Source organism: Terrapene carolina, unplaced genomic scaffold (assembly GCF_002925995.2).
Source record: "Terrapene carolina triunguis isolate 2854851 unplaced genomic scaffold, T_m_triunguis-2.0 Scaffold96, whole genome shotgun sequence".
Classification (NCBI taxonomy): domain Eukaryota; kingdom Metazoa; phylum Chordata; order Testudines; family Emydidae; genus Terrapene; species Terrapene triunguis.
The window spans coordinates 43,036,507-43,087,907 of record NW_020664447.1 but is presented as its reverse complement, the minus strand read 5'-3'; the positions used below and the strand labels follow the sequence as shown (position 1 = coordinate 43,087,907).

General features: G+C 42.8%; 4 protein-coding genes across 9 annotated transcripts in view; 3 read left to right on the top strand and 1 right to left on the bottom strand.

Moving 5' to 3' along the window:
- Positions 1-12,982: 12,982 nt before the first annotated feature.
- CCDC32 (coiled-coil domain containing 32) lies at positions 12,983-17,599 on the bottom strand. Of its 2 annotated transcripts, none has more exons than XM_024208903.3 (4): positions 17,511-17,599; positions 16,350-16,605; positions 14,922-15,078; positions 12,983-13,839 (listed from the first exon to the last, which is right to left on the bottom strand). In XM_024208903.3, the coding sequence occupies exons 2-4, from the start codon at positions 16,591-16,593 to the stop codon at positions 13,701-13,703; spliced, it is 540 nt and encodes a 179-aa protein (XP_024064671.1). In that variant the 5' UTR covers positions 16,594-16,605; positions 17,511-17,599; the 3' UTR covers positions 12,983-13,700. The 2 variants fall into 2 exon arrangements, with proteins under 2 accessions (XP_024064671.1, XP_024064669.1); XM_024208901.3 differs by having other exon boundaries at positions 17,482-17,541.
- Positions 17,600-17,723: 124 nt separating this feature from the next.
- Positions 17,724-32,619, top strand: LOC112112836 (protein-L-isoaspartate(D-aspartate) O-methyltransferase-like). Of its 5 annotated transcripts, none has more exons than XM_024208897.2 (9): positions 17,726-17,822; positions 24,318-24,463; positions 25,791-25,895; positions 28,688-28,719; positions 29,274-29,378; positions 30,397-30,517; positions 31,303-31,388; positions 31,608-31,777; positions 32,134-32,619. In XM_024208897.2, exons 2-9 carry the CDS (start codon positions 24,346-24,348, stop codon positions 32,144-32,146), a joined length of 750 nt encoding a protein of 249 aa, XP_024064665.1. In that variant the 5' UTR covers positions 17,726-17,822; positions 24,318-24,345; the 3' UTR covers positions 32,147-32,619. The 5 variants fall into 5 exon arrangements, with proteins under 5 accessions (XP_029767293.1, XP_024064665.1, XP_024064666.1 ...); XM_024208898.1 differs by having other exon boundaries at positions 17,820-17,885; XM_024208899.2 differs by lacking the exon at positions 17,726-17,822 and adding an exon at positions 18,054-18,233.
- Positions 32,620-37,046: 4,427 nt separating this feature from the next.
- On the top strand, positions 37,047-43,364 carry RPUSD2 (RNA pseudouridine synthase domain containing 2). The gene is made up of 3 exons (XM_024208895.1): positions 37,047-37,532; positions 38,446-38,742; positions 42,443-43,364. Exons 1-3 carry the CDS (start codon positions 37,047-37,049, stop codon positions 43,265-43,267), a joined length of 1,608 nt encoding a protein of 535 aa, XP_024064663.1. The 3' UTR covers positions 43,268-43,364.
- Positions 43,365-49,928: 6,564 nt separating this feature from the next.
- The window catches only part of KNL1 (kinetochore scaffold 1), a 54,648-nt gene continuing 53,175 nt past the window's right edge, over positions 49,929-51,401 (top strand). The window contains exon 1 of the mRNA XM_026651309.2: positions 49,929-50,199. Coding sequence (XP_026507094.2) covers positions 49,929-50,199 — 271 coding nt within the window. The remainder of the gene's footprint in view (positions 50,200-51,401) is intronic.

Here is a 51,401-nt window from a genome sequence, read left to right as displayed (position 1 = left end):
GGACATTTTTAGCTTTTTACAAATTCCCCCCGGACGGCTATTTAAAGACCCAAAAGCCGGACATGTCCAGGGAAACGCGGACATATGGTAACCCTAATATTAGAGAAACTGGCACTTGAAATTACAAGATCAAGGGCAAGGATTTTTAATGAATCCATAAACTGAGAGGTCATACCTTATGACTGGAGGATTGCTAATATAGTATCTAGTTTTAAGAAGGGGGGGAAAAAAGTGATCCAGGAAACTACAGGCCTGTTAGTTTGACCTCAATTATATGCAAGATCTTGCAACAACTTTTGAAAGAGAAAGTAGTTAAGGACATAGATATAAATGGTAATTGGGATAAAATACAATGAGGTATTACAAAAGGTAGATCATGCCAAACCAACCTGATCTCTTTCTTTGAGAGGATAATTGTTTGTTTGGTGGTTTTTTTTTTTTTTAGACAAAGGAAATGCAGTATATCTAATCTAACCTGGATTTCAGTAAAGCATTTGATACAGTTCCACATGGGAAATTATTAGTTAAATTGGCGAAGATGGGAATTAATGAGAATTGAAAGGTGGATAAGGAACTGGTGAAAGGGAAGCAGGTCATACTGAAAAGTGAACTGTCAGATTGGAGGGAGGTTACTAGTGGAGTTCCTCAGGTATCGGTCTTGGGACCAATCTTAACACTTTTATTAATGATCTTGGCACAAAAAGTGTGAGAGTGCTAATAAAATTTCTAGATGACAAAGTTGGGAGGTATTGCCAATATGGAGGAGGACCAGAATACCATACAAGATCTGGATGACCCTGAAAACTGGAGTAATAGAAATGGGATTAAATCTAATAGTGCAAAGTGCAAGGTCATTCACTTGGGGACTAACAATAACTTTTGCTATAAACTGGGGACTTATCAGTTGAAAACGATATAGGAGGAGAAAGACCTGGGTGTATTGGTTGATCACAGAATGACTATAAGCCATCAATGTGATGCAATCCTAGGATGCATCAGGCAAAGTATTTCCAGTAGAGAGATGGAAATGTTAGTACCATTATACAAGGCACTGGTGAGACCTCATCTGGAATACTGTGTGCAGTTCTGGTCTCTCTTCTTTAAGAAAGATGAATTCAAACTGGAACGGGGGCAGAGAAGGGCTACTAGGATGATCAGGGAAATGGAAAACCTATCTCATGACAGAAGACTCAAAGAGGTTGGCTTCTTTAGCCTAGCCAAAAGAAGACTGAGGAGAGAGATGGTTGCTCTCTATAAATACAATATAGAGATAAATACCAGGGAGGGAGAGAAGTTATTTAAGTTAAGCACCAATGTTGACACAAGAACAAATTCATATAAAACTGGCCATCACCAAGTTTAGGGTTGAAATTAAATGAAGGTTTCTAACCATCAGAGGAACGAAGTTCTGGAATGGTCTTCCAAGGGGAGCAGTGGGGGCAAAAAACCTAACTGGCTTCAAGAAGGAGCTTGATAAGTTTATGGAGAGGATGGTATGATGAAACTGCCTACAATGGCATGTAGCCAATCTGCAACTGCTAGTAGCAAATATCTCTAATGGCCAGTGATGGGACACTAGAAGGGGGGGCTCTGTGTTACTACAGAGAATTCTTTCCCGTGTGTCCACTGTTGGGTCTTGCAGAAATGCTCAGGGTCTAAGTGACCACCATATATGGGTTCAGAAAGGAAGTTTCCCCTGGGATCAGATTGATAGAGACCCTAAGATTTTTCACCATCCTATGGAACATGAATCACTTGCAGGTTTAAACTAGAGTAAATGGTAGATTTTCTGCAACTTGAAGCCTTTAAATAATTATTTGAGAACTTGAGTAACTCAGCCAGAGGTTATGGGTCTCTTTATGTGATTGGGAGGGTTAGGTTCTGTGGCCTGCAATGTGCAGGAAGTCAGACAAGATGATCATGATGGTCCCTTCTGGCCTTAAAGCCTATGAGTCTGAGAGCTGCTACCTGTGCTTGCCAAACTAGGCAGTCAGGAAAAGGCATTTCAAAAATATGTGGGGGTTTCAAAGGTGGGGGTGGGAGGTGGCTTCCAGTCTCCATGATCCCTGGGCAGAGGAGGTCACAATTTTGACCAGAGCAGTCAGTGTCAGGCATTGTGGAACAGCTGCTGGAGGACTGTTAAGGTAAACATAGGTCACACAGTGTTTACAGGTTTATGTACATGGCAGAGGGGCATTGCTGGCACATGACGGCATATATCACATTGGTAGATGTGCAGGTGAACAAGCCCCAGATGGTGTGGCTGATGTGGTTAGGTCCTATGATGGTGTCCCTTGAATAGATATGTGGACAGAGTTGGCACCGCGATTTGTAGCCATCCACAGCCTCAGAAACAACTCTGACATAATAAAAAAGGCTGACAAAGGAGGTGCTGTCGTCATCATGAATAGGTCAGAATATGAACAAGAGGCTGCTAGACAACTCTGACACCACATTCTACAGACCATTGCTCTCTGACCCCACTGAGGATTACCAAAAGAAACTTGCATCATCTGCTCAAGAAACTCCCTAAAGAAGCACAGGAACAAATCTACACGGACACACCCCTAGAGCCCCGACCAGGCGTATTCTACCTGCTACCCAAAATCCATAAACCTGGGAATCCTGGATGCCCCATCATCTCAGGCATTGGCACCCTGACAGCAGGATTATCTGGCTATGTAGACTCTCTCCTCAGGCCCTATGCTCCCAGCACTCCCAGCTATCTTCGAGACACCACTGACTCCCTGAGGAAACTACAATCCTTTAGTGATCTTCCAGAAAACACCATCCTAGCCACTATGGATGTAGAAGCCCTCCACACCAACATTCCACACAAAGGTGGACTACAAGCCATCAGGAGTAGCATCCTCGATACCATCACGGCAAACCTGGTGGCTGAACTTTGACTTTGTCCTCACCCAAAACTATTTCAGATTTGGGGACAATTTATACCTTCAAGTCAGCGAGACTGCTATGGGTACCTGCATGGCCCCTCAGTATGCCAACATTTTTATGGCTGACTTAGAACAACGCTTCCTAAGCTCTCGTCCCCTTACGCCCCTACTCTACTTGCGCTACATTGATGACATCTTCATCATCTGGACCCATGGGAAGGAGGCCCTTGAGGAATTGCACCAAGATTTCAACGATTTCCACCCTACCATCAACCTCAGCCTGGACCAGTCCACAAAAGAGGTCCACTTCCTAGACACTACAGTGCTAATATATAAGCAATGGTCACATAAACGCCACCCTATACCGGAAACCTACTGACCGCTATACTTACCTACACGCCTCCAGCTTTCATCCAGACCACATCACACGATCCATTGTCTACAGCCAAGCTCTAAGATACAATCACATTTGCTCCGGTCCCTCAGAGAGACAAACACCTACAGAATCTCTATCAAGTGTTCTTAAAACTTCAATACCCACCTGGTGAAGTGAAGAAACAGATTGACAGAGCCAGAAGGGTACCAAGAAGTCACTTAATACTTTCTTTGTTGGGCCAGTCTTGTAACAGAACACCACTAGCCGTAACCTACAGCCCCCAACTAAAACCTCTCCAGCGCATCATCAAGGATCTACAACCTATCCTGAAGGACGATCCCTCACTCTCACAGACCTTGGGAGACAGGCCAATCCTGGCCTACAGACAGCCCCCCCACCCTGAAGCAAATACTCACCAGCAACTACACACCACACAACAAAAACACCAACCCAGGAACCAAACCCTGCTACAAACCGTGGTGCCAACTCTGTCCACATATCTATTCAAGGGACACCATCATAGGACCTAACCACATCAGCCACACCATCCGGGGCTCGTTCACCTGCACATCTACCAATGTGATATATGCCATCATGTGCCAGCAATGCTCCTCTACCATGTACATTGGCCAAACCGGACAGTCTCTACACAAAAGAATAAATGGACACAAATCTGACATCAGGAATCCTAACATTAAAAAACCAGTAGGAGAACACTTCAATCTCTCTAGTCACTCAATAAGACCTAAAAGTGGCAATTCTTCAACAAAAAAAACTTCAAAAACAGACTCCAACGTGAAGCTGCAGAACTGGAATTAATTTGCAAACTGGGTGCCATCAGATTAGGCCTGAATAAAGACTGGGAGTGACTAGGTCACTACAAAACCTAAACTTAATTTCCCCTATACTAATTTCTCCCTACTGTTACTCACACCTTCTTGTCAACTGTCTGTAATGGGCCACTCTCTTACCACTTCAAAAGTTATTTTTCCTCCCTTGGTATCCTGCTGTTAATTGATTTATCTCATTAGACTGACCTCACACTTGGTAAAGCAACCCTCATTCTTTCCTGTATTTTTCACTTCATGCATCCGATGAAGTGGGTTCTAGCCCACGAAAGCTTATGCCCAAATAAATTTTAGTCTCTAAGGTGCCACAAGGACTCCTCGTTGTGTTTACGCTCACACTGCGTCGACCTCAGTGTATTGACCCTGGCTCAATGCTCTTTGGGGAGCACTGTGATGGGTTCGGTCACAGAAACCCCCTTGGGACTGCCACCTGATGTGCTGAGACTACCTCTGAGCCCATTTTCCCTGCCAGCTTGGGATTTCAATACCCTGCCTTGTTGAGCCAGACACAGTAGTCTGCTGCAAACACAGACCCAGGTCTGAACCACATCCCCAAAAAGCTGCAGACTTAACTGAAAACAGCTAAAGAAGTGTTCCTCTCTCTAGCACCTAGACACTCAGCTCCCAATGGGATCCAAACCCCAAATAAATCGCTTTTACTCTGTATAAAGGGTATACAGGGTAAACTCCTAAATTGTTTGCCCTCTGTAACGCTGATAGAGAGAGAGATGCACAGCTGTTTGCTCCCCCAGGAATTAATTACTTACTCTGGGTTAATTAATAAGCAAAAGGTTATTTTATTAAGTATAACAAGTAGAATTTAAGTGGTTCCAAGTAATACCAGACAGAACAAAGTAAGTTACCAAGCAAAAAAAACAAACACACAAGTCTAAGCCTAATACATTAAGAAACTGATTACAGATAAATCACACCCTCAGAGATCTTCCAATAAGCTTCTTTCACAGACTAGACTCCTTTCTAGTCTGGGCCCAATCCTTTCCCCTGGTACAGTCCTTGTTCCAGCTCAGGTGGTAGCTAGGGGATTTCTCATGACTGCAGCCCCCTTTGTTCTGTTCCACCCCCTTATATAGTTTTGGCACAAGGCGGGAATCTTTTGTCTTTCTGGGTCCCCACCCATCCTTCTAAATGGAAAAGCACCAGGTTTAAGATGGATTCCAGTACCAGCTGACCTGGTCACATGTCCTGTGAGACCCCAAGCCTTCATTCTTCCTGGCCTGACTCACAGAAAGGCTTGCAAGTAAACAGAGCCATTACAACCAATTGTCCTAGTTGATGGGAGCCATCAAGATTCTAAACCAACATTAATGACCCACGCTTTGCATAATTACAATAGGACCTCAGTTATATATCCTATTTCTAGTTTCAGATACAAGAATGTTACATTTATACAAATAGGATGACCACACTCCGTAGATTATAAGCTTTGTAATGATACCTTACAAGAGACCTTTTGCATGAAGCATATTCCAGTTACATTATATTCACACTCATTAGCATATTTTCATAAAATCATATGGAGTGCAACGTCACACCCTCCTCCTGAACTTATTGCCACAGACTTGGACACTATCCATGGCAGAGGCAGTATACCTAAAATTCCTCTTTGGGCTCCCCTCTGGGGCAGACACTCCTGTGTCCCCCAAAAGCAACGGTGACCCTGATCCAGCTGTGGGCTCACAGCTACCAGCTATGACAGACCCTTCACTGGCCAGTAAAATCCCCCCCATTTCACTCAGGTTGGGCTTGCTTCCAGCTAGAGTCCTTGGGATCTGTTCCCACCACAGCAGTCACCAGGACTCCAAGTCTACCTCCAGGATACATGTCTTTGTGCACCTCTTCCACTCCATTACAGCCAGTTCATGCTTCTGGCTCTCAATTTGTGCTTGTCTCTGGGCCTCAATTTCTTTGTTTTTGTAGTAGGGTGGTCACCCGCTCCTGCCCTGAAGGGCTTGAAGTCAGTCCTGGGAGAGGGCTGAGGCTGCGTGAGGGCTGCAGCTAATAAGGGCTGCAAGCCTCGGCTGATTGGGGAAGGCAGCCACAGCTGGGGCCACGCCCCAATCAGACCGTAGCTGGCCTTATAAAAGCCAGGGAAGTTAGGAGCTAAGTGAGTCTCTCTCTAGCTTGCTGTGGGAGAAGGGTCTGGCTGCTGGGGAGCTAAACAAAGTACCCAAAGTGGAACAGGGCTGGGGGAAGGCTAGAGGAGCTGGGGGAGCTCCAGCCTGGAAACCCCCCAGGCTGCGGGCCTTGTTAAAGGCCAGAAAGGGAACTGGGGTTGCAGAGGGGCAGCCCAAGGGTAGGCAGAGGCAGCAGGTCCAAACCCCCCTTGCTGGTGATGAGTGGCATTTACACTGCAGTCTGCCTCAGTGAATGGTGGGGGGCTAGATCAAGACTGGCAGTAGCTATAGTCTGAGGTGAGGTGGTAATAGAGGGTGGGGGTTCCCTGGGGAGACCCAGATCTGTGGGGGTACTGCCAGGGGGCAGCACCCTGGCCTGAAAGGAGCACCGGGGTCCAGGAAGGACTCAGGCCCAGCAGAACAGCGGGATACCGGCCTGCAGAGGGCGCTACAGAGGCTGGAAACACTAATTCCCTGGACGACCAGCAGGAGGCACTGCAGCGGTGAGTCCCGCCCCGTGACAATCTTTTAAGTCCAGGATTTGCTGGTGGGCAGTCTTTTGTGCTTCAATTTGAGCCTGTTTCTGGGCCTCAAGTTCTTTGTCTTTTTTCTTCTTGGCAATTTGTAACTTGTGCAGTTCTAGCTTCTTCTGAGCTTCACTCTCCCCTATTTTGCTGATTTTTCTGCCTCTATTTCTCTTACCTGAAATAAGCAAACAGAAAATAACGAACCAGTAACCACTTTGTCTGTTCTCCAGCCACCACACTTAACTCATTTAAAATCACTACCAGCATCTCAAAGCAATCAGCTGTGCACAGATCCTGCCGACTACACCACTGTGACAGGTTGGGTCACAGAGGCCTCCTTGGGACTGCCACCTGATGTGCTGAGACTACCTCTGAGCCCATTTTCCCTGCCAGCTTGGGACTCCAGAATCCTGTCTTGTTGAGCCAGACACGCTAGCCTGCTGCAAACACAGACCCAGGTCTGAACCACGTCCCCCAAAGCTGCAGGCTTTAACTGAAAACCACTTAGCAGGCACTCCTGTCTCCAGCACCCAGATACCCAGTTCCCAATGGGGTCCAAACCCCAAATAAATTCGTTTTACTCTGTATAAAGCTTATGAGCTTACCCTGTACAAATTGTCCGCCCTCTATAACACTGATAGAGATATGCACAGCTGTTTGCTCCCTCAGGAATTAGTCACTAACTCTGGGTTCAGTAATAAGCAAAAAGTGATTTTTATTAACTATAACAAGTAGGATTTAAGTGGTTCCAAGTAATAACAGACAGAACAAAGTACGTTACCAATCAAAAGAAAACAAGCAAGTCTAAGCCTAATACAGTAAGAAACTGAATGCAGGTAAATCTCCCCCTCAGAGATGTTCCAATAGTCTTCTTTCACAGACTAGACTCCTTCCTAGTCTGGGTCCAGCAGTCACTCACACCCCCATAGTTACCGTCCTTTGTTCCAGTTTCTTTCAGGCACCTCTTGAGGGTGGAGAGGCCATCTCTTAAGCCAGCTGAAGACAAAATGGAGGGGTTTCCAGGGCCTTTTATATATTCTCTCTCTCTCGTGGGCGGAAACCCCTTTGTTCTTCTGTGCAAAGTCACAGCAACAAGATGGAGTTTGTAGCCACAAAGTAAGTCACATGTCCATGAATGATTCAGCTTTTTGCAGGCTGACGCTATTGTTTACTTGTTAGTTTGAACGTTCCCAGGAAAGCGCAGATGTGGATTGGCGTCTCCCAAAGTCCATTGTCAGTTAAGTGTTTCTTGATTGGGCATTTACTGACAATAGTCCTTTCTCAAGAAGCTGACCAGGTTACCTAAGCTTCTTAACCCTTTACAGGTCAAAGGATTTTGGAGTCTCTGGCCAGGAGGGATTTTATAGTACTGTACACAGGAGAGCTGTTACCCTTCTCTTTATAGTTATGACAGGAGTGTAGTCCTGGCCAGAGGTTTCCACCTGAAACTAATTTTCCTTTAAACAGCCAGAATTCCTATTTTATTATAATGCCTTCTTAACTTTATTCTCCTCCACATTAAATATGAACTATTAGAGTATTGCTGAGCTGTCACATATACCAGAATTATCCACATTTCTGGACAAATTTTAGGGGGAAAAGTCATACTGTGATTAAAGAAAAATACTAATAGTAAAGGGTAGAAAGACAAGGAGAGTTAGAAGATATATATATACGGGGGTGGAGGAGAGAATAGGAAATTTAATTTGTGATTTATTTTTTTGTAGTCTAGAAACAGCTTCTAAATTTCATGTAACAGCCCTCCTGTGTACAATACTATAAAATCCCTCCTGGCCAGAGACTCCAAAATCCTTTTACCTGTAAAGGGTTAAGCTCAGGTAACCTGGCTGACACCTGACCCAAAGGACCAATAAGGGGACAAGATACTTTCAAATCTTGGTGGGGGGAAGGCTTTTGTTTGTGGTCTTTGTTTTGGGGGGAGTTCGCTCTTGGGACTAAGAGGGACCAGACATCAATCCATGCTCTCCAAATCTTTCTGAACAAATCTCTCATATTTCAAACTTGTAAGTACAGCCAGGCAAGGCGTGAGAGTTTTATCTTTGTTTTCTCAACTTGTAAATGTACTTTTTGCTAGAGTGTTTACCTCTGTTTGCTGTAACTTTGAACATAAGGCTAGAGGGGGTCCTCTGGGCTCTTTAAGTTTGATTACCCTGTAAAGTTATTTTCCATCCTGATTTTACAGAGATGATGTTGACCTTTTTCTTTAATTAAAAGCCTTTTTTAATAACCTGATTGATTTTTCCTTGTTTTAAGATCCAAGGGGTTGGATCTGTGTTCACCAGGGAGTTGGTGGAAGAGTCTCTCAAGGCTACCCAGGGAAGGGAGTTAGCCCATTGGGAGTGGTGGCAGCAGACCAGATCTAAGCTGGTAGTTAAGCTTAGAAGTTTTCATGCAGGCCCCCACATCTGTACCCTAAAGTTCAGAGTGGGGAAGGAGCCTTGACAGTAACTTTCCTGTATTTGTTTTATCATCTGAATATTAACCTTTCACATGATGCTACTGTTAATGCTGTGGTCAAGAATTTTATTGTTGGTTTGTTTTTCCAGCATCTAATTTGTTTCATCAATCCTTCTTTTCCTTCTGCTATTTGCTCTGTCATATCTCCCGGTGCACATACGGATACTATCATGTTTTTTTTTTTTTCTTATGTGGAAAGAGTGAAGTCAGTGGTTAGAACACGTAACATCTTTTTATTATTCTATAGTCTTGTTCAGTATCCTGAAGTATATTAGATTCAAACTTGCTTCTTATACAGCTCATTCATTTTCCCACAGATGCACTGGGGTAAAATTCAAGTAGGTTTATGGGGTGGTATTTTCTCCAGTTTGGATTTGTTTTGTTTGATTTCCTGAAAGGACTTGTTTTGGACATTTTTGGAAGTCGTTCATGGTGCACTCTAGCTTTCATTTCTTGGTGGTTGTGTTTTCCCCCTAGCTGCAGGAAAGTCATATTCTATCATTTATATAAAAGTGTGTATGGTAGTTTTGGTGTTCCTCTGTTTATCCATGTAGGCCAGTCAAAGTACAATTTCTGTGAGTTACTGTATATACACACACGTACATTTTTACTCAGCTGTAGTGCATCTAAATTTTTCTGTACTTTGTTTAACATGTATTACTGGGCTATATCCGTTGATATATGAACCAACTTTCCTTGTTTCTCTGTTTATTCTCAGGTTAATATGCCACTTCTTTCTGCCTGGATCAAGGCAGATGTAGAGATAAGCCTGAGCCAGAGGCTTTGGATCTAGATTTCACCAACATTGGGAGGGTTGGATCTGATGTTTGATCCAAGTCTGATCGCCAGTTAAAAGCCATTTAATAGTGTCTTTAAGTTTTGATAGTTTTAATTTTCTGTTGTGAAGATGTGGAGAGTTTTTTGTGGACCTGATTCACCATTATCCTGAATCTTGTACATCCATTTACCCCCAGACAATCTTTTACAGGTATGTTTTTATAAGTTTTTTTTTTTTCTGTGTGTTTTGTTCAGTGTTAAATTATAGCAAAGACTTATTTCACCCTGTCCTGCAAAAGGCTAAGTACACTAGTCAGTGGGCCTGATCCTGCACCATTTGAAGGCAACAAACACTCCCATTGATATTACTGCATGTGGGACTCAGTTTGTGGGAGCTGATGGTACTCTGCTCCTCACACAACTAGCTTCACTGATACAATTGAATGGAACTATTTACAGACTACAATGGCCCACTTCCCCTTCCAGTTTTCTGTCTCTGAGGTACCAAGATTGGCTCACAACGCCATAGGACTACACGTCCATAGTTCAGTGTGTAATCTACTACCTATATCTTACTAATGTACATTGTTCAGTGCAGTGACATCCAGTGGGGATGTCATGTGACTGGTGACATATCAGTGTAAACGGGAAGAGCTCAGTTGCTAATGATGTAGTCGGACAACAAAGCTTTTTCCACCAACCCTCCTTTTCCTTGGGGATCGCAACACTTATTAAAATGAAAAAGTCAAAAATCAAAATTGCTTGCTCTAAGCTTCCCCCTCTGAATAAACAGAAGAGCCAATTCATATATTTAGCTTCATTTTATTATATATAAAATTTAACTCATAGAAACTGGTTTATTTTTGCATGAGATTACCTCAATTACTCAATCTGTAGGTTCAAATATTTAAATTTTGTTGAAACTTCAATTTAGGTTGAGACTTTCTGATTCCAGGTGTATAAGCTCCTTACTAGCAGCTTTAAAGGGAAACTACAGTGTAGTATAAAATATCCTAATCACAATCTCTGATTACAAAGAAGAGGAAATCATTAACACATTCTTGTGAACTGTATCAAATAGGAAGTCACCCTCATTATAGTCTGACAACATAGTTTCAGCTACAGAATAGAAACTCAGTATCAATGTATAATAAAGCAAGAGATTTTCAAATTTACACTTACATTCTATTTTTAAACAGCATTTTAAATTTTGGGGAGTTAAATAGTGGAAATTTAATTAAAAAAACCCATCTTGTACATCTCCTGTCATTAATAATTCAGCACTACCTCAACATTATGAATTACTGTGATTGACATGAGACTGGTACAGCTTAGAAAGTCTGAATTTGCTAGGGGATTCTGGAATCACAGTTCCCTTAGCATCAGACAGGTGGTATGGAAAGTTACTGAGTGAGAGTGCTGATCTTGCATTTGGATGCTGACACAACTATGTACTTTGGATGTTTAATCGGGGCTCTGAATATTTGTGCTGATCTGGAAGAACAGTCATGGTCAGTCAATGGTCAGACCCCCTGAAAACACGCAGAAAACATAGATGGTGGATTTGGTACTAACTCACTTGGGTCAACTGACTCCTTGGGACAGCACAACAAAGAGCTGAGGTGAATAATTGATGAAAAGGTAAAGGTCAGTTGGCCTTCAGTCTGTCCCTGTAGTCCCTTCCAAAACTATTAAGCAGAAAAAAAAAACAAGTTATGAAATGCCAATACAGCATATTTGGGGGACATGTGACTCCTTGGAGATAAGGGTATAAGTACTGGGGAATAATCATACATGCCACTGCCACCTAACTAATATCTGAGGAGGCTTGTGATGCTGTAGGACTGCCACTATAGCCAACACCCTACTGTGGGGGACTTCTAAAGAGACTTTTGGATCACAGGGTTTCAGGGTAGCCAACCCCCTGCCCCAGGGACATTTGACAGACCAAGTGCTTGAGAAGAAAAGGAAAAGAAGTCTCCATCTAGAACTGGTAGCTATACCTGCTTTATTTGCCAATCAGGATAATGCGTAGGGCCAACATAGTTACTAAGAGTTTATGCTTGGGGAATTGAGGCTTATTAGGAAGAAGCGGTGTATAATCTTTTTGCTGCTTGTCTGATTCTTTCAAATAAGTAGCTTTGCATTGAAGGAAACTTAAGTCTGGGTTTTCACTGGCACTAATACTGTAAATTCTTCCCAGCTGTGGGCCAATAAAAGACCCAGCTCTATATGTTCAAACGACGAGCTGTATTTCCCATGTCTATGCAGGGAAATTTACTGACAGAACTATACCAGTATAGTTATATACTTGTGTGTATAATATATAGTTATATTAGTATAATTTCCCACATGGACACTTATTCTGTAATAAGAGTGTTCATGCAGGGACTTATACTGGTGTAACTATAGTGATATAGTTCTGCAGGTAAATTTCCCCATTTAGACAAGTCCCAAGTCATCCTACTGGACTTCCTGCTCAGAAGTAGCAGTAAAACCATGGCTTGAATCAAGAGACAGTAGCACCACTCAATTATGGAGACATGGAAACAGTGGTAGGTATTTCAAGAAGCTGGTTTGCAAGTGCATTTCACAGATCCATTTTTTACTACATAACTTCTACATCGGTATAAAGTATTAGAACTAATCATTACAGTTTTAAGAACCCAGCAGAAGATGTAAGCCATTGCTCTCTATTGCCCTATACTGTTGATATCATAAGAAACTGCAGCTATACGATAATTATAAGAGTCAGTCTCATACAAAGGTCAGGATTACAGACCCTCTGAGTAATGATTGGGGACAGTGTGCTGTAGATAAAACAGATCAAGTATCTATACAAACAGGCTTAATGTAAGAATTATTTAACATGAAAACAATCCATTGATCAGTTGTCACTTCCACTGATTTAGAATCTATAATTTAGATTTAGAATCTAACCTGCCCCTCTCTAGGGGGGGGGGAAAAAACAAATCGAACAGAAGAAAAAAAGTAGAGGAACACTTTTCATACAAGACTGTCTGAAGGTCCAATAAATGTGATATTCCAGGCTGGTACATTATAAAGAGAAGAATGTTAAACAGGCTTTGGTAATTATCATTGGAGAGTAGGATCCCATTTAGTTTGCACCAAATCCAAACAGGACAAATGTTTCTCATCTCTCCAGGATACAGTTTAGCGCCAACTCAAGCACAAATTGTGGAGTTTTACAGATAACTTTACAGCGGAATTGTTGTAACAGATCAACGAGTAAAGCCCGTGAAGCTAGCAACAGGAAAGATATAGCCACAAAGTGAGGGTACAAGAAAGGAGGAAGAAATGTCTGTCTTCTGAGTTATTAGCTGCGCTATTCTAGGATATCACCCTTTTTGTTCAGTAATCACCTCAGTGAATTACAAATTTATTTTTTTTAACTGGAATGACTGTTTTGCTACAAGATGGAAAACCACGTAGATAAAAACAAGATTTAAGTCCAGCATGCACAAAGTTGCAGGACACTTCACTCATGTCGATAACACATGCAATTCTATCCTCTGGATGTCCATAGCTCTTTCCCTTGCTGACCAAAAATTGGCAATTTCCTCATCCTACCCTTTTATTACTGCCACTGAATGCAGCTCCATCAGTCCTTGGACAGCTGCTTTGCATGGTTGGAGTGCATTTCATTGTTCTGCTGCTGGAGACTCTTGCCCAGTTTCTTGCTTCTCTATATGGGACTCTGGGGGAATCAGGTACTGTACCTCTTCAGTACTGATTGCCACTTTATCAGGCTGCAGCCACCGCTTTAAATGTTCCAGGGTGCTGAGGGAAAGCAGAAGTAAGAAGTTAAATATAAGGTAGTAGTAAAAGCCAGTACAGAATTATAAAATGTGGTGGTGTTAACCCTCCACAGGCCTTTCTTCCATTTTATAGGCTCTCCTATGGCTACAGGAAGGATTTATTAACGGACTAATCTGTGTGCCAGAGAAGAAACAGGAATCCACTGTGCTCAAGAAGATGACTGTTTGGTTCCTGACATCCCCACATGATGATTTAATGGCATCTGTAACACAAGTCAGGACATTGTCTCTAAGGGACTGCAGTTCAAAGTATAGGAAACAGCATCTTTCATGACAGAACTAGGACCATTGTTCTATAAGCCCGAACAATTTCTGTTTCCTTTATCTGACCTACCTAATGAGGATGCTAATATTTAGCACTTATATAAAACTTTATTTTCAAGGGAGAGAGCTTACAGGAGCACTACAGGCTAAGCATAGAAACAGGAGCCAGGAACTCAAGAGTTCTAATCTGAGCTCTGACACCAACTCCGGCCCGGACCTGATCTTGCAAGAAGCTCCTCACAGGTCTCTCTTGCTGGAGCAGTGTGGACTTCAGTGGGGCTCTGCGCAGATTCAGGAGCTGGCCTGGATAGAGCTTCTCACTCTAGGCTTAGGCCTAAATTTTTAGATATTTCCTAACTGAGACATATTCAGCCATATTTTCAGCAAGCCTGAGCACCCACCATTCTAAATAAAGCGACTGAAGCCACAGCACCTATGAAAAGCAGGTCCAACGTGTGTCATGTTGGATACGCCAAAATTGAGGCACCCAAAATTAGTGGACTTTTGAAAATTCAGGCCTTAACCTCTTTGCCACAGTCATCCTATGTATAAAATGGGACTAGGACTACTTTCCTGTCTTGCTGAAATGCTGTAGTAATATCAGTGACTTGCTCGGAAGAGGCCAAGTGTTAAGTATCAATATTACTATAATGCTATAATTCCCCCCCCCCCCCATTAGAAATCTCCAACAATTTTACTTTTTTAAATAAAGCTCTGCTCTATTTGCTAACGGTAACCCCTGAATCAGTCTGACTGGCCTTTCCTCATCATGCTTGTTACCTCTCTTCAGATTCATGTCCCTCCACATAAAATTCAGACTCAAACTTTTCCTGCAGGAACCTATCCCAGCATTCCTTCTTTGCTTGGGCGAGAGTATGCAGCATATCCTTGGAGGTCACTTCCTGAGACAAACCCTTAATTCTCATCAGTCTTCTCTCTGGGGGGAAGAAAAAGAAGTTTTATTGAAGAGAGAGAAAAACAGGTGGTTATGGTGAGAGAGCTTAAATCCAAAGGGTTAGATTAACTCTGCATGATTAAATGATATTTAAAAGTTAACCATTTTACTACTACTTGAAATCTGGATGAGTGCATTCTTTTGTTTAAATCAATAGGGTTTTTTTTTTTTAATTCCATTATTGTGGATTTCTTCTTTATTTGGCTCATGTATTAACTTGTGCTCACTGCAGTTTTGACAGAGATGAGTGTCATAGGAAGGAGTCAAATTGGGCCAGCTTGTGGTGGCATAACAGGCCAGTATTTCTTTTTGGAGGCTGTCATCTTGTGCTCCAGACTCTAAGTTGTCGTTTTAAGACATAAGTCTCTAGCCCTTTTGGTTGCAAAGACTGTGAAACCTTGCAATTCTGCACACAGGCTGAAACAAGAGTTGTGAGGTACAAAGTGTTCCTATTAGTTGCAACAGGGTACTGACTCCGAAGCCTAGTCATAAGAATTTAAGTGCCAGTATTAACTATTTAACAACTGATCAAAGCACAAGAGAAGAACTGATGTCAGGATGTGTACAGTGTGCAAGAAAGAAGAGGGATGATCACATTATGAAGATCTGCAGAACTCCTCTGAGTGACTTCTTTTTTTGATCTCTCGAGTGTGCAGGACTTAGGAAAGGTATTTGTTTTGAGTTTTTCTCCCCCAAGCTGGACAGTGGCCACGGATCAATAGTAAACTGCATTTCTCTCCAGAAGCACACAACATATTTGATAGAATGATTAGAAGTGTCTCAAAGGGTTTCACAACGCAACAAATTAGATACAGGTAATACAGACATAGTAGTCATTATGAGTTCAGAACATATTCCCCATTCATAGTTTCCACTGCATTTAACTATTTTCTTTAGAGGAAGAACAGTGGTTAACTCTGAATTATTTTTGAAAGACTGTGTGGGATCTTTAATTCACCCACAGAAATACCCAGAAATGTGTAGAAAGGGCCTCAGTTTTACCAGCCCAGCTGAAGCTCAACTAAGTTAATTTTGCAGCTCCTCCGATTGCCAGTACTTCAGTGCACTATCAACGTTGGGTACAAGTCAAATCTTCGTGTGGAGCTTGAGTCTACAGCCTTTTAATTCAGAGGGAGGCGTATCATCCCCTGAGTTACAATTACACTAACAGAGATACAGAAGCCATCACCATTCTCTAAACTTACTTTCTGACTGAGGCAAACTCAGAAATCAGAATTTTACCCTATACTCACCTAGTGATGCTAAATATATCTCTGAATCTTTCAGAGGTGCCCAGGGCTTCAGGTTTGCTTGGAAAGAACCACCTGGTTCTTCATCCTGGCTTTCTCCACTGATGTAAGAATCTGTGAAGGAATCTGTAAAAGAATCACTAAAGTCGTCTTTTTGGTCTGGATCTGGCAGACATGAACAGATTTCAGCCCAGAGGTCCTGGCTTGACCTAGTCACTACAGAGTCAACATTCTCAATCATTTTCATGATGCAGAATTCCTGAAAAAGATACATATGATGAATTGTAAGCATCAACTGTAAAACAATGTTTACATCTACACATGATTCTTTCCCTACCCTTAAGTCTAAATAAAGGGAAAGTTTCCAGATTTTTAGAAAGCTCCTTTCAGAAAATCACAAAGTCTAGTTTCTCACTTTCCATAAAGGGAAATTTGTACTAATAGATTGTATTTGTATAGAGGGATTATGTGATCTATTACTGTATGAGTCATAATAGAATGATTCAGAAAAGCTTGCACCTCAGTCAATTTAAAATAATCTCCAGTTTACACTATCTTTTGTAAAGAGCCACCCTCATTTTGATGGGTCCATCCTGTGACTTACAGGCCATTCAGCTAAGCCTGAAATTTTCAAACCAAACACTACTTCATAATGCAGCAATTCTGCCGCAGTGAACAAAGTCTAAGGTTTGCCAGAGCCTATTCACATGGGCAAAAAAGGCAGAATTACAAAAACCTTGTTGCTCAGGTTATGTAAACCCCCAAAAGACAAGTGTGGTTGAGCTCCAGGTCCCATTTTTATGCACATCCCCATTCAGGGAGAGGCTAGGGCTGGGTAAATAACTGGGGGGAGGCTGCCCATCTTCCCTGCAGGGCACATTCTTTGCCTCAGGGGGCATAGGCCAGGCATGAAAATAAAGGCTCCAAGTCTCAGCAGGGTCAAGTCCAAAGGATGGTGGCGATGCCAATGCCCTCATCATGAGGCCCTTCAGCCTCGGGGGAGCTGCTACTACCTCTTTGGGGAACACCCTCCCAGACCCTTTCCCAGCTGAAGCCAGAGGTGCGCTGACGGCCCCTCCCGGCACAGAGGCAGCAGCGACACCCCAGTACCGGCAGAGCCCAAGAACCCACCTACCTGAGTCCCTCACTGCTGCCCCCTCTTACCTCCAGGGTAGGACGAATGGGGACGTACTGAGATTTCACTGACGTCTAGCCTGACCAATCAGCGAATGGAAGGGCAGCACCGCAGTGCCAACTATTGGCTACAGGAAAGTGCCAATTATTCTTCCTCCTGGAGAGAGGGGGCGGGGAATGTAGCGCGGTGCTTGGCGTGACGCCACCTTGAAAGCGGGCGGAAGTTGTCCCCATAACAAACGGAGGGCGGAGGGCAGTCGTTGTTACTCATAGTAGAGGGGGGCGTGAAAGTGGGTCTGTGCGGTATGAGGGCTCGGAGGAGGCCCTAGTGCGCCTGCGCAGGTGAGGCTGATGCTCCCACGGACCCACTCCACTTCCGCAGGGGCAGCGCGGGGTCCTAGTCAGGTGTGCTAGGGAAGGATGTGGCGTTGTCCGTGCCCCCGCCCTCGGCCTAGGTGGCCGTTCCCCGCGGGCCCTGTGGGCACCGGAGTCCCTGCTCCGCTGGGCGAGTGGGAGCTGCGTTCTCGGCCTGGTGGGGTGGGCGGGGCTGCGCCCAACTGCCCGCCTCGGTCCGAGCCCAGGCGGCGCCCCTCAGCCTCCTTCGCCCAGCGCTGGGGCGCCCAGCCAGCCCGGGGCGAGGGCTGCCAGCGCCGGCCGGTTCCCGCAGGCTCGAGCGGGGCGAGGGTTTATTTTGTTTGCCTCCGATTTCAACTCGCTGGCACTTGAGTCAGAGGCTTAATTTTACAAACCCTGGTTAGTCGCTGACTGCTGAGCGCACCGCCCGGGACCCGCCCCACACTGCGCGCCCGCTCCTGGGTGCAAGCGCGGAGGGAGGGAGGGAGCTGGAAACTGTCCAGCCCTCTCAGGGCCGTGCATGTTCCCTTTGCCAGTGGGACACACGTGTTGTTTTCCAACGGGATGTTTTTATACCCGAGTGACGTGTTGCTTTCCCCTTTGCTGCACGTGCTAATCGCGGGTGGTAAAGGTGGTGGGTGGATCAAAACTCTTCAGATGAGTCAAGGGGCAGGAGCTTTAACACAGCAGAGAGCCGCATTTACAGCTTGATTTGGTATTTGAATAGTGAATTTTTAAAAGGTCCTTGTATAGCTAACTTTTACACTAGAACCTCAGACTTAAACACCCCCGGAATGGAGGTTGTTCATAACTCTGAAATGTTCCTAACTCTGAACATGGTTGTTCTTTCAAAAGTTTACAACTGATATTGACTTAATACAGCTTTGAAACTTTATTATATAGAAAAAATGCTGCTTTCCCTTTACTTTTAGTAGTTTGTTTAACACAGTACTGTACTGTATTTGCTTTTTTTAATCTCTGCTGGTGTCTGTACTTCCGGTTCCAAATGAGGTGTGATGTTGACTAGTCAGTTCCTAACTCTGGTATTCCTAACTCCAAGCTTCTATTGTAATAACTTGCAACTGATCATGCTCTGATTCTTCTATACATAAACTGATTGTGTAATTAAGCAACCTGTAGTTAAGTGGAGAACACTGTAGGTAATAATCAGCAATATTCTCCAGGGGAATCTTCTGACAAATTAGTATGTTACATAATGTCTTGAATCGCTGCTGTTGCTTTCAGTTATCCCATTCCAATGTTGCCATTGTTCTCCAGGTGTGCCATTTAAAACTAACAAACTTTTGATTAATATTAAAGAGAGTATTTTTAATTATTTTAAGTTCTGTAAAGAGATGTAAAAAAGGTTTTTATCACTTAAGTATGGAGTAGTTTGTCACACATGCACCCTTGCCTTAAGGTTTTCTCTTTTAGGAGAATTCCCACAGTCTATTGATTCTCAACTCCACAATGCAACAGCATGTATAGTTATGCAAGTTAAAATAAGTGAGGTAATGAAATAGTTTGTGATCTGAAGATTCATTGCTTGTAGGGGAATAGACAGCATTTCTCCTCCCCTGCCCCTAATGCACAGCATTGCACAATTGATTGGGGGTGCATTTAAGGGATCTTGTTTTGAAGAAACCAGTTTTGGCCATTGCTGGTGGTCTGATACCACCAGATCAGATGGAGTCAGTGGTCTGATCTTATTCCTATCTGGGGTATGGTTGCTTTTTCACATTGACTTCAAATATAATTGTACTGAGAGTGAATCCTTAATTCCGATGTACATGTCACAGTGAGATTTCCCTCATCCTTCTCCCATCTGATTATCTTTATCATCTTTTAAAACTAGTGGGGCAGGGGAGGGAAAATCTCAGCTGAACAAATGCTAGTCAACTCTCATATTGCAAGTAAAGTTTTAAAACTGAAAATAAAAAATCCACCTCACCCTTGTAATATTAGACATCACATTTAAACCATCTCAGTGCTGTGTTCTGCACCACAGAGATCTGTATTTTAATGCTTTAACATATAATACTTTGTGATTAGTTTCACTATTATTCAATATTCAGCTCTTGTTGCTTATGGAGCTTTCTCATAATTGACAGATTCATGTGATTTCCAGTTGAAAGGCTTTTGCATATGTGATTTCTGCAGAACCAGTAAAATCTTTATGGCAAAAGGAATAACTGAAAATATTAATAATCTCTAGAAATCTGGTATGCGTGTCAATATTCTTTCATTATAATGAGTTTCAGGTAGAGGTAATCTGGAGTTACCTAGATATAAGAAGTCACAAAAGTAATTCTCTTTCTTTTACCTGCCTGTGATAAATCCTGTAAAACCTAGAGCTAGGTTATAAGATTTTATTTAAAACAATTCATGATCTGTGTGAGGCTATTCTTGCTGTAGGGGGGAAAAGTGGTCTTTGAAGGGTTTGATGTTCTGTGAGGGAGCTTGACTCTAAAGATGTCCTTGGATGAAAGGCTATAGACGTGCAAAATATCCTCTTCCAATGGCCGTGACCCTGGAGTTCTGGGTCACCCTTCTGCCACTCATGGTATAAGCTGGAGAGAGTAATGGTCTCTCTTTGAGGTGAGAAGGGAATTCCTCACTCTCACTTTTTTTTAGAGGAAGGTGTCCTTGAAGACTAAACTTGTCTCTGGGTGGGCAATAAAGTAGTATGTTAAGGAATGTGTAGTGGACATGGAGAATTTGTTACTAGCTCAACACTATTTGTAACTTTCAATTTTAACAGGATCCTGCAGTAAGCCCTTGTGGGGGTGGGGGCAAAGTTGGGCATTCCCGTTGCCTTTCCCAGCATTCTGGGTCAGACCAAGGTAGAAAGCCATGTTTTAGCCTTCTCTTTGCTTTTTCCATCTCTTACTTGACTGCCTGTCACTTCCTTTTCATCATTAAGTTTGCATATGTAAATCACATTGGCCATGGAAAGTAACTATAGTTGAGTAATTATAGAGACCCTATGGTTTAATTCTGGTTTCCTTTTGCTTTGAGGGCAGGGGATGGGAATGACTGACGTGTACAGAAGGCTGTATGTAACTGTGATTTGAGAAGTACAGGGATGTAAAGGTTATTCCCCCTTCTTAAAAATACAGATGATAGAAGGTTCAGAGATCTGAAAATCCACCCTGCCAGAGACTCCACATCTACCTAGCAGCCATCTATAATGTAAAATTTGGACTCTCAAGGCTGCCATCTTTAATGTCTTCCATCAATCCACACACCAATAGCATTAGATCCACTTAAACTAAAAGCTGGGCAACTGATATTCTGCAAACTGTTGTGGCATGTGGGAGAAAAAAATCAAAATCAGGATGATGTGGTGGTATTTTAGTGAAAACAGATGTTTGAGCTCCAGTACCCTGGCCAAACTCCTATTTATCTAGCTTATGTCTTTTCTCTTAGGTTCCCTCTGCAGCTTTGGTTGGATTCATTCTTTACTACTTGTCCTAAAGTGGTGTGTGCCTGTGACATTACACAGGATACAATCTGGACTGTTGAACAGCTGTCTCCCCTCAATTCTCCAGCCTGAGGTGTCTTTTATACTGCTCTGCTGTGAAAGCAACCACTCCTGGTCTGCATATATTCCCAGCTACATTATATGAGTGCTACGGCCAGTTACTCTTGAATTACACTGCAGAGCAACACCAGCAAATTCTCCCAGACTTTTCCCCAGAAATGTGCATCTTGTACTGCTCAACCCTCTCCTGGATAATACAAGCTCATATAAAGTCTGTCATTTTATTAATAGAAAATGGTATGCACAAATCCTGTTATCCCAAGTGAAGTTTCCTAAACACTTCAATCCAAGCATACTGATTTATTAACTACAGAAAGACTTTAAGTGACTACGAGTAATGAGGCATAAAAGTAATAATTGGATACAAATAAATTATTATCCAATTATGACAAATTTTAGCATAGTCTTGGAAAAAGGAATGAACGTAAGGGTACAGACTGTCACACTGGCATTGCTGTATATTGTTACACAGGATGATAGGAGGTTTAAGGTGTAGTTCTACTCTAAAAGGTTACTGAAATAACATTGTGGGTTTCTTGTTTGTCTTGATTACTTTTGCATCAAATGTGCTTAACTTACAGGTAAGAGTCTCTTCCAACACCCAGTCCTGCAAACTGAGCCTAGGCTCTGACAATCAATCTGGGGTTTTTCCATCTTGCACATCATCACTAGCAAAAATAGCTCTGCAGGCCAAATTAAGCTCAGTGACATCTGTGCTCTACATTGAAGGGGAAGGGATTGCACAAGCATCGCTACCTCACAGTTTTATACCAATAGAATAAAAACCAGCAGGATCTTATTAAGAGGGATAAGGCAAAGATGCCACATTTATTGTAAATATACTGATAAAGCAAAAGATAAAAGTAAACAACGTTGTTTGACTACTTATTTCTTATACACACACACACACATACATATCTATATATAAAGAGAGAGAGATTCATTCACACAATCATTCATTTAAGTTCTGTATAGGTGTTATAGTTACCAGCCTAGAAGTTGCTCATGCCAAGTTACTGGCCAGGTATCTTGGTCATGAGGATGGAGCCGAGTCTGTGTCAGATGCACCTGATGCTCCTGGAGGTTGGTAGCAAAACCAGAGACTCAAAGTCATCAGTCTTTAGAGTCCATTTTTATAGGAATTAATTCCTATGTTAGTCTATGGGAGCTGTTTCATCCTGCTGTTGCTGACTCAATCAGCAGATGGCACACATTCCTGTCCAAAGTGGCACATTCCTGGTGGCTCCACACTGTCCAAAGTTTGTGTTTCTCATCCTTCCAGGTGATGGGGTGGATCCCAGTTTACCCTCCGGGGGTTTTCTGGTCATCCACTTGACACATTCTTCGGCCGATGGATACTTCCTTTCTAGGCTGGCACCTCCCTAACCATCCATGTATATCAAGCATTCATCAGCATACATTCCATACCTTAACCATATTTTAATTTACTGTCTCCACCACTTTCAGGGTGTGTGCTAATTCATTTGAGACTCCCGGCCCTTTAATCACAGAGGGTGGGGGTCTGTCCTAGGAGCCGTTGAATGAAGTGAAAGTCACTTAATGGCTTATAGTGTTTGTTTACATTGTATCAATTACTTCAAGAACAAAGTCAATTAACTTGTTTGTAAGTTTTACATAGTAACAAAGTATCTTTCACAGGATAGATATAATCAATGGTTTCTACAGACAGTAGCTTACAAGTTTTAACAGAAGACCCAAGAGATTTTTGTACTTGGTGAAACTGTTGGATTTTAAAGTGTGGGGGCCAAATTATGAGGGGGTCACTGTTACTTGGGGGAATCACTGTTAGTACCTTCTTTAATATCCCTACAACAGGCATCATTACAGCAGAATCTGAAGACAGTAGAGCTGCACTCATATCACTGGCTGTAAGTTAGGAAAAAAATTCTGGTGCTTACCATGGAACAGGAACTTCAGCTCACTCTCCCATAGCTGTGTTGGCTTTGAGAGGCTAAAAGGATTACAAGCTAATAAAAACTTATGTGCTGACTCTAATGATAAAAAACATACAATAAAACTGATCACATATACACAAGGAGTAAGAAAATGCCATTACACTCTTCAAAGCAGACCTGTACTTGAAGTAGCTCCCCAGTAATCAGGGGACTGTTATAAAGCCCTTAAATGACACAGATTCCTCCCCACTTCCTTTAATTTTGAGAGGCAATTTTTAGTTGCTGCAAAATATGTAGAAATGCAGGAGCTGTGTTTATGTGCTATAATAGTCTATATAATTATGGACTTGTGTAGCAATAGTGTTTCGTTTTTCCCTTCTTTAGACATTCAAGTTGTGTTTGTAATGTTGGTTAATTTCTTAATTTAAAAATGAACTTAAGGGCTTATATGAGTCCAGAGACATCTTCATATCTTCGGAATGGGTGAGTCTTCAAAAACACAGTTCAGTGTTGGTCATAACACTGAGAAGTGCAGAAAAGTGGTAACTGGGTACAGAACCTTTTATTTCTATACTGCTAGTTAGAATCTAGCCCAGGTTAGTGGTGACAGAAAGCTGTTGCCATGTATGTTTGGGCATCTGATTCTATATTCCCTGGGAATAAGTGTCCACATAATATGAACCATCATCAGTTAGCCCTAACTGTCAACTCTGTTCCTAAACTAAAGTATCCTTTTATTCATGGAGGTGCTTTCTCTAGGTCCACATTAAGACATGTTGGCAGAGCAGTATGAGGAATTCTTGCATTGCAGCAATCCATGCTCTGTCTATTGTTTGGTCAGAGGTATTGATTCTTCAGGGTTGGTAATCAGGCACATCATGTAACATAAATTGTTTAATGGCTATAGGATGTGTATATCATTTTAATCTTGGCCATTTGTGATTGGGAAGGATTTTTGCTGGATGTTATCTGAGCTTGTTTTAAAGTCTCTCTCTCTTTCTCCCCCCATGACTGGCACGCAAGGTCTGGGAGGCCACTGCATTTCTGAGAGATGAGCCGTGTGCTGCAGTGTGCTATATTTACTGTGCTCATGGGACTGTTGCTCACAAGAACCATGGCCTGGACTTCAAGTGGGAAAACACATGCTGAGCTACTCAACAATCTTTACAGTGAGTACCACCAGCAGCCCCTCTTCAGGGCTCACACTTAAAGCTGATGATGAAACTTCACAGCACTTTAACAGTTGTAGGTTTGATTTTTCACATTTGATTGAGTGGGATTGTAATCCATCATTCTAAAATGTCCTGCAATAGTCTTGGCACTTTTATCTTCACCCACTTCAGAATCTGGATGTCACAGCCTGAAACTGTTCTGTTTCTAATCCTAAACAGGACATGATGCTAGGAAAACTATCCTAGTTTCCTAGTAGGAAAAACTATCCAGGCCCAAAGTCTCTCATATGTGTGTCTAATTTGAGAATATGCAAAACACCAGTTGTATGATTCTGTAGACAATTACATAGAGCAGGGTCGGCAACCTTTCAGAAGTGGTGTGCCAAGTCTTCATTTATTCACTCTAATTTAAGGTTTCGTGTGCCAGTAATACATTTTAACGTTTTTAGAAGGTCTCTTTCTATAAGTCTATAATATATAATTAAACTATTGTTGTATGTAAAGTAAATAAGGTTTTTTTAAATGTTTAAGAAGCTTCATTTAAAATTAAATTAAAATGCAGAGCCCCCCGGACTGGTGGCCAGGACCCCGGGCAGTGTGAGTGCCACTGAAAATCAGCTCGCGTGCCGCATTTGGCACGCATGCCATAGGTTGCCTACCCCTGGCATAGAGAGACTAAAGCTGATATAACTGACTGTAAAAGTCAGTGCTCTATGCGGTTAACTCAATGAGCTATATTGGGACTAGAATAGTTATTGGTATTCCCACTCCATTTTGGACAAATGATTTGGGTTGTAACTGTAATAGCTTTGAATTCCCCTGTTGCTAGAGCAACACAGCTGTTCTCTCAGCAGGAGTTATTGCATGGAAATTAGAAATGAAGGAACTATGAACTTCTCTGCAGTCATTCTCCTTAACTTCATAATTTTACATCCTGCCAAGGTACCTTAAATATGACCTGAAGAAACCACGTATGGGGATAAAAGTGTAAATAAATCTGTCCATTTAGTCCTTTGCCTCTTTGCTGAGACTGCCAAGTGTGGTGCTTGGTAATGCAGACACTTGCCTGCTAGGAACTGACCTGAGATTGTCAACTCATTTTATGCAAGGCATCAAACTCCTATTGGAGGGTAGCTGCTTTTACTCACTATTAACCTGGGATAGATCTGAACCACAAACCTGGAGGCACACAGCTCTATTGCCTGTCCCTCCCAAACCCTCCACTGCCTCTGTCCAAACCTGAACATGTTACAATACTAAATAGCTGAAATCTTTCTCTCCATCTTTTTTTTTTTTTTTTTTTTTTTTTTTTTTTTATTTTAAGAAAATGGAGTGATTAAATCTCAACGGGTCTTGGATGTGTTAATGGCCACAGATAGAGCCCACTACACCAAGTATTTACCATACATGGATTCTCCTCAGTCAATAGGTAAGAAATTTGTAGCAGTTTGACACTTTTATGGTATGTGTAATGGCTGCACTAATCTCAGTGATTGAACAGTGGAGGGAAGACACAGGGTGAGTTTGTAGGTCTTGGTTTACTATGCTAGCAAGTCTTGCCTGTATGGAATAGTGTCAAGAATGGGAAAGGGGGACAGTTCATGTGCACTCTTACTGCTGGCTCATCAAGAAGAGTATCCGTATGGGTCTACTCGAGGGTTTCTTTGGGAGAAATAGAAAAAGGATCTGCCCTTTGGAGGCTGGGAATGCTCAGATATGATCACGGGGCCACTGTATTTGAAGAACAAAACTCTTTATGAAGTGTAGAAAGAACAAATGGTATGAAGATTAGCCCTGATCGTTGATAGACCATTGTTTCTTGACACAAGGTATGTCTACATTTAGGGCAGTGTATGGTGTACTGACACTGCATGTCCCGCTGGCATGGGTATAAATAGCAGTGGAGATAGTGAGGCATGACTCGGGCAAGTAGAGTGCCCAATATGCCTGAACCCTAGGCTATATACCTTACCAGCTCTCTACATGCCCAAGCGGTGCCTCCCACATCTACATGGCTGTTTTTAGCAGTGCAGTGTCCTGTTTCTGAAGCATTTCCCTGCTGTAGTGAAAGGTTCCAGCAGCTCCCCCACCCAAGCCTTTCATTGCTGCATGTAGCTACACACTGTAGTGACAAGTGTGGATACAGGCTGCAGTGAAAGCAGGCTGAAGCTAAATGTGTAGTGAGTATATACTATACACTGCTGTAAGTGTAGACAAGACAACAGAGAGTTCAAAAAGCCATTGGTGTGAATTTCAGAAGTGCAGTGCGCCCACAAATCCAGTTGACTTCAGTAGGAATTGTGTTGTGCATACTCAGTACCTCTGAGAATAGTCGTTTGTGAGCCAGAAAAGAGGAAAACCTTAAAACATCTGTAGATTCAAAAATTAAATAGATAAATGCAAACAGTATAAACTCAAAGGAGAAAATAGTAAACAGTATTTCTGTATGCCCTGAGTAAAGTATTCGGTGCTCTCAGGAACTTGATTGTGATACTTAGCGCGAAAGCCTCCTTGATATAACTTTTTCCTTCCACATGCAAAGTCAGAAAATGGGATTTTTTATTTTTAAAAAAGGATGGCTGCAAGATAAGAGCAAAAATCCTGACTCTGCAATATCATCCATGGCACCTATCACCTTGAATCACGAGGCATGTTTGAATGGGGGGAGGGGATGTTAGGGGAAATAAAAATTTTGGGTTAGACTGTAGAATTCCTGTATTTGAGGGATGAAGCCATTTTGTGACTTGCTCATTCATGAATGTCCACATTAACTGAATAATTTCCATGAAAATATTATGAATGGTGCATATAACTGATATGACTGCAGCTAAACACTACACCGGGGTAGCCAACCTGAGCCTGAGAAGGAGCCAGAATTTACCAATGTACATTGCCAGAGAGCCACAGTAATATGTCAGCAGCCCCTCCATCAGATCCCCCCCCTTCCTACCCCCAGCACCTCCTGCCCTCTGGTAGCCCCACCGATTAGCGCCTCCCCCTCCCTCACCATGCCTCCTGCCCACCACAATCAGCTGTTTCACTGCGTGCAGGAGGCTTGGAGGGGAGGGGGGGGGAGAAGTAGTGAGGGCACAGCAGGCTCGGGGGGAAGTGGCAGGAGCCTTGGGGAAGGGGTGGAGTGGGGTCAGGACCTGGTGCAGAGCCAGGGGTTGAACAGTGAGCACCCTTGGCACATTAAAAAGTTTGCTCCTGTAGCTCCAGCCCCAGAGTCAGCATCTATGGAAGGAGCCGCATATTAACTTCCAAAGAGCCGCATGCGGCTCCGGAGCCACAGGTTGGCCATCCCTGCACTAAACCCACACTTTTGTTTTAGTTTTACTCCGTTCTATGAGACAGGTTTTTTTCCTAAGTCACAAGGCATAGTAACCATACTGCACATTGATATTTCACTCATGCATGCTCAGCCCTGAAAGCTTCCCTCACAACTTGGTCTAAATCAACATTTTAAATAAATAACTGAAGCTGAAATCTCGGTCACTGAGGTATCTCAACACAGACATCTAAATTTCCTCCACACACATACATCTGTAGCACAGGCAGATACTGTTTGTAGCTTTTCTTCCTCCTCTCCTGAAATCTTGAGGGGTGAACCTTGAATTATTATTATCCATTCTAAGACTTCTCCCTGCTGCCTCCACTACCACCTTTCTATTGATTTCTCAGACAACTTATTTTTCTACACCAAGCATATTGAAATATCTGTTTGATTTTTTTTGGTCTTCTATTTTGAGTGTATCCACTTTGTGGCTTAATGCTAGACAATTTGTGGTATTACAGTACTTAACTATTTTTTGTGACTGTTATGCCCCCCTCCCCCCCTTCCTTACGAACAAACTCGTAACAGGTCAATTCTGTGCTCGGAATTCTTATTGATTGGAGTGGCTGCAAAAGTGGGCTCTAAGCAACAGAAGATCTGTCTTGGTTGTGAATGAGCCTGAAAAGTTGTGTTGATTGGAACACTTAGGTGGTGATTGGAACAGTCAGGAGCTGAAATATTGCTCTTAGCTGCTTTGCTGTCATTAACACCCCCTAGAGGAGGTAGTTTAAGTCAGTACATCGCCTCAGATGGGTGGGAGAACAGAAAAGGTTTGCGATATTGAAAGAAAAATAAAAACAAACAGTTTAGAGGAGGTAATAGTAATTATTCAGACATGGTCATAATTTCATATTACTTGTGTTTAACGGTCAGTGGTTTCTTTTCAGGATATAAGGCTACAATCAGTGCACCCCACATGGTAAGATAAACTTTCCATTCTATTCATAGACTTGGAGGATCGCTTTAATTTAAAAGATGTAATAGCAAGTTGACGTAGGTCTTATATGCATGAGCATTGGACACTGCCTTGTACCGCATGTCATTTATTACTGGTGTCCTGTACAACTGTGTGAAATACTTACAAACAGTTTTAAGGAAGGACAGTCAACCTTGAAAAATCAATTGTTAGCCTTAGTAAGACATAATTATTGTTTAAAGTGAAGTTTTCTATTTTTTTCAAGAGATCCTCTTCCTTCACAAGCCAGATATTTTCTGCTACACATTCCACTAGTGAAATCCATATTCCTAACAACTTTCAAAGGTGCTGTCATCAGAATGGTTTTACAAACTCAACATTGGGACATCACTGCAAAATGAGTCCTGGGAAGGAAAAAGTTCTGTTTTTAAACATAATATGCTTGCACAATTAACACAATTCTGACTGGAAAAACTAGGGGAGGGGCATGAGAGAAATTAATATCTCTGTGTGAAAGTGTGCATCATGATATCATCTTGTTGGTGTTATCCCCATAGCATGCCCATGCTCTGGAGTTGCTGAAGGATCAGCTAGTGGAAGGAGCAAAGGCCCTGGATGTGGGATCAGGAAGTGGTTACCTCACAGCTTGCTTTGCTAGAATGGTGAGCAAAGTACAAGATTATTTGCTTCTTTGCTTGAGATAAATATGAAGAGAAGTAATCTGCTTCTTAAAGCAAGCCTATTGTGCTTTTTCTCCCCAGATCAGCTTAAACAAGAGATAAATGTGATCCCTCCAGTCAGTTTGAGTAAAAACAGATGGTGTATCTGCCACAGAAGTACGATCTAGTAGACAAATTAACCCAGTATACACTGAAAAGGGAGTGAATTAAGTGCCATATACAGAAACGGTCTCTTTCTGACTTTCACTTGCTTTGTTGAACTTAAGAAACATACTCTACAGAAAATGACTTAATGAAAGGAGTTTCTGAAAATACTCTTAGAGCACTAGAAGATTGCCCATGACACTCTCCTACCGGGGAATTGGTCACATTTTCAAAAAGAAATCCTGACAAGGAAGGCTTTTGTTTCCTCTTCCCAATCTACCTTTAGTGGATGACTACATCTTTCCTAATGAATGCTGATTAGGAATCCCCATAGACTGGGCTAGTCATCTTTCAGGTAACATATATATATATAGCTACCTGAAAGATGACTAGCCCAGTCTATGGGGATTCCTAATCAGCATTCAACAAGAAGCAAGGGCCTTAAATTGCTGCAAGGGAGCTTTAGGATGGACATTAGGAAAAGCTTCCTAACTGTCAGGGTGGTTAAGCACTGGAATTAATTGCCTAGGGAGGTTGTGGAATCTTCATCATTGGAGATTTTAAAGAGCAGGTTAGACTAACACCTGTCAGAAATGGTCTAAATAATAGTCCTGCCATGAGTGCACGGGACTGGACTAGATGATCTCTTGAGGTCCCTTCCAGTCCTATGATTCTATAAACAGGATTACCCATCATTAAAACTAACTTGATACAGAATTTGCACCTCCTATTCAGATATTCCCCATAACAGATAATTCCCTGGAAATTCTCTCTAATCCTTCCACTTCAACAGTAAAACACCCTGTACAATGCACAATCTCTGTATGCGCATAATGAAGCATCTATCTCTTTTCAGGTGGGTCCCACAGGGAAGACAGTAGGCATAGAACATATTGAAGAGCTGGTCCATGAATCCATTAGAAATGTCAGAGAAGATGACCCAACTCTGCTCACTTCTGGCCGTCTGAAACTTCTGGGTGAGCTCTGTAGCCCATGCCCTTATTGTTTCATTCCTGTACCTGAATGCATTGTAGCCTGGCAGTGATTAGCCCTTACTGCTTCTGGAGACCTGCCTCTCTCAGTGGTTGGCATAATTTTTCTTTTCTTTTTTTCTTTTTTTTTGGGTAGTATTCAAGTGCTTGTCACAGTATTATTAAGAAAGAAACTGTTTTTCTGTTGAATAACTTAATTTCCACAGGTAAGTGCAAATTAAAGGTTAGGTGGCTAATAACACTGACTGAAGCCATATATAATGTTGGCAGGTGCCATTCAATTGATCCATCTCCAAACAGCTCTGTCAATACAACTTTCTTCTTATGGGTGTGCAACAACTCCTTTATTTCAGTACTAAGCCCCTCTTAAGTAAAGATTGCTGTTAATACCAAATAACTGGGTTTGGTTTTTGACCATATCTCCATTGGAAACTACCAAACTCTACTTCCGTTGTGACCCATCAGATTTAAATGTCGGTCTCTGGAGTCCTGTGTCTGCACTAACCTACTTTGTCATGTACGGTCCGTCCCAGCTCTGGTGTTTCCTTCATCTAACGGTGTTGCCTGTTTCCAAAATCTATCTTCCTTTAAAAATTAACTTTATAGAGCAGCCTGTCTTAGGAGGCTTCTTGTAGAAATCCAAATTGCCATCACAATTGACATACAAAAGCCTTCCTCACATACCTTTCAAGTGAAAGGAAAGATAGAGGGTTCTCTAGGTTGAGTTGCCATATGAACAAGGATCTTCATTGCACATTCCCTCTCTGCAGTTGGAGATGGCAGGCAGGGATACCCTGAAGAAGCACCTTATGATGCCATCCATGTTGGAGCAGCAGCAGACACTGTACCAAAGGAGGTAAGAATTAACAGACATGTCATCTGTCTGCATTCATTCCCTTGCACCTGTGGCTGTAACAGATCTGGAATAGCTTCCTTTCTGTTCTGTGTTAAGTTGGCAATCCTGTAAACGCCTTTGGTGAACATAATAGACCTCATAATCAGCTTTACTTTTGTCTTTCTTTCCTTGTTCAAACTGTTTCTGGTCCTTGCTGATATTGACTCCTCTGTTTGCCAGTTGCTGAAAGAGTTGAAGCCAGGTGGCCGGTTGATCTTGCCAGTTGGGCCTGAAGGTGCAAACCAGGTTCTGATGCAGTATGACAAAACCAGTGATGGGCAAATTGTGGAAACGCAACTGATGGGCGTGATCTATGTTCCCCTGACCGATAAGGAGAAGCAGTGGCCCCGGTAAAAAATAAGTTTCTCTGATTGTAATTTGTCTTTTGTTCCACTTGCCCTTATCAGTGGCAAGATGTTGACAGAAGCTCATATCTCCAGAATCCGCTGGCTGAAAGATCCACCCCAGAATCCTAGCAGATGCAGCCAGGAAGACGAAGGGAAGGGGCATACATGCTCGGGCACAGCAAGAGAGCTGTGTGCGTCTCCTTGTATTTTAGAGACTAAAGAATAATGGAGCATGCTAGCTTCCATCACAATCTGGCCTTTTGTTTTCATAAGTATTATATTCATATGCATTATCATTGTAAAGGAAGATTGTGAATTTATTCACAGCAGTAACACAGTTGCCTTTTTTCCACCCATAGGGATGAAGTTTGACAGAATATCTCTTACAAAATGATCTTGGAAAGCTCATGAACCAGGTCCTGAAGAAGCAACTATAGATGTGTATGGCTTTGCTTTATAAATCAAATTTTTTTTTAACTTGGACACATCACAAAGGCATTTTCTGCTTTTTAAAGAACTCAATACGGAGGAGTGAGAGAAGAATATTCCTCCAGATCAATCAGCACCCAGTTCCTAAGCTGTGGAGATCTTGTCTGATTTCTTCCTGGACTGAGTAAAACCAGATAAGCCCAGTTGTCCTCTTTGGTCAGCTCCACATACAATATCTATGTAAATAGAGAATGGAGAGTGTGCAATACTGTTACAGATTTGAGAATTCATCTGTATTGTACTTGATTAAATGGTAGTGCATTTATATTCATGACTTGCTCATCTGATGCCTGAAGAAAAATTACAGTATGTATTTGATCTGCTTAATCTTCTCGATTAAACATATTCTTTTCTCATCCCCTTTTTGGTGAGCTAGTTAATCAGCTGTATGAACACACTATTCCCCTGATGAAGCCAGGACTTGGTGTTAGCAATCATGCATGCTTACTCAGAATTGAGATACAGTCTCCTAAGGCTTTCTCTTAAATTAGGCACTTCTTTTCAATAGAGGGGAAAAAATGGGTATTCTTTAAAATGAAACAGACAGGTCCCATGTTTCATATGATACTGATTAGCACCATTGTTGTGGCATCTTTTCTGAAATTGGATTGTGCATGTTCTAGGAGCTGGAATTCTTTTCTCCCTTCAAATTGGGCCCTGAATGGTGGTGATCAAATTAATAGGGCTGAAATAAAGATGCTCCCACTAGGGATGTAAAAGGGTAACAGGTAAGCATTAGGGTTACCGTTAACTGGCCTTAAATGTTAAGCCCCTGCACATCGGCCAGAGCAACCCCAGCCCCGGCTGCGCCAGCCGCAGGGACCCCAGCACGCACTCCCCCCCGGGGGCCTGGCTGGAGGGACCTCAGTTAACAGATATAATTTTAATCGTTTAACCAGTTAACTTTTAAAACAAAATTTACATCTCTAGCTCCCACTAGCATTTTATGCTGTACCTTTCTCTAGATAAAGGATTCATAGATTCTAGGGCTGGAAGGGACCTCGCGGGGCCATCGAATCCAGTCCCTTGCCCTCATGGCAGGACCAAATACTGTCTAGACCATCCCGATAGACATTTATCTAACCTACTCTTAAATATCTCCAGAGATGGAGATTCCACAACCTCCCTAGGCAATTTATTCCAGTGTTTAACCACCCTGACAGTTAGGAACCTTTTTCTAATGTCCAACCTAAACCTCTCTTGCTGCAGTTTAAGCCCATTGCTTCTTGTTCTAACCTTAGAGGCTAAGATGAACAAGTTTTCTCCCTCCTCCTTATGACACCCTTTTAGATACACCTCTACCTCGATATAACGCTGTCCTCGGGAGCCAAAAAATCTTACCGCGTTATAGGTGAAACCGCGTTATATCGAACTTGCTTTGATCCACCAGAGTGCGCAGCCACACATCCTCGGAGCACTGCTTTACCGCTTTATATCCGAATTCGTGTTATATCGGGGTAGAGGTGTACCTAAAAACTGCTATCATGTCCCCTCTCAGTCTTCTCTTTTCCAAACTAAACAAACCCAATTCTTTCAGCCTTCCTTCATAGGTCATGTTCTCTAGACCTTTAATCATTCTTGTTGCTCTTCTCTGGACCCTCTCCAATTTCTCCACATCTTTCTTAAAATGTGGTGCCCAGAACTGGACACAATATTCCAGTTGAAGCCTAACCAGCGCAGAGTAGAGCGGAAGAATGACTTCTCGTGTCTTGCTCACAACACACCTGTTAAGGCATCCCAGAATCATGTTTGCTTTTTTTTGCAACAGCATCACACTGTTGACTCATTTAACTTGTGGTCCACTATAACCCCTAGATCCCTTTCTGACGTACTTCTTCCTACACAATCTCTTCCCATTCTGTATGTGTGAAACTGATTGTTCCTTCCTAAGTGGAGCACTTTGCATTTGTCTTGATTAAACTTCATCCTGTTTAACTTAGACCATTTCTCCAATTTGTCCAGATCCTTTTGAATTATGACCCTATCCTCCAAAGCAGTTGCAATCCCTCCCAGTTTGGTATCATCTGCAAACTTAATAAGCGTACTTTCTATGCCAATATCTGCCATTGATGAAGATATTGAACAGAGCCGATCCCAAAACAGACCCCTGCGGAACCCCATTTGTTATACCTTTCCAGCAGGATTGGGAACCATTAATAACTACTCTCTGAGTACGGTTATCCAGCCAGTTATGCACCTATCTTATAGTAGCCCCATCTAAGTTGTATTTGCCTAGTTTATTGATAAGAATATTATGCGAGACCGTATCAAATGCCTTAAAGTCTTGGTATACCACATCCACCGCTTCTCCCTTATCCACAAGACTCGTTATCCTATCGAAGAAAGCTATCAGATTGGTTTGACATGATTTGTTCTTTACAATCCATGCTGGCTATTCCCTATCACCTTACCACCTTCCAAGTGTTTGCAGATGATTTCCTTAATTACTTGCTCCATTATCTTCCCTGGCACAGAAGTGAAACTAACTGGTCCGTAGTTTCCTGGGTTGTTTTTATTTCCCTTTTTATAGATGGGCACTATATTTGCCTTTTTCCAGTCTTCTGGAATCTCTCCGGTCTCCCATGATTTCCCAAAGATAATAGCTAGAGGCTCAGATACCTCCTCTATTAGCTCCTTGAGTATTCTAGGATGCATTTAATCAGGCCCTGGTGACTTGCAGGCATCTAACTTTTCTAAGTGATTTTTAACTTGTTCTTTTTTTATTTTATCTTCTAAACCTACCCTCTTCCCATTAGCATTCACTATGTTAGGCATTCCTTCAGACTTCTCAGTGAAGACTGAAACAAAAGTCATTAAGCATCTCTGCCATTTCCAAGTTACTGTTTCTCCCTCCTCACTGAGCAGTGGGCCTACCCTGTCCTTGGTCTTCCTCTTGCTTCTAATGTATTGATAAAAAGTCGTCTTGTTTCCCTTTATTCCTGTAGCTAGTTTGAGCTCATTTTGTGCCTTTGCCTTTCTAATCTTGCCCCTGCATTCCTGTGTTGTTTGCCTATATCCATCCTTTGTAATTTGTCCTAGTTTCCATTTTTTATACGACTCCTTTTTATTTTTTAGATCATGCAAGATCTCGTGGTTAAGCCAAGGTGGTCTTTTCCCACATTTTCTACCTTTCCTACCCAGTGGAATAGCTTGCTTTTCGGCCCTTAAGTGTCCCTTTGAAATACTGCCAACTCTCCTCAGTTGTTTTTCCCCTCAGTCTTGATTCCCATGGGATCTTACCTATCAGCTCTCTGAGCTTACCAAAATCCGCCTTCCTGAAATCCATTGTCTCTATTTTGCTGTTCTCCCTTCTACCCTTCCTTAGAATTGCAAACTCTATGATTTCATGATCACTTTCACCCAAGCTGCCTTCCACTTTCAAATTCTCGAGTTCCTCCCTATTTGTTAAAATCAAATCTAGAACAGCTTCCCCCCAGTAGCTTTTTCAACCTTCTGAAATAAAAAGTTGTCTGCAATGCAGTCCAAAAACTTATTGGATAGTCTGTACCTCCCTGTGTCATTTTTCCCAACATCTATCTGGATAGTTGAAGTCCCCCATCGCCACCGAATCTTGGGCTTTGGATGATTTTTAGTTGTTTAAAAAAAGCCTCTTCCCCCTCGTTAGGTGGCCTGTAGTAGACTCCTAGCATGACATCACCCTTGGTTTTTTACCCCTTTTAGCCTAACCCAGAGACTCTCAACACTTTTGTCTCCTCTATCCATCTCCACCTCAATCCAAGTGTGTACATTTTTAATATGTATAAGACAACACCTCCTCCCTTTTTCCCCTGTCTATCCTTCCTGAGCAAGCTGTACCCATCCATACCAACATTCCAATCGTGTATTATCCCACCAAGTTTTGGTGATGCCAACAATGTCATAGTTGTATTTCCAATGCTGTCTTCATGCCAGCAGTTTGTGGGTGTTACAGGTTACTGCGTATGATACAAATCACACATGGGCATAGTTTGGGGGGGGGGGAGTGCAGGGGGACATTGCTGCCCTCAACAGAGGAGCGGCTTGGGGGGTATGTGGGGTCATATACCACTCCCCACCCCTGATTTTCTGTGAGGGCCAAGCTGAGGGGGAGGGGAGTTCTAGCCATCCCATGCTGTGCTGCCTCCATCTGCACCCCCAGTGCCTCCCTATCTGCGCAGTGGGGCTGGGTGGGGAGCAGGTTGCAGCAGCTACTCCAGGTCGCTACTTCTGCAGCTGGATGCTGCTGCCTGTGTTCCAGTGCCCGTTTCCTATACACATTAGGTTGCCAACCCTCCAGGATTGCCCTGGAGTCTCCAGGACTTCAAAATTAATTTTTCATTATAGATTGTTACATGATGAAACCTCTAGGCCTATGTCTAACCAAAATTGGCAAACCTACAACTGAGTGGCCATGGGGTGAGGGGGCAGGGCTGGGGGTATAGGATGATGGGGAGGAGACGGGGCTAGGGGAGGTAGCTGCAGGAGCACAGGGAAGCACGGCTGCAGCCACATCACCGCAGCAGCCAGTGCCAGAGTGCTCAGGTCACCGCAGCAGCAGGGTCTCTTCTCCCCCCCGGAACTGGCTTCAGCGTGCACGTGTGCGCCTGCGTACAGGGGCACCCAGCCCGCCCCAGCAGACTGCGCCCATGAAGTCACGGCGGCGAAGAGCCATGGGGAAGGGGCGGTGTCTAGCTCTAGGGGCGGGGAGTTTCGGGTCGCTTCTGTTAAACGTCACAGTGAGCGGGCTGGGGCGATTGGTTGGACTGCGGGGGCGTCACACGCCGGGGTAGCCCTGTCCGAGGCCATGTGGGCGAGGCCGGTGGGGACGGCCGAGCCGTGGCTGCTCCTCGCTGGCCCGAGAGTCCGCTGGTCGCTCGCCGTGCTAGCGCCCGTGGGCGGCCGCATGGAAGAGCCCGGCCCGGGGAGCCTCGAGGCGGGGGACGCGCCCCCCGCGGCCAAGAGACGGCGGCTGCTGGCCGGGGAGGAGAAGCGGCCGGGCCGCGGCGAGCGCTACGTGCCGCCCCCGAGGAAGCGCAACCCCGGCGTGAGCTTCAGCGAGACGCACTTCGCCGAGACCCGCTACTACTTCGAGGGCGGGCTGCGCAAGGTGCGGCCCTACCACTTCGACTTCCAGACCTACTGCAAGGGCCGCTGGGTGGGCAAGAGCCTGCTGCACGTCTTCAGCACCGAGTTCCGCGCCCAGCCCATCGACTACTACCGGGCCGCGGCCCGCGCCGGCCGCCTGCGCCTCAACGAGCAGCCCGTGCGGGACCTCGGCATCGTGCTCAAGGCAGGTCCCCGGCGCCCCCGCCCGCCTGCGCCAGACCCCGGGTTGCCTTACCGCGGCTTGGCACCGGCGGGGGCTTACGTCTCGGGGGGCGGGGGGCATCGATTTGGTAATCTCAGGAACATGTTCCCCACCCTTGGGGAGAGAGATCCCCTCCCGCGTGCAGCGCCCCTCTGCCCCACCCGGACCTTCATCTTCTCACTCTCCTTCCTGCTACCCCCATGGCCCCAGCTGGCCGCTCTGTCTCCGTGGGGAGCAGCCCTCCCCTCTGGACCGCTGGCTCCCTACAACAGTTACTGCAGTTGCGGGTTCATTGCTTGGCTGTGTGTGTGGAGGAAGGGGTGTCCTGTTTCCCACGCTAGAGTGCAAGCCCCCAGTCTAGACTACAAAAAACTGCTAATTAAAACAATATTTTGAAATGTGTGTAGCTAATTTGTGGTGACCTGAAGTGGGGAGAATAGCCTACATAAAGAAAATAGCCTACATAAAGAAAACCTAGTTCTCTAGTATGTCATGATTCATAGATTCATAGATTCTAGGACTGGAAGGGACCTCGAGAGGTCATCGAGTCCAGTCCCCTGCCCGCATGGCAGGACCAAATACTGTCTAGACCATCCCTGATAGACATTTATCTAACCTATTCTTAAATATCTCCAGAGATGGAGATTCCACAACTTCCCTAGGCAATTTATTCCAGTGTTTAACCACCCTGACAGTTAGGAACTTTTTCCTAATGTCCAACCTAGACCTCCCTTGCTGCAGTTTAAGCCCATTGCTTCTTGTTCTATCCTCAGAGGCTAAGGTGAACAAGTTTTCTCCCTCCTCCTTATGACACCCTTTTAGATGCCTGAAAACTCTGTTCAATATCTTCATTAACGACTTAGATATCTATTCTAATAATCTGTTTTGCTTATAGAATAACGATTTTCTGAGGAATACAGTGCATCGCCATGAGCCTCCAGTCACTGCTCAGCCTATCCGGATCTTGGTAGAGAATGACGAGGTGGTTGTCGTGGACAAACCCTCATCTTTACCTGTACACCCATGTGGCAGATTTCGACACAACACAGTCATCTTCATCTTGGGCAAAGAGCATAACCTGAAGGAGTTGCACACTATTCACCGGCTTGATCGCATGACTTCTGGTGTGCTTATATTTGCCAAGACTGCAGAAGTGTCTAAGAGGATTGATGAGCAAGTTCGGCAGAGACAGGTGAGGGCTGAGGACTTAAGTGATTTTCAAAGTGCATCTTTAAAGAGCTCTTGAAGCAGGTTTGGTCCGAGTACAGACTGTTGGCCAAACACCAGTCCCAAAGTTTACATTGCAGCCTGTGGCTGCTTTAATTTTTAATGCATAAATACAGCTTATGTCTAGGGGCATTGCATTTTAGGGCCTATAGTCTCAGTAGGTCAGAGCTTTTTCTTTAAGATGAAGACAGGTGCAAATTACATGCACCCCTCGTGCTCTTGGTAAGATGCTAATGTGGTGCTCCACTGAGCAGAATTTGGGTGCCTCAGTAGGTTGTATAGTGGATAAGTGTACTAGTTTGTGAGACAATAATTGAGAGGATATTGATGTTTTAATAAAAACCCTATTTCAATTTTGAAGGACTCAAATTATCTTGTAAATATTCTATGCAATAGCCTGTTGTGACATTCCCCAGGGTGCATGCTGAACTGCTATGGCCCCTTAGCTCTCCAGCCTGGGATGCCTTTTACATTGCTTTGCTAGTGAACAGCAAACCTCTCCAGGCTCTGATCACTCACAGCCACCAGCATGCAAAGTCTCTCTCAGCTGAGTACATGAATGATGTGTACTGCCATCCATAAATAGATACAGGGCAACATCCGCATATCCCTGAGTCCAAGCCTTGTACCTTCAGTAGCCCACTGGATCGTACAAGTTCATAAATTAGTCCGTCATTCCTACAAAGGGTAATGAATATGCATCAGCCTTTGTTGTCTCAAGTGGAGACTTTCCAAACACTTCAACCAAACACACTGGTTTAGATAAAACAGTATCTTTCTCTAGTTAATAAACTTGTTTTAGATTTTAAGTAGGGCTGTCTATTGATCGCAGTTAATGCATGAGATTAACGCGAAACAAATTAATTAGATTTTAAAAAGTCACGATTAATCGCAGTTTTAATCACACTGTTAAATTTAAATTGGTATTCTATCGTTTATTATCTTTTGGATGTTTTTCTACATTTTCAAATATATTGATTTCAGTTATAACACAGAACACAAAGTGTACAGTGCTCTCTTTATTTTTGATTACAAATATTTGCACTGTAAAAAAGATAAGAGATTGTAATTTTCAATTCACCTCATACTAGTCCACTCAGTCCTACTTGTTCAGCCAATCACTTAAGACAAAAACGGTTGTTTATATTTACGGGCGATAATGCTGCCCCCTTCTTATTTACAATGTCACTTTAAAGTAAGAACAGGCTTTTGCATGGCACTGTTCTATTCAGCATTACAAGGTATTTGCGTACCAGATATGCTAAACATTTGTATGCCCCTTCATGCTTCAACTTGTGGGCTCTAAAATTTTACATTGTTTTTGAGTGCAGTTATGTAAAAACAAAAAATAATAATTCTAACTTTAAGTTGCATTTTCACGATAGAGATTGCACGACAGTACTTGTATGAGGTGAATTGAAAAACTATTTTTTTTACAGTGCAAATATTTGTACTCAAATAATAGAGTACTGTATGCTTTGTTTTGTGTATTGTAATTGAAATCAATATATTTGAAAATGTAGAAAAACCTCCACGAATATTTAGAATAAATTAAATTGGTATTCTGTTATTGTTTAACAGTGCAATTAAAACTGCAATTAATACGCAACTATTTTTAAATCTTGCGATTAATTGTGATTATTTTTTTAATAGTTTGATAGCCCTAATTTTAAGTGATTTACAAGTGATAAGGCATAAAAGTCAGAGTTGGTTACAAAAGAAGAAAAAAGATAAACACGCAAGCAAATTCCTAAACTTTACCAAGATTAATAAGTTTAAAGCAAAAAGTTTCTGTCACCCAAAAACTTTCAGTAGTCTGTACTGGCTGGAAAAACCTCTAGGCCAGGATCATTTAAACTCATAGGTGCTGGAACTGGGGGATGTTTCTCTGAAAATATCCACTTAATGTGCAGCAGCAGTCAGCAAAGTGAACAGAGTCATTAAGAAAGGGATAGATAATAAGACAGAAATCCATAGTATGCCCACATCTTGAAGACTGCTTGCAGATGTGGTTGCCCCATCTCAAAAAAGATATATTGGAATTGGAAAAGATTCAGAAAAGGGCAACAGAAATTATTAGGGGTATGGCATGGCTTCCATATGAGGAGAGATTAATAAGACTGGGACTTTTCAGCTTGGAAAAAGACAACTAAGAGGGATATGATAGAGGTCTATAAAAATCATGACTGGTGTGGAGAAAATAAATAAGAAAGTGTTCTTTACTCCTCCTAACACAAGAACTAGGGGTCACCAAATGAAATTAATAGGTAGCAGGTTTAAAACAATCAAAAGGAAGTATTTTTTCACACAACGCACAGTCCATCTATGGAACTCATTGCCAGAGGATGTTGTGAAGGCCAAGACTATAACAGGGTTTTAAAAAGAACTAGAAAAATTCATGGAGGATAGGTCCATCAATGACTATTAGCCAGAATGGGGAGGGATGGTGTCCCTAGCTTCTGTTTGCCAGAAGCTGGGAATGGGCGACGGGGGATGGATCACTTGATGATTACCTGTTCTATTCATTCCCTCTGGGGCACCGGGCGTTGGCACCTGTCAAAAGACAGGATACTGGGCTAGATGAACCTTTGGTCTGACCCAGTATGGCCATTCTTATGTTGAAGTGGTTTCCGTTATATACAGGGTTAACAGCTTGGTTCAGTGACTCTCAGCACCCCCACTATAAAAATTGTTCCAGTACCCCAGCTCTCCTTAGTTTAGTGATGCACCTTTTGTCTTTCAAGTGATCTTCTATGAGTAAAGATGGGAGAGGAGAGGTATATAGAGGCATTTTTTCTTTCTCCTTATACTCTGACCCTTTGCACTGGAAAAGTCTTTGCTGGGTCATGGTGTCAGGCAGTTCCATGGCGTATGTGAACTGCCAACTGACCTTCAGATGAATTATAAATTTCTTGTTTACAGTGCTCGTGCTGGTATATCTCCGATTAAGCAGGTAATGGCCTTTTAGCACCTAGGTGATGTCTTTGTCTTTGAGAAAATGGTCTGCGGGCATTACCCAGAACTACAGCGTATTTCAGTAACAATCCTATAGTAAAATCTCATAGCTCCATATACAATGTTGATACACAGATTTTTACAGGACAGTGTTGTTCAGTAGATTGAGTTTTCAAATGATACCTCACAAGGCATACTTTGTACAAAATAGATCATAACCATATAAAAGTGCTGAACATGGGGTACAGGGTGTCACACCCGCAGCCTGCCAATCCCAGTTATGGGACTCTGGCTTTTAAGATTTGCAGCAAGGGCCCAAAAGTAAGGGGGGACAACAAAAATCAGAATAAATCTTGACATAAATTTGGGTTTAATGTTGTTGTTAAAATAGTTTCCTAGGACTTAGTTGAAATGTTGAATTATGAAGTTATCAAACTCCATTAATAAAGTACACCTGAGTGGGACAGAAGCCATTGTAGGTCTAAATAGAAGACTTCACTATATAATAAGGTACACTTGAGATGCTTGTTTGCTTCTCCTGTTTATCTGCAATCCTATAACTGAAATGTCTGAACTTCCCCACATATCTGTAAGTGAAGGGGAGGGCAGGAATGGTTCGTATTAAGCTTAATGTAGTTGGAGCTCGAGAGAGATTTACATTGAGTCTGGATTGATGTGTTTCTGATGTTTACTCTGTTTTCCCCCTGTAGCTGGAAAAGGAATACGTCTGCCGTGTGCTTGGGGAGTTTCCAGAAAATGAAGTGACCTGTGAGGAACCCATCCTGGTTGTTTCTTACAAAGTGGGGGTGTGTCGTGTGGACCCCAAAGGCAAATCCTGTAAAACTGTCTTCCAAAGGCTTAGTTATAATGGCAAGACCAGTGTGGTCAAGTGTTTTCCATACACGGGTCGCACCCACCAGATCCGGGTCCATTTGCAATTCCTGGGATATCCAATTGTTAATGACCCCATCTACAATATGGAGGCCTGGGGCCCTACTAAGGGTAAGGGTGGTGAGATTAATAAAACCGATGAGGAGCTTCTCAGGGCTTTAGTGGAAGAACATCGTTCCAAACAGAGTTTGAGCATCTTGGACATTTCAGAGGAGGACCTGAAGCCCATTGTGGGAAATGAAGAATGTGACCGTTCAGGTTACTGTACTAAGCCAGTTGAGATTACGCCCATAAGCACAGACTCCTGCAGAACTGAGGTCTCTAAGGATCAGAAAGAAGCTGAAATACTGGCTTGTTCACCAAATTCTGATACCAGACCAGAAACACATGAAGCAAACCCTGAAGGAGCTAGTTCAAGTGGGAATCAGGCTGGAGAAAACCCTGAAGGAGCTAGTTCAAGTGGGAATCAGGATGGACATACAGAAGAAAAGGACCCTCTGTGTGAAGAGTGTAAAATAGTAAGGCAGGACCCATCTCCTAGGGAGCTGGTGATGTACCTGCATGCCTTACGCTACAAGGGAGCAGAGTTTGAATACAATTCCAAGATGCCAGACTGGGCTCTAGAGGACTGGGATGAGAGCTAAGAATAGATACTGAGACTCTTGTGTTTCATTTTAGTTTTGTTGGAAGGAAAGTATTTGGTAAAGTCCTGAACTTGTGTGGTAAAAATATCTCATTGGAGCTACTGCGATCTTACATCATTATTTATTGTGTTGTGCCTGGATTGCTTGTGAATTTTGAGGAGGTGGGAAGAGTTCTTCCTGATTAGTCTTGAGAACTCTTTCCTAACAATGAACCTGCTGACAGCTACTGAAGGGAGAGATGGCTAATCCAAGACACCTTAACTGTTTTCCTTTAAGATAGTAACAGTGATGGGTAAAAAATATTACTCAAAGGTGGGAAGCTTGGAACAATTGCTTCCTCTTCTCACCACACGGTGTTCAGGTTGCATCCTTGTTTGCAAATTGAATGCGGTTGCTTACTAAATGCATACAACTAGGACAATCAGCATCTTGGCTCTTTTCCTGTATGTCAGTTATCTAACTCCCTTGTCTGTCTGGGTAAGAGTTGGTCAGATGTTAGTCAATCTAAAATACTTCAGGTGTCACACCCAGATCAATTTCAGTTATGTTCTTAGTTTTGTTCATACCAAGGCACTGTGCAGGCTGGTTTTTTCCTGCCAGGTTAATCTTCATTCATTTTATTTGGATTTCTGTTGCATTGTGCAGTTCTTGTCAATAAGACATTTCCATCCTCCTGTGTGTTTCCAGCTTCCTTCCTTTTTTTTTTGTTCTAGCATGGAGCACAGTCTGTCCTTAAATCAGCTTTGCAAAATTCCTTGGACAAGCATACTGCTCCAACTAAAAATTCAGTAGCCCAAAGAAATGGTCTATTTTGCTGTTAGAGAGTCCATATCTGTAGGTACTCCCATCCAAAACAATCTCTACATACTTTAACCGGTCTCTTGTTTCCTTTCCCTATATTTTCTACCTCCTCCCATATAGTTTCCCTCCTTATTACTTAACCCCCATTACGCTCTATACTGTACATCTTGTACTGTGCATATCTTTTCTAACATATCTTAACCACCACCTTCCACGTACTCACACACTGGGCTTAGAAAGCTTAACAAATACATAATAGCCAGAAAGCTAAGTCTGATATGGAAGGTGGCAGGGGCTTGCTGTTTCAAGGACGGCTCTACTCCACCCTCTTTTGGCTTTTTGGTTGTTCTAAGCAGGGGTGTTTCTACTATCCTAGCCTTCATTTTGCAGCTCCCAGCCTCAGTAGAAGGAGCTTCAGTATCCGCCTCTGCTATTGCTCAGAGACTTTGTGAGCTGCTGCAGAATGAAACACCTGATTGCAGCAGTGATATCAACAAGATACAGGGTTCTGAATAGTAAAAGTAAAACTGAAAATACTTAGGTTAGTTTTCACTTTGCTGCAGCTTGTTCTGAAAGTTCTAACCCACAGCTGAGGCATTTCAAGAATTAGAGCTCTCCATCTGTGTGTGTGTGTGAGAGAGAGACTTTAGGTTATACAAAAAGTTAACCTTGCATGGGGGTTTGTTTGTTGTTTTTTTTTAAGGGAATGACAGTGGTTTACTCACCGGGACATTTCCTATTTGCCATGGCAAAGTGGATTTTTCCATCCCAACCTTAAATGATAATGCTTATGTTGGTAGATGTGTGCTAGCTCCTTTGTGCTTGCCCTGCATTGGACAGTAAATCCAAACATGTACAAGCCAGTGCATTGCTGGTAAGTTTTCTGTCTGATATTAGGAAGTCTAGAATGTTATCAGCTTACTCCAAGGATGCCAAGAGTGCATCTAGAATAGAAAAGAGTGTGGGGATCTTCACCAAACAAAAATCTTCTTTCGCTACTGAGTGCTTTGTTTGAACAACATGCATAGTCCTTTGATTATTACAGCAGCATTTAGAGGCCTTGACCAGAGCCTTACTGTGGTATGCATTGCCCACACCTAATAAGAAGATAGCCCCTGCCCTGATAAGGCTTACAGACTAACTGTGAACATTCGCATCTAATCTTCGATTTGCCCAAACGAGCCATATCTTCAGAGAGGGTTTCTTCAGTATTCATAATCTTGACCGTGTGAAATACAAAGGTGACTTAAAGTAAGAAACTGCACAACTGCCACTTTACCTAGTAATTTACGTGTGTTAATGCTACTTGCTTTCTTTATTATTCTGTGGCTATAGTGTGTGGGGGAGAAGTACAGAGGCTCCATGATTTACCAGCTAGTATGTCACATTGTCCCATTCTGCAAAATGAAAGATCATTAGTGTAACAACAGCAGGGGAAGTTTTTTTTAACTCTGGTTTAACTTTGCTGACTGACACGTTGAAGAATGTGTTGAATTTATCATTCTGCCACTTGAATAAATACATCCAACAGAGAGGTCCTCTAGCAACATCAGGAAAGACCAGAGTTGCTGAGAGTGCATGCACACACCAAAAAAACCAACCCACCCTGCAGCATTTTAAATAAATAAATATATACACACTTCCCCCCAAAAAAAAAAAAAATCCTTGGTGGATCACTGCATAAAGCTGATGGTAAAGAACAAAGTGCTGTTTTATAAATCTAGATAAACCCTTCTGTCCGCCCTTTGAAGAAAGTAATTTTGAGCTTGAGCCTGGAAGCCATGAAAGCTGCAGCTGGAGCTCTCAGGGTTTCCATGCTTCCTGATGAGGGAATGGCAGCCCTGCCTCAAGCTGTTGCTCTCGGGAGCTGGACTCCAGTACCATAGAGAGCCCCATCTCCAGTTGGGGCTTCCAGGCTGTCTGCCACTGAGCCAGACTCCCCAGTCAACTTGCACCCTGGATGCCTATACTCTATTAACTTGGGGAGCCAGCTGGTGTGGGAATTTGGTAGCCCTAGGGTTGCCAGCCCTGGGCCATCCATGTGGCCAGGATGCCATGGGGCTACTGGACCATGGAATTCCTGGCAGCTGCTGACCTGGTTCATGTCCATTTCACCGCTGCTCATGACTGAATGGTAGCCTTGAAAATGAATCATAGAATATCAGGGTTGGAAGAGACCTCAAAATGACTGTTTGATAGCTGCTATTTAGTGGTGGGAAGTAGTGAAACTGACATGAATTATTTCAGTTTCACTAAGCAACTACCTGGGAGCTATTTCCACAGGTGCTGGAACTAAGAGTGATATTGCACCCCCGACCTTGAAATGGTTTCCATTATATACAGGGTTTACCATTAGGTTTAATGGCTCTCAGCACCCCCCCTTATAAAAATTGTTCCAGCACCCCCTGCATATTTCATTTTGAAAACACTGTTTTGGTGTTTCTGAAACATGATTTTTCAGAATCTCCAGTTCATGGGAAATTTTGAACGTTGAAATTTCCCATGACCTGGAAATTCCAAATTTCAGCCAACTGTAGTCCCAAGTTTTATTCTGCTGTCTTCTCTATCTCTTCTGTAAGAGGAGCACCACAGGAAGCAAATCCCTTATAATGCTAAAGTGTGGAGGTAATTTATGTTCCTGTGTGGCGAACGGAAGGCTGAAAAGCCTATTGTGGAAAATGTTGGGGAAGGAGTAAGTACAAATAATGTTTTGAGTGCTGTGTCTCAGCTTCATTTTTCTCTGGCCATGCTTAACAGTTACTATTAAGGCCTTAACACACCACAACATTATCTAATGTATCCCGTTGCTGATAGAGAAACTGACTGTGATTACTAGCCCCAAAACAACTTGAACTGTGGGAGGTTAAGGTTTATTATTCAAGCATCTTCCCTGTGAGCATCGCAATTCATTGATTTATTTGAGTTAAAAGCTGCTGTCTACATTACATTGTGTGTGCAGTGTAATTTGTATGCAGATAGATTGGACTCTGCACAAATCTGTCTGTTTCCTTTTTATAAAGATAATTGAACATACCAAAGGCAATTACAAGGTGGTGTAATTAAAGATGTCAACCTGTTTACCATAAACCCTGCTCTGTGACTGGTTCAAGGTGGGGGGGGGGGGGAATTCTCAGCTAAAACCATGGGGTAGAGGGCCTTGGTGATGGAGTGATTCTGTGCATGTTTCATGTAGGTGGATATGCTGCTTGGGGAAAGGGAAGAATGTTGAGATTGAAGTTCTCTCTCTCTCTACAGAACAGGTACAGCAATGACAACAACAGTATAGGCTTCTCGCCCACCCGCTAATGTGCCTTAACCATGATCTGAAGAGGCTGCTGGCTAGTCACTCTTGTGACCCATTCATTCCTGGCCCTCTGTGCCAAACTGACAAGAAGGGGGGCTAATTGTGATGTGATGTGAATGCTACCGGCTTTGGTCTTAATGTGGATAAGGCTTTTTGGGTGGGTTCCAAAGAATGGACTTGGCCAGCATGCTAGCTTGGCATCATGCGCTGTCAGTCAGCAGTTTCTAGCTTGGGGGCTGCTGAGGGCAAATACATCCCTTGTTCCCTGGGTCAACGGACTAGATAGAGGCTGGTTACCTTTACATGCAAATCACCACTTATTATTTTGTTGCTGTAGTTCATAGGAATCCCAGTAATGAACCAGGACCTGTAGAGTGATGGCCACGCACCAGAAGGCACAGAGACACATAAGGATGGGGGAAGGAGTGCAGGGACAAATGGGGATGAGGGGTAGGGGGTGCAGGGCTACAACAGGATGGGGGAGAGGGCTGGCTGGGGGTGTGTGGTGCTACATGGAGGAAGGGAGATGGGTGAGTGGGGGCACAGAGATGCATAGGGATGGGGGATGGAGTGCAGGGACACATGGGGACAGGCAGATGTGCCTGAATGGGAGAGGCTAGGGGTCAGCCAGGGTCTACATGGGGGAAGCTCCCTAACAATCCCTCCCTGCCCCCCCCCCCAAAAAAAACGTGGTCCATACTTTTCCCACCCATGTCCAACAACCCTCTCAAGTTCACACCCAGACTCCTTTCCAGCAATTGCTTCACTCTCCCTCAGCTTCTCCATTACCCCTGACTCCCCCAAGCCTTTGCACTGCTTCTGAGGGGTGCAGGAAATATGGTTCTGTATTGTAGTTTGAATGAATTACTCAGTTCTGTATTAATATGCCTAATAAGGAATCTATTTGTCAAAAAACATGTCCTGAATCTTTTTTGTTGTCTGTATTGTTACAGACATACTTGCTGACAGGTATTTTGAAATAAATTACCAAAATAATTGAAACTGGTGTGATTATATTGTGCTATATTGACCTAAAATAGTCAGAATTTTAAAATATTGTGCACATAATTTCTAATTTTTTGGTACAGAATTCCTCCAGGAGTAACACATCAATAGCCCCTGCTGGCAGCTCTCTTAAACTCTTCTGGGAGCTTTGCTTTACTACACCTGACCCGGAAAATGCATCAAGGGCTGGGAAGCAGGAAGATAACAGAGAATGAATCCCTAAAATGTGTCTGAGATATATGTAGTCATATCTTGCTTACCTTACTAACTCATCAGCCTGCCGAGGTGCCTGTTTGCATAGATAAAGCTATCATGAATTGGCCGAGAGAGATTATTTTCTCTCTCACTTCCATCAGGATTTTTAGTACGGTTAACAACTTTTCAAATCTACCATTACAGTATGCACCTAAAGGTACTGTAAATAGTTGTAATTATGTGTTTAAGCCATGGAACAGAATTGCCTCAGGGGAGCCCTTCTGTTTCATTAACTGCATATTTCATCTAAAAAGAGGTGTATTAGAACTAGAAAAAATACAGAGAAGTGTTACTTGCACAAAATTCTGTTACTCGCACACTCTAGGGGCACCCATCTTTACCCAGTTCCTAGGGCTTAAGGCGTAACCCTCTTAATTTAGGCACCCCCCTTCCCTGTTCCTAGAGCTCAGGCATAATCTTACGCAGCCACCCTTACCTTGTTCCTAGGGCTCAGGTGTAACCCTGTTAATTTTGGCACCCACTCTTACCCATCTGTGGGCTCAGGGCCTAACTTTACACTCTGGGTTTGTGGGGTCTTTTACGCATGAAAGAGCCTTACACAGTAATATCCTATTTAACCTCTCTTAACAGTTACCAAAACAAAATACTCAAGCTAAACACACAATGCTCACTACTCCCAATAAGGCAGATAAACTTTTCTTGACGGACAATTAGGATCAGGTCATCTGGGGACTCCAGCTTCTGCATGGTGTGGTTGGTATGGTGTTTGAGGTCTGGCAGCTCTGATCTTGGGGCTGTGTCCTGGAGTTGGTTCCAAAAAAACTTCCTTTTAGATCACAGTTTATATAGTGAAACTTGAGTCTTGCTTAGCTATACCTTAACCAATCACTTTACTAAACAATTTTCTAACCAATCCCAATATACTGTAAAACAATCCTTTAACCAATCATACCCCATCACCTTAATTGATTTACACCTAGCAAAATTAATTATGTAACAGACAGAAACAATCAAAGTACCAGACAGAGCTCATACAAACAAAGAAATGAGGATTTCACAACCACAACAATTGATAAGTGATTTCTTGCCAGACAGAATGCTATTGAACTAAGTTTTCTTTAACTATCTCAAGATCTGTTTCTTTATCTGGTGATGGTGGGTGCTGTTATAATTTGTTGATCTTCCATCCTAATACTATGTCTGTATCAAGAAAGCTGCTGAAACAGAATCAGTGCTGATGGAGGTGGTTGGTGGGTTTGGCTACAAATATTCTCATTTTTGATCTTGTCCTGCCACTTAATATGGAACAGTTTATAGACATGATGAGAATCAAAAATGCCAATCAACTGCTCTTCACCCTACCTTAGTGCACGCATTTCACTGCCATACAACAGCGTTGGTATAACTGCGACTGTAGAGCTGCAGATTCATAGCAAGCTTGATGTCACAACATCACCAGAGAGGCTACTGAAGGGCTCGAAACAAAGCAGCAGTTGCTGCTATATGAGTGGCCACCTCTTTCTAGCCTACTTCAGCACTGTCTATGATGCTTCCCAAGTATTGTACAATTGCCACCTGCCGAGTGTCCCATCTGGACAGGTTAACAGTGAGCTGGTTGTAATCTGAAGTTGGAGGGTGCTTGATGGTAATGGCCAGGGACTTAGTTTTGTCTGGATTAATAACCAGGGCAATGTGCGTTGCTTCTCACCTGACCTGATAATTCAAAGATAACCTTTCTCCAAAATATGAGTTACTAATATTAAACAGTTGTAAATAAATAAAATTGGAGTTTTAAAGAATCTGACTAAAAATCCCTTCCACTGTCAATTGCTCAGTTTTCATTCTCTTGATTTGAGCAATTTCACTGGCTTGTAGTCTTCCACTCTAGACAGGAGATAAACCTTTTAGTACAAAAAAACAGGGCGAAAAACTTTTTTTTCTTTTTCTTTTTTCCAGGGAACTTTGTTGGCCTTTAAAAATAAGAACTAGAACAGGAGATAAGTCTTTCCCCTGCGCCCCCCCCCTTTATTAATCACCTTTAAAGCGTGTAGCTGGGAGGATAGGCATATGTGTTTGTGTGAAACACATAGACACAGGAAATGTTCATGAAAGTTCAGCTATTACTTTCTACTATAAGGAAGCACAGATGTCCATCCGCTATAACTAGGCTTGGCAGAATTCAATTTTTTAAATATAATTTTGATGGATAATATCGGTTTATTTTTAAGCATTTTTTTATCAGTTTAAATTTTCACAGCTGCAGGAAATTATGAGAAGTGTAACATAATGAGGTCAGTCAATAATTATTTAATGACAGTTGATGTTGAGAATCAAAAGTTAAAGCTTTCCACCCATTAAAACAAAAATTGTCAGTGTCACATGTCAAAAATCTACAAAGTAAATATCCTTAAATCAAACTCTAATAAGTTCTGAGGCAGAATTTTTCTTACTTTGCTTATCTGTAAATTTTGATTATTACTGATAGAAATAATTTTCATCAGTTTGTGTGTGTATGGTGAAATCAACATTTAGACATTTACCAGTGAAAAAATCTAACTCTTCCAAGCTTACCTATAACAGAAAGCAGCTCAGTTCAGCTTGTTAAAATAGGGAAATCCAGATAAGTCCCTATTACCATCAGGGGACAGCCAAGATGCACCTTCTCACCTCAGAGGGTCCTGTGGCACCTTTAAGACTAACAGAAGTATTGGGAGCATAAGCTTTCGTGGGTAAGAACCTCACTTCTTCAGATGCAAGTAAGTACTTGCATCTGAAGAAGTGAGGTTCTTACCCACGAAAGCTTATGCT

Coding starts and splice junctions, on each gene's coding strand:
- LOC112112836 (XM_024208897.2), top strand. CDS start 24,346: ATGAGCCGTGTGCTGCAGTGTGCTATATTTACTGTGCTCATGGGACTG. Junction 25,896..28,687: donor GGATTCTCCTCAGTCAATAG/GTAAGAAATTTG, acceptor GTTTCTTTTCAG/GATATAAGGCTACAATCAGT. Junction 31,389..31,607: donor CAGACACTGTACCAAAGGAG/GTAAGAATTAAC, acceptor TCTGTTTGCCAG/TTGCTGAAAGAGTTGAAGCC.
- RPUSD2 (XM_024208895.1), top strand. CDS start 37,047: ATGTGGGCGAGGCCGGTGGGGACGGCCGAGCCGTGGCTGCTCCTCGCT. Junction 37,533..38,445: donor ACCTCGGCATCGTGCTCAAG/GCAGGTCCCCGG, acceptor TTTTGCTTATAG/AATAACGATTTTCTGAGGAA. Junction 38,743..42,442: donor AGCAAGTTCGGCAGAGACAG/GTGAGGGCTGAG, acceptor TTCCCCCTGTAG/CTGGAAAAGGAATACGTCTG.
- CCDC32 (XM_024208903.3), bottom strand. CDS start 16,593: ATGAAAATGATTGAGAATGTTGACTCTGTAGTGACTAGGTCAAGCCAG. Junction 15,079..16,349: donor GATATATTTAGCATCACTAG/GTGAGTATAGGG, acceptor TCTTCCCCCCAG/AGAGAAGACTGATGAGAATT. Junction 13,840..14,921: donor GGACATGAATCTGAAGAGAG/GTAACAAGCATG, acceptor GCTTTCCCTCAG/CACCCTGGAACATTTAAAGC.